The sequence below is a fragment of the Lissotriton vulgaris genome, chromosome 1_1 (assembly GCF_964263255.1).
Source record: "Lissotriton vulgaris chromosome 1_1, aLisVul1.2, whole genome shotgun sequence".
Taxonomy (NCBI): Eukaryota; Metazoa; Chordata; class Amphibia; order Caudata; family Salamandridae; genus Lissotriton; species Lissotriton vulgaris.
This window is the reverse complement of record NC_141685.1, coordinates 636,732,517-636,804,605: the sequence shown is the minus strand read 5'-3', so window position 1 is coordinate 636,804,605 and position 72,089 is coordinate 636,732,517.

The following is a 72,089-nucleotide window of genomic DNA, read 5'->3' as shown; positions in this document are numbered from 1 at the left end:
GGCAATATAAACGGAATGAAGGAATCTGCTAACACTAAAAACAATGATCTGAGAAGTATCGGACTTAATTATTCTATATGCCAGATTACATGACCTAATTCCCAAAATGTTACGCAAGGGTTTGATCCATTTTTTCCTGGCTTTGGAATATGCTTGACAGAAAAACAATATATGAACCTCATTCTCCTTGTAATTTCCTTCACACATTAAGCAATTCCCACTTGCTACATGAGTTTCATCTTTATTTTTCCTAGACCAGTATTCCTTTATATAATTGGTCATGAGGTTTCCATACCTAAACTTCATAAATAGGGTCTTTTCAAGGGGGGGGGGGGCTCAACTTCATCGAGGAAGACCTCAAAAACGGGTTCGTCCTTAAAAGATACAAAGTTATTCACACATCTGTTCCCATTGACTAATTGGTTGTTTATAAAAGACAAAAAGACATTTTTCACCATCGTTTTTGTGTTATGTGGTAGCCTTTCGGGGTGCTCCCATAACTGTGGGAGGCCTAAGATGGAAACCATGTTTTAATATGTTTGAGCCAGGGAATAGAATTCAGTGAGTCTAAGCCCATTTATTCTTTTAACCCTTTCCTATAATCATCCAATTCTTGTGTCAGCCACAATCTTACCCAGAACATTAAAGGCCTGAGAGTGGTATAATGATCTGTCCTCTTAAAGTTCAGATCCAATTGAAGAGGCACTAAAGGGGTGCTTGTAGGGACCCTTACAGTACTTCGCATAAATTTATTATCCATTGTGGAAAAGGTATACTTCGCCGATGGCCCCCAGATCTCAGCCCCATAAAGAGCTGCAGGTTGAACTTTGAATTCAAAAAGTTCCATAACAGGTGTCACTGCCTTACTTGTGCTTGTGTTAAGCTTACTGATTGGTGTGATGTTTTGGGCAAAAATCACCTTACTTTTCTGAATTCGGGGTTTCCAAGTAAATTTCGAGTCTATCTCAACCCCCAAATAAGAAAAGTGGTCCATTAATTCCAGATCCTGATCATCTAAAGTTAAGCACCCCTTATCCGGCCTACTTGGATTTAGGGCCATGCACTTTGTTTTATTTACATTAATTTCCAGCCCTTTCTTCTCGCAGTATTCACTGAAGGAGTTAAGTAGCGCCTTGAGACCTTTCTTGGTTTGCAAAATCAAGATGGTATCGTCCGCGAAAAGTAACGCAGGCGAGTCGGGGCGAATCATTCGTGCAGCCCTCTAGATGAGCAGGGATGTCATTCACAAAAAGTGAAAATAGGGTTGGAGCCAGGACGCATCCTTGGCGAACGCCACGCTCTATTGGTATATTTTGGGTCAGTTCACCATTAGGACCCCATCTCACTTTAGCAAAATTCCTGGCGTGCAGCTCAATTATTTGAGCCAGAAGGCATCCTGGCATCCCAGCCTCATCAAGGGACCTCCAAAGGAGATCCCGTGGCACTAAATCAAATGCCGCTCTCAAGTCTACGAAAGCGACATATAAATGCCCTTTCCTGATTAAAACGTATTTCTAGTAAAGGCAGCAAAACCTAAAAACCTGGTCGATGGAACTGACCTTACTCCTGAACCCAGCTTGCAATTTTGTAAGTACCCTTTTCTCCTCTAGCCAGTAATTTATACGGGCTAATATGTGCCTTGAATATAATTTCTGCAGGATGTCCATTAGGCTAATCGGTCTATAATTAGAGGGTTCAGACCGATTGCCCTTTTTAAAAATTAAAACAATCTCGGAACCCCGCCAGTAAGCATGGGCGAATTTTGCGAATCTCGCGTTCGCGAATTTTGCGGATTTGCGAACTCGCAATCCGCAAAATCCGCGAATTCCCGCGAATTTGCGGATTTTTTTTTTTGTTTGTGTTCGCGCGTGTTTCTGCCAGTTCGCGAGGGTTTTTACAATTTCGCAATTTGCGAACTTACCTGTCGGGTCGCAAGTTTTGCGAACTTGTTGTTTCTACGTGTCCAGCCTGTTTGGGACACTCTTCTTCATCACTGCCACTCTCTGTCACCACTGCCACTCTCTGACTACTCATGCCACCCTCTGGCCCACCCATGCCACCCTCTGTTTCATCACCACACCCTCTGGTTGTCCAGTGTACATTATTTTCGGCAAAGCAAAGCACACCTTCCCTGCCTCAAGTGACCTGAATTAATTTGGGGCTGATTAATGTGTCACAGAATATTTTTTTAGCTGGCACCTGCTTCCTTAGTGCTTCCTGATTAGTGATCTTTTGCACTTGCTAAGTGCTTTCATTGTTGCAAAATTAGTTACAACACCTGCCCTGCCCCAACTGACAATAATGAATTAGGGGCTGATTAATGGATTTTAACTTCCAGCCTGGCTCCTGCTTGTCTCCCTTAGCTGTAATTCAGGATCTTTGTGGCATATGTGTAACTATTCTGAGGTTCAGAGCAGGGTCACATAATAGTTGCAACTGGCAACTGAACTCTGGAGGGGCACCTCAGGAAGCACTACAGGAAATGGCTACTAATGATGAGCCTGAACTTTTGAACCTGGTAAGTAGTTTCAGTTTTGCTAAGATCATATTTCTGCAATTTAGCACTTACTCGCGGGGTGCGAAGTTGTACTGGCAAGCCGCGAACTCACGCGAACAGTGCGAGCAAGCCATAAAATCCGCTGCTTGCGGATTTGCGGATTTTGCGGGAGATTCGCGGATCTCGCGGATTGCGAATTTACCGAAAATCCGCAAAATCCGCGAGGGAAACGGATTTTCCGCCCATGCTTACCCGCCAGCTATCTGGGAAGTTACAATTACTAGATAAGACATTAAATAAGTAGTTTACATAGGGTGCCCAGACCTTTATGTCGTGTTTATACAAGTCCCCGGGTATTTTATCAAGACCCGGGGCTTTGCCATTTTTCAATGCACTAATTGCCATTTCTGTTTCATCAATAGAGAAGTCTAGGCACTCTATCTGGGGAGGGGCCCATGATGCTATCTTGCTACATTTATCTATACCACTATCAAATTTTTGATATAGAGTGGTGAAGTGATTCACCCATGTGGATTCATCGAGATATACATCTTTCACTGTTCTGCTTACATGGCTCCCGTTGGCAACTAACCTCCAAAACCCTACAGTGTCCTTAGCTTTGGCGGCAACCAACAATTCTGCCCAGCTTGCCTCCTCCCCTGTTTTAAAGTAAATATATATATATAAACTACTATGTTTGTGTGTTTATTGTTTATTATTTGTATAAAGTGTATTTGTTATATTTTATTAAAATGTATATTAAATGTATTTTGTTTTGTTAAAATTATATTTAATACTTTTTTATTTTGATTTCTTTATTGAGGTTTAAGCATGGGACACAATACTTAAAAGACAAACATTACCACTTAACAATGTCGACAATGCAGGTTCACCATTTATGCAGTATCAAAGTATCCTGAGCATTGTGTATGAATTGACCAAAGCTCCACTCACATGACCATCTTACGTTTTGCCTTCTAGACACAATTATGTTGCTTATGAGTCAAAGCCCATACCATGCGTGATCCCCGTCAACCATCCGGACGAGACTCCATATCTGCCTCAGTGGTGGCAACTTGCTACAGGAGGTCTGACTGGAGGGGAGACTATATGTCACGTGGGCGGGAGGAAGGCGGGAGGAGCTCGGCATAAGTGTACAATTGTCCTTGCCAATATGTAAGATCATTCAGCCAGTCTTTGAATTTGGGCGCTCTCCCTCTGCCCCATCTGCAGGCAACTTGTCTCTTAGCTAGCAAAAGTGCCAGGGAGATGTATCTCCGAAATGGAAGCAGTCAGTTCTTCGGTGTAGCCTAGGAGCGTGGCACAGGGGTCGTCGGGAATGTCCACCCCGTCATCTGATGAAGCGCAACCAACACCTCCAACCGATAGCGTCAGAAAGGAGGGCAATCCCAATCTAGGTGTCTGAAATCGGCTCACACATCGGTCACATCGGTCGGTGTCGCAGTGGCGAAGGCACATCAGGCACGTGGGGGTATAATTGAAAGTGTATGTATTTGTAGTGAATATTGTGCAGCCTGCTGTGGGCAAATGTTTTGCCTGTATGTTGGCAGCAGAAGGACCTCTGGTCATCAGTGAGGAGGGGCAGAGTTCGTCCTCCGAGCGGGACCTAGCCGAAGGAGGGTTGTGTGTGCAGTCTCTTTGGGTAGTGCGCTACAGCAGTGAAACAACATGTGTGGAGGTAGTTTTCTGCAGAAGGGTGTGTAGCGGAGTCATAGTGGGGGGCTCCTGTAGGAAGCACGGGGTGGTGTCAGAGGGCAAGTAGCCCACTTATTGATTGAAGTGTAGGGTCACGGCCTTCTTCAGGGTCAATAGTTCAGCTACCGCAATCAATAAGTGCAATCAATAAGTGCGCTACTTGCCCTCTGACTCCACATTTGTGGTTTGGGCGCACGTACCATATGGCTAATATGCCGGGACAGATGCAGTGAACTCTACAACAAACAACGGTTATCCTTTGAACATACTGAACAGCCAATCTACTGGTTCAGTATTATACCATTATTTCTCGCACATGTTTTTTCCTGATTTTATTTTCAAGTTCTTGCACTTATTGATTGCAGTAGCTGAACTATTGACCCTGAAGAAGGCCGCAACACTACTCTAGGTCTATTGGCTGAAACATGTTAGTCTAGTATTTACTCAGATGCTGTTAGACTTGGCATCTTTTGGCATGTTTCCCCTGACTTTTTGCTTTCTGACCTTCTGGTTTTGACTCTGTTTTTTCTGGTGTAATGATTCATTACACTTTCCTCACTGCTGTCCAGTGGTAAAGTGCAAGTGCTCCTGTATAAAATGTGTTATGGATTGGTATTTCCATGATTGGCATATTTGATTTATGTGTCAGTCCCGCCGTAAAGTGCAATGTGAGTGCCGGGGCCTATAAATCAAATGCTGTTGGAGGGCTGTAGCACTGGATTGTGCCACCAATGCAAACAGCCCATAAAGTGTAACTCTGGCTGCCATTGCGGAGCCTGGGAGCAGCCTGTGGCTGCCATGTCGACTTGGCAAGTGCAAACACTTGCAAGTCCCTAAACCATCCCTTTTCTACATGGTAGTTGCCCCCAAGGTAGGCCCAAGGTACCCCCATGGGCAGGGTGCATTGTATGTAAAAGGTAGGACATGCCTGTGTGGCATGTCATGATAGTGAATTACAAACTACTTCATTTTTCACTATTGCAAGGCTACCTGTTTTTCATAGGCCAGAATGGGCAGTTTGATCATTACATCCTATGATCCTAATTGACTCAGGGAACATGGGAGAAATTCGAGTTTAGTATACCTGAAAACATAATGATGAAATGCATATTTTAGTAAAGTTGGTTTTAACATTCTGCGTTTGGAAATACCACTTTTTGAAAGTAGGTATTTTCTGACCTAACCATCTAGCCTGCATCTGCTAGCTTGTGTATTAGCTGTCTGGTTTGTGAGTGAAAGGGGCTGGGGAAGACTCCCGAAGATCGGGTGAGTCAACCGGTCTGAATAGGCACATCTACACATAGATGGGTGGGAGGAGTAGCACCTGGGTCTGAATAGGGAGGGTCTCGCCTTCCACAATGCTGGCTCCACCTCTTGTGGTGCGTCTGAGGACCCTGGTCCACACTGACAAAGGAAGAAGGTGCACCCTGGCAGAATGCACCCAAAACTGGTTTGAACTAGGTCCAGGCCCCTCTGTCTTCAGAGGACAAAGGAATTGCTGGTATAAATATTGGGGCCCAGACTCCAAGACTTTAGATCTCGCTGGCACCAAGGAACCTACCAAGAAGAAGAGCTGGAAGAGCTGCCATTTCTAACAGATGCCTCTAATGACGGCACCTGCATTACCAGCTATTTACTGTTTTTATCCTGACAACGGATAGCTGAATAAAGTTGCAGCATAGCGAACCCCGTAGCCAGTTTTAACCTTCCACACTATAGCACTGCACCGTTGTTGAACACACCAGGCTCACGTAGTGTTTTAGTATACCCGCCCTTACCAAAAAAAAACACATCATTGAGCTCCTCCCTTGTAGTGAGGAGGTTGTAGCCCGCATGGAGACTAGGGGGCCCATTAGGATGGCGGGTGGATTACCCCCGCCAGGCTGGCGGTAGCCACCGCCGGCCTGGTGGGGGCGATCCACCAGCTGTCCTTGCTCTAAAGACCCCCGCCATATTAGTAAGGTGGGTCCGCCGCTTTTACGGACAAAGTATAATATGGTGGCGGTGTATATCAGACACCGCCAGCCATATTATGATGGGCAAATTTGAATGCCTCTCAGTGGCGGCAATGCCGCCACGGAAAGGCATGCGGAGCATCCCTGCGGGGGCCTGTTGCGGGCCCCCAGGGACTCCGGGGGTGGTGGTGCACATGGGGGGTACCTATGGTAACCCCCAGCAGTTCCATGCACAGCATGACAGGCACCATGCGGTGCCTGCCATGCTGTGCATGGAAGTGCACAGCATGCCTTCCTGCCATTGTGGTGAGCGGTGCTGAGTGCATCCCCTGCCACAATAGTAGGAATGCAGAATGCGCCCGCCACTGTGGCGGGCGCATCCTAATGCTGCCCACGAGACCCCTGCCCTCATTGCGGGCGGTCCCTGTCCACGATGGGATGGCAGGCAGACAAAGTCCGCCCATCATCCTAATGGACCCCTAGGTCTCTTACGTGGGGAGGCACCCTTATGATGAAGCATGACACCTATGGTGTGTGACTGGAACTGTCTTGAAAAGGGAAACCTCTCTTGTCTTCTTAGATGAGTACACCTAGGTGTTCGACTTCCTCTTTCTTCTGGACCCATGGCATTGTTTGTGATACGAGTTACTACAGGAGACCCCAGTGGGCAAGGTGGCAGCAGCAAAGATCACCAGGAGGCCAGGAGCGCTGTTCCAGGAGTCCGCAAAAGGAATCAGTGCAGGCCAGGTGACCGACTGAGGCTATGGAGAAATGAGCGTTGGACGGCTCTGGAGTGTGGTCTTCATGACAGGCAGACTCACTGGGCAAGTGGATGCAGGGTCCTACAGCTGCCAGTGCGGGCAGACCAGGCAGGGAAGGTGTGTGGTAGGGAGAGGCAAAGTCCTTCTGGAGTGCAGCAGGCTGGTGTGGGCCTTGCCAGTCCAGGACGGCCCTATCTGCCCTCGTAGTTACTTTTCATCGTGAGCAGCGCCGCAGCGGCTGATCTGTCCCGTGTCTGGACTCCGGACATGCAGCGACTCCCGTAGCGCTAGGCTATGACAGCAGCCATCATCCCTGGTTGTTCAACCCGGAGTTGGGTTAAGGTGGAGTGTGGTCTTCAGGCGCTCTCACCGGGTAATTCAGTGCAGGATCTCGTAGCCGCTGGAGGGGGCTTCACAGGATGGCAGGCGACGGGGAAAGGGGTGCCGCAGACTGGTGCCGCCCCCACCCGCCCCAGGCAGCCGTATCAAAGCGTCAGTTGGCAGTCCAGATACAAACTTCCCCCCCGGCTCAGCAAGCACGTGGGGTCACCAGCCACCACGAGTGGCAGTATAGAGGTAGGTCTATCGTGGGCAAAGACTCCGGTTGCGTAGCGATGATCTACGAGCTAGGCGGCGATGGCAGCCGCCGTCCTAGGTCAAACCGGCCAGAGTCTGCAGAGGCATTTTTTGAGGTCTGTGATTTAATTTCAGCAAATATCTCCACACAGGTGAATGGCATGTAGTTTCCGCTGCCCCAACAGTGATGTGGCTATCGATTAGGGACAGGTGATGGGGAGGATGTTGAGCGGATTGGGCCCCCAGCTGCAAGAGCCTCACGTATGGGTGGCCATCTTGCTTGGTGCCCTCTAGCGCCCTCCCCCAAAAAATTATATTTAATATTTAATATTTTTAATATATAATGTTTGATTACATATTTATATAAAAGTCGATATTTTATACATCTATATTTTATACATCAATAGTTTTAGTCAATATTTGTGTACTTACTTGTTTAATTATAGGAATTGATATTTTTGTTGTCTATATTTTTTACTCAATAGTTTTAACATCAATATTTTTTTACATCGATGTGTCAGTGAACCTTCTAATTTTTAAGTTTATAATCAGTATGCACATTTTGTTTAGATGAATGTAGAACCCCATCATTCAGGAACACTCCCCAATTTGTAAAAACAGATTCTCGCATCGGGATGCTAAAATTATCTTGCAGACCGATTGGTGTGTTCAGTGAATCCCATATTGGCTGATAAATACTATAAAATGGGTTAGCTGTCAGTCATCTAATGTCACTTCACAAACACATATGACTACTTCAGTTTAACTTTCTTTAAATATTTTGTGGTGGAGAATTTAAAGGAACAAATCCTCATCTAAAGTGTTTATAAAAGTGGCATGTAGGGGGGTGATTGTGCTATTCTCTCTCGTTCCACACTTAAAATTACCTGTACTTTGGCAACTTCAGCTCATCACAATGAAGCAGAATGCATTCATAAAAAAACATATATCCAGGACGAATTAGGTTTATTGTACCATAAATACAAAGTGGAAGATATACCGGCATTTCATAATGTTGTTCTACTTCTTTTTGTTAACCTTAGATTAATGGAAAAATTATTACTCAGAGTTACATGTGCCGTAGTTTGAGAGACAGGAGCTTACCTGAGGTTTTTGTGGGCTGAAGATGAAGGAGAGCACTTCATCTTTGCAGGCAACAAATTCAGAGACATAATGTTCAGCACCTTGCGCAACATTCATGTTGAATGTTCTGATGTAAGGTCTATGCACCTGGTTGGGAGGTCAGCAAGCCGTTTGTGGAGTAGAGTCAGAATTGCGTAGCTGGTGCTGGGTCGAACTTAAACTTACAGGTAAATACTATTAATTCCAGAAGGGGGATGCAAAGGACCCCTATAATTTGCCTGTCACAATGAAGGGATAAACCCGAAGGATGATTACAGAGGTTTCAAATCCAATATCCAAGAAATAGGATATTTTTCTTGTGATGTCTTTTCTGCTTTGAACCATGTATAAGAGAAGAGTGTTCTTGAATGCTTTTGATCCTTTATTTTCATTGTGATCCTGCCCCTTGATTTAAGTACTGCCCCTGATTTTTGCACCTTGTGTATTTGTCTGCTGTTGGATTCTTACTTTGTATTCTGCAAGCTCTGTCTACTCCCTGATGTCAGGATGAGTTTGGTGCTGAGTTAATGTCTTCCGTATTGATCTTTATCTTCAATCAATCTGGTAAAAGATTGACAAGAAGGATTTTTATCACTTTGTGTGATTTTCCTCCTCACTGTGCCCCTCTTAAGGAGACACCTTTCATATATATATAATCCTGTGCAAGGTGGCACTGTAACTACTAGAAGAGGTTGCTCTACATTTGTCAGATCCAGAAGAGTATTCTTCAGACCACCCAAGCTTCTATTCATTGACAGGTAGGAAAGTTCTAATTTGTATACCCAATGATCTAATATGTTCTACTGTATTGCAGAAAGAATGGTCCATGTTCAAGTTTTAGACCTCCAACTTCCAATTTGTCTTTATTAGTTTGATACACTAAAAACTTACTGAATTCATTGCTACCTAAAACACTTGTGGGATGGTCTTTTCTGGGTTAGAGGTACAGGTCAGCAGATCAATAGCAAACATGGTGTTTATTTGCATAGCACAGGCATCTAATTAGAGTTATTTGTGCATACTGTCTAATATTTTGAGTCAAAGAACCAATATAACAATCAAATGAGCAGGGGGGACAGGAGCATCCTTATTTTGCATATCTAGCAATTTTGGATACGGAAGTAAGATGTTTAATTAGAAACATGTTTGCATATGATGAGCTATATAAAGTATGCATTCCCTATGTTATTTTGTTTCTAACATCACACACCATTAGTGTATTTACTTGGGTCCTGTGAAGTTTTGGAATGAGAGTAATAGAGACCTGACACTGTGAGTCCAGGAGCACCACTTCCAAGAAAAAGTTCTTTAAAACTTTGGGCATTGTTTCTATAATTTAATCTACCAAATGCTCAATGAAGATCAAAAAAGGCTTCCCATTTTTCAAGTTTGTTATGTTTTCCTTAACCTCCTCTTCAGTGATAAAATATTATAACTGTTTGTGCTGTTCAGTGCATAGCTGAAGCAGATTTAGGCTACAAAGTACATCTGCTGCTTCTTTATCATCCAGTTGCAGATCTTCAACAAACTGGACATGACTTCCCAGGTCAACACAGTGGTGTCGGCCTACTGAAGGACTGCGTTTTTCTAAGACCCAGCGGTGCCAGGGGACAACACCTGAAACCTTCGTGGGTAACCTGTTCCGGCGTACAAATGACAGAGACACGGGACACTTCCTTCGGCGTCAAAGATTCGAGGTTTATTTACTGCAGGGAACACAGAAGTCACGTGAAGTACACAGCATGTAGGTTCGCGGGATCTGATTCGAATTGCTACTGTGGGTCGCTCCTTTTATACACATTTCTCTCATAGGTTAACATTGTACACAACGGTTTACAACTTGGTTCCCAACATTATCCCTGAGAGGGGTCGCTTAGATGTATTCAGGGTCCGGAACATAAGTACGGAAACATTTGGTGGTTCCCAACTGTAAAAACCCATCTTCACACCATTAGTACATTCCAATCAGCAGTAAACAGATCGAAGAAGGAACAAGGACAGGTGCAGAGGAAGACAGGACAGTGGGGAGATCGGAAAGGGTGTAAAAGGGGTGGTCTCGGGAAACACGAGCTACAGGCATCAAAGGGACGTGCCTAATGAGATGCACGGCTAAGACAATAGACCGGCATGGCACGATGAGCCTCGAGCGGGGCCATCTGCCTTACAGTATCATCCCCCTCATCATAAAGACACTTTCAAAGGAACATGTGTCTTCCGCAAGAGTCTTGGGTATCCCAGGGTCGCGAAGCGGACAGCGTCCGTTCACTGGCTACTTGAGGGCAAGAGACAAAATGGATGCCGTATCTAAGATGGAACCCATGGGCTCGGATGAAGAAACCCACGAAACAAACAAACGGTTTAGGTTAGCACAGCGAAACTGCGCACACCCACTGAACTCGTCATTTGAGGTTCATAGATACCAGACTCGACCATATTCGTACGAGTCAAAAACACCACTTACAATTGTCACGGAACCTCAGACGCTCCTTTTGCCCTCATGTAGGCAAGCACTAGTCAGAATCATATTCGATATTCATCAGACCGTCTAGATGTTGCTGCAACATAATTCTATCCAACTGAGCTGCTTTGGTAACAGGCGGCTGTCTTATACACGTCGTAGCACAGAGGCCACATAAGGCAGGACCACACTGCACACAAAGGCAACACGTGAACAGAAACGCTGCAACAACCCCGATGATCATCAGAATCTTCCAACCCCAAGTCGACATCAGGCCCCAAAACCAACCAAGTAGCGTCCAATCCCCTACGTCCACGTGTATGGACTCAGAGATCTTATGCAACTTTGAGATGGCTTGATAGACAGTCGGAGCGTTATCTGGAATGAAAATACAGCAGCTCGAATGGATCACCTTACATACTCCACCTCGATCTGCTAAAACAACGTCTAAAACCATACGGTTTTGTAACGTCATGAGCCTATCCGCCTGAAGTTCTGTGGTGATATTACCAAGGGCACTGGCAGTGATATTAGCTGTCGATTCCACCACTCGAGTCAATTGTCTCAGGTTCCTACTATTAACCATAGGTCCCCAAAACGGAAGGAAACCCTTGAAAAAGTCTCCTGCCTCTTGACCGGCAGTGTCCTCTTCGCTAATCACGCCTCTCACAACTCTAGTCTTGTGATAATCTGCATCAACAGTGAACGTCGGAGGCAACAGATTTGCAATATAACATGAGCCCACAAAGTCAGAGGGCAACCATGTATACGCACGATCATGGCAGACAAAGTATGTACCCTTGGCAGCCAGAAACACAGGGGAAGAAAGCATCGGCAGAATATAAGTCTCGGAGCAAGCACTCTCTCCAAGACGGGCTCTCGATCTTCGGCCACGACCCAGTAGACAGAAATTACCAAGGTGGGGTACGACCCATATCGGGGGCGAGCTTCTAAGCTGTTTTTCACCCGTGAGCGCACTATACTCAACCTTACTCAGGACCCTATAGGCTCGCACCTCCTCCTCTGGGATGAGCGACGGCTCATAGATATCCCTATCTAAATCATCTATCGCTATAGCCAAAGGCCTGTGGTACGAACCAGGACCAGAGTGGGAAGGATGTGGCTCTCGATTGGGGTAGGAATCTAGTGCACTTCGAAACATTGTTTGGAATGCTCGAGCTGAACCCTGGGAACTATAAGGAAGGACCAGATACGGAATACCCTTATCCGTGGTATGTGGCATTAACCCACACACCCAACAATTAGTAGTGTTAACCACTAACTGGTGCTGATGGAGGAGCTGGATAAAGGAATTATTTCTGAATTCTGCACGTCTAGCCTGTTCGTGTTCGGGTAAGATATGGAAGGAATGAGGGGATATGGTAGAGGTAGGTTTAGGAACAGAAGTAGGAGTAGGTATGGCAGAAGGTAGGAAGTACGGTATCATGTAATACACCCCACCCGCCAATAACAAGGAAACAATTAGAAACAGGAGGAACACCTGAAACATAAAGCATTTGGTACGGGTAATTCGTTGCAGTTTGAATCTTTGCGCCTGAGCTTTTTCCAAGTCCACAAGTTTTGAGAACGCCATCCCCTAAAACCGTCCGCAACATTTCTTGACGCACTTCGTTCTGTGTAGCAGTAGTCAATCCCTAGGAGTTCCTAGGAACCGACGGTCTTTGACCTAGTGTCAAGACCTACTAACCAGAAGGAAGTACACGCGCGGCCCTACGGTTCACCTGGATGTAAGGTATTTTATATACAAATATGTACAAAAGTCTCTCAGCTGTGGAAGCAAAAACACATATATGGAAAAAAACTCAATATTTACAAAAATCACAATGGTACGTGTGGTTAGACTGATCGTGGCAAAGGGGTAACGTAGATATCAAAAGGATAGAAACGACAATTTTATTAGTCTTTAGAATTGGATCGCAAAAAGTATTGTCTCTTTCCAGGACGTGTCTGTTCGTCAAACAAAGGATCCGATGAGGGGACAGAGTTCTGTCGATCAGTCGATTGTTCAAATCTTGAGTCGTGTGATGACAAATGTTCAACAATGTCTTTCTGCTGCACTGAGGATTCTCCAACAGACTGTGCGTCGCTAAAAGGTACAAAGGTCTGCAATCCTTCGGTTTCAGATGAAGCAATGCCCTTCCTCACCCACGAGTCTGCTGGTAAAGGTATAGGTACCTTTTTGGTGTGGGTGGCATGCACCCAGTTCTTGCGCCCTTCCAAGCGGACAGCAGTTCTCGTGGCAAGGAGGACCTGGAAAGGTCCAGTGAAACGGGGCTCCAGATTTCTCTTGCGAGCGAAGTTTCTCGTCACCACCCAGTCTCCGGGCTGGAGCTGGTGGCCTGGACCCTCCGTCTGCGTCGGCAATGCTTCATAAACCTGTTGATGAATTAACCTCAGTTTAGCAGTCAATCATGTAGATAATCAATCAACATTGGGTACTCAAGATTGGAAAACATACTTGGTCTAGGGACCCCCCAAACATTCGCAGGACGACCGAACACTATTTCATAGGGACTAAGCCCTAGTCGGGAGTGTACAGTCGCCCTTGTTGACAACAAAGCTAGAGGCAAAGCGTCAGGCCACGAAAGACCAGTCGTAGCCTGAATCTTCGCTAGTTTGAGTTTAAGGGTACCATTATACCCTTCAACCAAACCTGCTGACTGGGGATGATTGGCGCTATGGAACTTCTGAGTAATTCCAAGGCCCATACACACACTCTTCATTACACTCCCTACAAACTCACTTCCGTTATCTGACCATACGATTCGCGGCATTCCATACCGAGGAAAGTATTCCTTCAGTAGGATTTTCGCAGTGGACATAGCAGTGTTGTCTTTAAGAGGGTAGGCTTCAATCCATCGGGAGAATGCGCAAACCACAACTAAAACGTACTTCAGGTTATTGCATCGCTCCATATGGATGAAGTCTAGCTGGATCACTTCAAATGGACATGAAGGGGGTGCAAAATGACCAGCAGGTGTAGGGGTTCCCTTACCAGGATTGTACATCATACATATCATGCAATTCTTCACCAATCTTTCAGCACACTTCGTGATACCATCATTCTTCCACACAGGGGACAACAACTTACAAATACCTTTCGCACTAATATGTGCTAACCCATGTGCCATTGTCACAACAGCTAGCACATATGCGTCTGGCAACATCCACTTCTTGTGCTCTGACAAATCAATCCAACAACCATTCGCATCCAACTTTCCCGTGCTTTCTTTCCACTTCGCCTTTTCAGTCTCGGTGGCCTCATTCTGTATTGCTTTCACACTCTCGATGGTATCCTCACACATACTCGTTTCTGTAGGCCACCTAACCGAACTCGTCATATACATTCTAGTGCTAAGGTTCCGGGCAGTCTCCTTAGCAGTCTCATCCGCAAACGCATTACCACGACCAACGTCATCCGTCACCTTACGATGCGCACTACATTTAACAATCGCTACCTGCTTAGGCAATGTAAGTGCATCCAAAAGATCATTCACAAGCTGTCCATGCTGTATCTTAGTACCATGCGACGTCATAAAACCTCTCTCTCGCCACAATCGTCCAAAGCTATGCGCAACGCCAAAAGCGTATTGACTATCAGTAAACACATTCACCCGTTTCCCTTTCGACAACACACACGCTCTAGTCAAAGCTATCAGCTCCGCAGCCTGAGCAGAGTTCTGATTCAATCTCGCAGCTTCCACAACAGTATTCAAAGTTACCACAGCATACGCAGTCGTGACATCACCATTCGGCAATTTAAAACATGAACCATCCACATACAAATTTCCATCGGGATTATCCAAAGGAGTGTTTTTAAGGTCCACGCGACCTTTTGTTTCTTCCTCAGTCCACAAATAACAGTCATGAGCTGCTACTTCCTCTGACTCTGTACTAATTGGCAATAAAGTCTGTATGTGTCTGGTTAGAGATTCTACTGATCTGGCTGGTCTGATGGTTTAATGATGGGGTTCGATAGCGCGGGGACACACTGTTCAGTGTAACCAGGCGCTCAATAAATGGCTTTATTATTATTATTATTATAAAGTCGCCGGGTTTAGGACATTACAACGTTTTATCTGAATGTGACTTGCCAAGAGCGTCAACTCATACCCAGACAACCTTGCACTCGTCAAGTGCTGAGTTTTCGTACGATTTAAAAGAGTGTCAACTGCATGCGGAACCATCACCGTAAGCATATTATCCATGACCAATCCTGCTGATTGTCGGATGGACACCGCAGCTGCCGCTGTTGCTCTCAAACAACTCGGCAATGCTCTAGCTACCGGGTCCAAGGTCGAGGAAAAATATGCACATGGACGTTGCTTGCCACCAAAAGGTTGCGTCAAGACACTCAACGCACAACCTTCTCTCTTGTGCACGTATAACGTGAACGGCTTACTGTAGTCAGGGGTACCTAACACAGGAGCCGAACACAACGCGTCACGCAATTCAGAAAAACTTTTCTGACCGTCTTCCGTCCATGGTAAAGGAGTTGGAACGTCCTTACACGTAAGAGCCACCAATGGTTTCGCTAACAGTGAAAAATTCGGGATCCACTGTCTGCAGTATGACGTGATGCCCAAAAAGGCACGCACATCTCTCTGAGTTGTTGGCACAGTCATCCGGGCAATCGCAGCAATTCTCTCTGGGGTCAACCGTCTTCCCTCCTTTGACAATAAGTGACCTAGATAGGTTACTTCTTGACAACAATATTGAAGTTTAGAAGGAGACACCTTGTGATGTAAGTCACAGAGATGTTGCAACAACGATACCGTGGCAATTTTGCAAATGTCCTGAGTGTCTGCAGCGACCAATAAGTCGTCAACATATTGGATCAAGGCTGCACCAGCCGACAACACGAACGCATCTAGTTGACCCTTCAAGGCTTGACTGTATATCGATGGACTTTCACAGTAGCCCTGAGGAGCACGCTTAAACCGGAAGCTGCGTCCACCAAGAGAGAAACCGAAAAGGTCTCTGCTTTCTTCAGCAATCGGGATGCTGAAGAACGCATTCTTCAGATCAATCACTGAAAACCAAGATGCCGATGCTGGAATTAGAGTCAGTAGCGCTGTGATGTCAGGCACAACAGGGAACTGAGGAATCACAATTTTAATCACCTCCCGTAAATCAATAACAAAACGATAAACAGGTGGTTTCGAAGGATCAGTACGTTTCAGACTGGGCAGCACAGGACTGTTGCACACGTTTCCCCGAGTCTCCTCAATAACATCTTTCTCGATCAAATCATAGATGATCGCCAACAATGCTCGTTCACCATCAAGAGAGATACGATACTGGGGAATACGTGGCAACCGCACATTAGATTTCAAATGGACAACATAAGGGGAGATGTCGAGCAGGCCCACATCATTGGGACCTGTTGCCCACAAAGATGCAGGAAGAGAGTTCAATTCCGGTGGAAGCTTATCAAGAGACAAGTACATTGGAGAGATAACTCTCTCACCCAAAGTAAGCTTCACTCCCGCTGGAGAACAATACAAAGTCGCATATAAACGTTTTAGCAAATCCAGGCCCAAAAGATTTTCACCACACCCGGTGGTTAAAATCAACGGAGCTTCGAGCTCACGTGGCCCAATTGTAAGAGGCAAAGGGCGTGAAACTGGATTGCTAACAGGGGCGCCAGAGAATCCAACGGAAACATTTGTTAAGCCAGACAAAGGTGCGCCAGGGAGTTTCGAATGCATGATAGAACTTTTCGCTGCACCAGTGTCCAACAGAAAAGGCTCAACGACGCCCGAGGTGGCAACTGCGACGTAAGGCCCTCTCTGATCAACCGGAACTGATACCACTCCCTCTCCTTGTCCATGGCTGTCCTAGTAATTACCGTCGTCAGTTCCCTGATCGACGTAATATTCATCTACATTGTACTGAGCAGATCGCCCTTGCGACGATCCACGCTGATCAAAACAATTATTGGAGTCAGAAGTGTTAGTGGAACGATCGTTCTGAGCACCGCGACCCCTACCACGTGATGTCTGTTGAGAACCACCACGACCTCCTCTAGTCGAATTACCACTATTACGCTCATTAAGGACTGGACAATCAAATTTCAAATGACCCTCCTGTCTACAATAGGCACACTGATTGTACCCTAACGACGATCTTTGTGAGGAGGAATCATTTCGCGATTGTGACCTATTTGATTGAAACTGTGATCTATTACGTTGCTGCGAATCATTCTGATTCGAACGCGGAGGATACGCCTGTTGCAACAGCACTTTAGTTTTGAGTTCTTTCGTTTTCTTGTCAGCACGATCGTTCTCCTCTTTCTCTCTGTTCTCATAATATTGGGCCGTAGCCAATATTTGAGCAGAAGTGGAAACAGCCCACGCACTTTCAGAATTTTTTAATTTGTTGCTCAAATCAGGCAACAAATTGGAAACAAATTTGTCCACAAACAACCTCTGACCACCTTCGGTACCCATATCTTGACCACTGTGGTCGATGAAAGCCTCCTCGAATCTCGTGAAGAAATCCAAGACGCTCTCATCCTTCTTTTGCTTGCAGGCGGACAATTTGTCCCAATTTACCTTCATGGCTGGCATAAGCGTTTTCATTAGAGTAATGATTCTCTGAGGGAGATTAGCAATCAACTGTTCAGGTTTCGCACCACCAACTTGCAAACTATCAGCTGCTATAAGCGCAGCCCAATCGCCACCTAATTCGTTCGCATGATTTTCCTGACGAATCTTTGTCCATACCGGTTGCGGCACGACATTGCTAAACAGCATATCGATATCGGCAAGATTCATTATCGTAGCGTCTACGAGCTGCGATAATTCTTTATAATACCCTGCAGGATTTTTGCGAGGGTCAGGCAAAGATTGCTTTACCTGTAAAACTTCAGATCGTTTCCATGGAAGATGTATCCATACTCTCTGGAAATGTGGAAGGATCGGCGGAGCGTGATTAGCATCACCTGGCATCCACACTGGTGGAACTTCACGCATGGGAAACTGACCAGGCACATCTGACGGTCCCTCAATGTCTTCTACAAACAATGCTCGAGGCATCATAGTAGGACGAAGGGACAGTAATTGCTCGACTGCACATCGAACATTGGTGCCTATTATCATTCTGCTCGAAAACTGAAGCTGTAGATTAGTCAAGGCAGTCATTACATCATCGGGTGCATCAGCCGATATTAGGTCACGTAAAACCTTGCACATTTCTTCAAAAACATATCTTTGTGTCGGTATATTGAATTGCTCAAACGTTTTCAATACCGCACGTGGAGGATTCCTAGCGGGACATCTCATCCAACCCATAGCCCTATTACACAATGAGTCACGCACCCTACCATCAGGAAGCTGACTACGTCTTTGAGGACCGTCCGAACCAGCGGACTCAAGAATAGGACCAAGAGAATTGAAGAAGTTAGCAGCTACAGAAGGAGTACGACGTCGAACAGACGGGGACAAAGAATAGCCCAAAGGGGTAACAAGAGAAGTACCAGAAACAGAGGGAACGGCAGGAGAGACCAGAACAGTAGAGGCAGCGGGAGCAGGAGTATGAGGAAGTACAAGTGGAGGAGCAGTAGGGACAGAAACAGGCAGAGGAGCGGGAACAGCGGGAAGTGCAGGGACAGGAGCTGGTTGAGGAGCAGGTACAGGAGGAACCACAGGAACTGCGGTATCCTGTGCGTACGGAGGTGGTGACTTCATAAGGTAAGACATTAAGGGGTCCTCTGTACCATCCTCCTTTTTGTCCGTATCCGCCGGTAAAGCAGGATAGCACTTATCTACAGACATACGTTGCAATCTATCGAAAACTTCCTTTTCCTTTTCCTCCTTATCTCGCTGAAACTGCTCTGCTTTCTTTACAATGGTAGCAACTCCATCTCCCTGCCTACGTTTTAACAGTCTGATTTCTCTCTGTTTGGCTTCTTTACGCCACAACCGAAAAGCATCAAACATGGCCGGCCTTGATTTTTTCTTAAACAATTTAGTCTCGAGATTATCTAAGATCAGGGTCTCGAAACTACCATGAGGTGGCCAACTAAGGACACCATCTTTTTTGGTATAGCGGATCCAATATTCATTAAAAGGAATCGGACCTAGTCCGTGCTTGCTGTAGAGCTCATACGTTGGAGTTCCAACCGGAGGTATCGGACATGAATCCTCCAATCGGGAATCCGTACCACAACAACGAAAACAACTGAACAAAGTACTACGGCTAGGCATCTTGCACACTAGCTGAGTTTCACAAACTTCAAGGGTTACGGGATTTACCAAGTCCCAGCAATGAACAAAACCCTCGGTTTTTGGCGTCTGCAGGCGTCAAATATTACAACAAAGAACCAAGTACTAAGAACCACAAATGCAATGGAACCATGCAACAACTAAGCAACCACAACTAAGGACTCTGGGAGCGACCCACAAATACTTAACTCAAAGATCAATGGCGTCACCAGGAAGGCCCGTCAATCGTCTCGCTGTACCAAGGTCTATGCCAGGCGCCAAAACAGGTCTACAGTCAGGGCAGCAGTCCGTCGCAGCCGTCAGGAGGCGGGAATCTTCGCGGGAAAAGTCGTCGGGCCACTTATTTCGACAACAGGATCGATGAAGCGGGTGCACCTTCCCTCGGAGATTTCACACGAAGTTCCTCACGATCGTCGGGCTTGGACCGGTACCACTGATGCAGCCCCACGTGGGCGCCAACTGAAGGACTGGGTTTTTCTAAGACCCAGCGGTGCCAGGGGACAACACCTGGAACCTTCGTGGGTAACCTGTTCCGGCGTACAAATGACAGAGACACGGGACACTTCCTTCGGCGTCAAAGATTCGAGGTTTATTTACTGCAGGGAACACAGAAGTCACGTGAAGTACACAGCATGTAGGTTCGCGGGATCTGATTCGAATTGCTACTGTGGGTCGCTCCTTTTATACACATTTCTCTCATAGGTTAACATGGTACACAAAGGTTTACAACTTGGTTCCCAACATTGTCCCCGAGAGGGGTCGCTTTGATGTATTCAGGGTCCGGAACATAAGTACGGGAACATTTGGTGGTTCCCAACTGTAAAAACCCATCTTCACACCATTAGTACATTCCAATCAGCAGTAAACAGATCGAAGAAGGAACAAGGACAGGTGCAGAGGAAGACAGGACAGTGGGGAGATCGGAAAGGGTGTAAAAGGGGTGGTCTCGGGAAACACGAGCTACAGGCATCAAAAGGACGCGCCTAATGAGATGCACGGCTAAGACAATAGACCGGCACGGCAAGATGAGCCTCGAGCGGGGCCATCTGCCTTACAGTATCATCCCCCTCATCATAAAGACACTTTCAAAGGAACATGTGTCTTCCGCAAGAGTCTTGGGAATCCAGGGTCGCGAAGCGGACAGCGTCCGTTCGCTGGCTACTTGAGGGCAAGAGACAAAATGGATGCCGTATCTAAGATGGAACCCGTGGGCTCGGATGAAGAAACCCACAAAACAAACGAACGGTTTAGGTTAGCACAGCGAAACTGCGCACACCCACTGAACTCGTCATTTGCGGTTCATAGATACCAGACTCGACCATATTCGTACGAGTCAAAAACACCACTTACAATTGTCACGGAACCTCACTACTTCAACACACTAAGGATGCTGAAGAAAATCTTCAAGTGGCTACCAGTCATCACCAGGAAAACAATCACTAAAGCCCTCATCACCAGCGGACTAGATTATGGAAACACCTCGGCATAGATTTACAAAGTCCATGTGTTACCATTGCGTCATGCAAGGTGGTGCAAGGCAATGCAAGGGCTTTAGTGAGATTTACTAAGCTACACACAGCCATCTGCTTAGCTCTGCATGGCTAAGTTAATCTGAAGTAACACAAAGCAGGTCAAGTTGCTGCCTTTTATGTACTCTGGAAGGCATTACGTGGGTGGAGCATTAGTGTTCCCATGCATCCAACCATGATATTTGGCTTATTTCCAGATTTACTAGCGCTAGTAAACTTGAGAATACATCAAAATGCCTAGCCTTCCCTAGTGAGGTAAAATTAGGTGAAATATGTTAATTTCTCCTTGAATCCGAGTTTTGTTCTCTTTCTACAAGTGATGCATTCTTCAGCCAACATAGAAAGAGGAAAAAGTCTCAGAGGATTGCTTGTGTGCAGGAAGGTGTACCTTTCTGCACAAAATAATCCTGCCTGTAACACAGGCACCCTTGCACCATGGTGCAAGGATGTCCATGTTAGTGAAAGGCTGCACTCAGTGTGCAACTGTTGTGAGAGAGCAGGAATGCATCAAATCTTAGTGGATGTGGCTCATTCCTGCTTTTCGTTGTCATGCATTGCAGAGCATCAAGTTGTGTTGCTGCATTGCAGACTTGTTAGTACATCTGTCGCCATGTACCCAAGGACTTCCACCAGCTCAAAGAAATCTGCAGACCATCCAAAATTCAGTACCAGACTAGTCATGAAGCACTGAGCCCGCATCACATCACACCTTAGAGAACTAATTTTACACAGAACCACACATCTTTAAACTCCTCACCTACATCTGCAAAGCTCTTCATAACCATGACCCTGCCTACCTAAACAGCTGTACTTACTTACACCAACCTTCCCGACACCTCTGCTCTGTCGGTATCTCACTAGCACACACCCCACACATATACCAAGGAAAAGCAGGGAGCCTGCCCATTATGCCTTTAATGACCCCCACAGCACATCAGAGCCTCCTCCTCACGTCTTGATTTTTGTAACATGTTGAAAACCTGACTTTCGATTAAGCCCCGAGGGCTGGCTTCACACACCTCCTACAGAGTGCCTGGATACCCTCGCAGGTTATTAGCATGTTGCAAAAAACAGAGATGATATAACATAAAATAAAAGAAATATTGTTAAAACTGATAAGACTCACAGCTTCAGTCTGTTCACAGTTCTCAATTACTATATTGCTGACTGAAAGATAGCTGTTATATACTTTATTCCAGCACCCTCCTTGGTTTTCCATGTTAGTAGATAGCTACAGGTTTCGCAATACCTAAAATGATGTGGTCTACTCTACTCCCATTTCTTCCTGTTTATCTCATCAATCTAACCTGCAACTTAAATATAACTGCTGACTATCAATCCTTACAATCTCTAGGGCATAATGTTCTGAGCCTAACACCAGAATTGGCAATCTATGTTGCAGAGTAACGACTTTTCTGTTATACGTTCTCTGTCCTGAACATTTTGGAAGCTAATTTTGACTGCTGTGTAAATCTCCTATTGAAACGTTAAACGCCTTACACATTATGAGGAGAGCCTGGATTGTGAATACAAATCTTTTACCAGAACACAAACTCTGTTTACTAAGATGTCACTAAAAAATAATGATTGTTTGTGTGTATATATATATATATATATATATATATATATATATATATATATATATATATATATATATATATATATATAAATCCAAGCAAACAATCTCGAACCTCCAACCAGTGGCGAACAAAGACCAGCGAATCCCAAGGTAAGGCAAGATGTTTTATTGCACCAGTTTCAAAAAGCACGCAGCGGACTGACGCGTTTCAGGCAGATGCCCTTGATCACAGTGAAATGCAATATTGAAAGCCTTATTCTTATATGCTGTGGAATACACCATGTGATTAGTAGAAATAAACAACATACCATAAAGTGAATATAGTTCCACCAATGAACATTGAAAAGGTCACTTGTAATATGAATTTCCTCTATATCGATTCCACTTTGGTCTTTTTGTGCTAACATATTGCCGAATAAATTCATTAACAAATTGTATATCTCCATAAATGCAAAAACCAATATCAATTATTACAGGGCAGGTAAATACAGTACATTATATTCAAAGAACATTGTATAAAAGCAGCATAAATATATGTGCAAGATATCGCATTTTGTAAATAGTTACGCAAAGTGCAAAATAGAATGGCATGTGTTAAAAGTGTTATAAATACTTAAAAACCACATTGAATTATCAAAAATTTCTCTAAAAACCATTCTTTCCAAAGTTGGAATGTGCAAAATGTCGCAATGTAAACCAATCAATTAATACAATGTCTATTATTTGATCTAAGTACTGTCATAAAGAAATCCATCTGCATGATAATTATTAGGGACATCTGAAAATAGATGGCCGCCCCATAGTTTTGTTGGGCCCTCAAAAAAAGGGGGCCTAGGCTAAGAAGGATGAATCCATGAGATGGAACCGAAAATAGTATAGTGAAATCCCAACATAATTGGACCTAAAAAGGTGAGATGTGCCCATACAGCTGGATTTAATAAACCAGATCCGTATAACCCTGTGTGGTTAAAAGAGTACAGAGAAAAGGGGGTGATTTTCCAAGAATAAGAAAAATGTCATGGATCATATCAATTGGTATTGTTACATCATAGTACTTGATTGGGTACAGGAGGTTCTGAACCAAGGAATAATAATATTTTAATGTTTAACAAAAATAAACTAAGCTGAGCATCCCCTCATTCTTCATAGAGCCCTATAAAAAATGGTAAAGATCCTCTGTCGTGTTTAGTCCATTAGGGACCTTACTGTCTAGTTCCAATATCATTTTGGATTCAAGTTGATGGAGTTTTGTCCCTGTCTCCCCCTCTTCGAGGTTTGGGTACAGAGGTGAGTACAAAGTAGGTGAGACACTTGAGATTATTGTTGTGTGTACTTTTGAAGTGTCTCGCGACAGGGTAGGAACTGTCATTGTTGACAATTGCCCGAAGATGCTGCAATATTCTGGCGTGCACCTGTAGCCTGGTACTGCCAAAATATCTCAGGCCACAGGTGCACCCCAGAACATATACAGCATACTCCGTCTTACAGTTATAATTTTCCCTAATGGACAATGGAACGGCACTGAAAGGGGTGCTGTAGTGGGTTGTATTTATGCAAAAATTTGCATGCTCTGCAACTCGAACATTTATCAAACCCCGGCCGGGGTTTAAACAAAGATGTACTTTTGGCGAGTTCAGCAAAAGGGTTAGACACTAAAGTCCGCATAGAGGGACCTCTGCGGAATGTAATAATAGGTTTGCAGGGGAGTTGGGAAGACAGAACTCCGTCTGTCTTAAGAATAGGCCAACTCTTGGTCAGGATAGCCCTAATTTGTCTTTCCTGACAACTGAACGATGTAACAAATCTGATGTTGCAGTTAGCTGAATCAGTATTAGCATTTATCGTAGACGGTTTTGCCAAGAACAATGATTCTCTACTTTTTTGCTTTGTTTTATTAATTGCCATGTTGAGTATTTTGTCATTGTACCCTCTGGCCTTAAATCTAATCACTGCATCAGAGGTCCATTTTTCAAATTCCTCTTCGTTGTTACAGATTTGTTTCAGACAAAGTATTTCGCCATAGGGTATGTTATCTATGACGTGATGTGGGTGGGAACTACTCGCACCAAGCGTCGAGTTCCCGGCTGTGTCTTTTCTATGGAGGGTAGTAGACAATTTGTTGTTATTAGAGGATACCCTAACATCTAGAAAGTCTACATAGTCTTTGCTGATGTTAGATGTAATCTTTAAATTTATAGAACTGATGTTAAGGCCTGAGATGAAAGATCTAGCACTCTCCTCATCACCCTTCCAAATTAAAAACACATCGTCTATATAACGAACCCATAAAACTACATGTTCCAAGAATGTCTGAAAGTGCTCCCCCATGAGGACCCACCTCTCCCACCAGCCTACGTGCAAGCATGCGTAGCTGGGGGAAAAGCAGGCCCCCATGGCAACATCCCTCTTCTGTAGGTATACGTCTTTCCCGAAGACAAAATAATTGTGATGAAGACACCATGTTACGAATTCTAAAATCATTTCGTTGTGGTTATAACAGTGGAGAGGTCTTGTTCCCAAAAAATATTCTAGTGCTCTCAGACCTGCTTGATGTTCTATGCTCGTATATAGAGCTTCTATATCCAGAGTTATAAGTAGCAAATTCGTTGACCATGGAAAGTCTTTGATTTTATTCAAAAAATCCCCAGTGTCTTTAATGAAAGTGGGTAATTTTGTCACCAGTTCTTGTAGGAAATAGTCAATAAACTACGCCATATTTTCCGCCATGCTGCCAATTGCAGAAATTATCGGTCTTCCCGGAGTTGGTAATGTACCTTTGTGTATTTTTGGTATTAAGTAAAACCTGGGCATGATAGGTTGGTCAACATTTAGGAATTTAAATTCCTGCATCGATATCAGGCCTTCTCTTTTATACTCGTGGAACATTTTTTTCAGGGAATCTCTAGCATGTTCATATTGTTTAATGTTGGAGATTTGGTAACAAGTGATGTCTGATAACTGTCTATTGGCCTCAGCAATATACTGTGCTTGAGGCCAAATCACTATGTTTCCCCCTTTGTCAGAGCTGCACACAATGTTCTGATGGTCATTCTTGAGTTTTGAGATGAGGGCCCAGTATTGCTTTTCTTTATGTCTTTTTATTCTTTTCCAATGTTTGACTTGGTGATAAAGCTTATTTAAATCAGAAGTTATTACCTCATGAAAGGAATCGATGGAGTCATCAGGCATGATTGGCATGAAACAAGAAGTGGGTTTGAACGGGCTCATGCCTGCACCAGATTGTTCAATATCTGCACCCACGAGTTCCTGTTGTGTGGTCAGGTTGCAATCCATTTGGCTATTGTCATCACCCATTTGTTGCAAAGTAAGCAAGGCTCTTGCATCTCGGGCTTGAAGTGCATTTGTAAATGTTTCTGTAGTTGTTTCTATGTTGTTATTAAGACCATCTTTTACGTTGAAAAATTTGCGTAGCTTCAATTTACGTATGTATCTGAAAATGTCTATTCTGGTGGAAGCATAATTGAAGTCTGTCAAAGGACAATGCGATAATCCTAGGCTGAGTAGTTGTTTTTCTGCTTTATATATATATTTATATATTTATAATATTCATATATATATCACCACCTTCTTCTTCCAAGAAGAAATTAGCACGCACTCACAACATCCAATGTTACCAATTTTCTTTATTTGCAGTCGAGCTTCGGTTTCAGAAATTACCGACGCGTTTCGTTGGTGACAACTAACTTGGTCACGGTTGGTATGTGGATGTTACAAAGTAACCTATAAGCACTGTTTATTTCAGGCATGTGACTCATTACCTCATTATTACAAAATGATGCATGGCTTTATGGTCCTTGTAGGCATATACGGGTAACCAAGTGCAATATGTAGACAAAGGCACACACATTTTCTTATTTTTGTAACATGCTCACCCTTTTTCTCGCATGTCTTATTCATTTCCTGTTCCCTCTGATTTACATTAATAAAACCGGGGCTTCGTGTAGGATTTGTAGCAGTTCTCGTTTTGAGTTTTCCTTAACCTCATCTTTTAATAATGGGTCTGTCCGCATTTTAGTTTTAAATAAAAATAGTTCCAAGAATATTTAACATCATAAATTAGATAGTGATCAGATTATCCGGCATTTGTGCAGTTTGGCCCGGTTGCCTTGGTTATTTGTGTAATTTGGCTATACCTTCCTTTATTAATCGGAGCTCCGAAAATATTCATTTAATCAATTACAACAAACTCGATTTTCGTAATCTATAGTTTTTCCCTCTAGTGGGTAAGATTATCCGGTTTGATTGTTTAATAATTATATATGTGAACTGTACATGAGATTTGGGAATTCTACTAGTTTTTAAATAAATGTATTTCCCTCCTCTGAGGCCACAAGGTTTTAATATGTACTTTCTTTAACTCTGAGATTTGGTCCGTTGTTACAATAATGCCCTCTAGTGGGCACTTTTGATATTTAGACCAGGTTTCTGTGTTGGCTTTCGACGGAGATAGCATTCCTCATATTCATTGTTATCCAGACCTATTTCCAACAAGTAAAATCAAGGTCATTCTACGTACAGTTTACAACCTCATAAACTACTCATTATATCAATTTTCCTCTAAATGTACATATAGTTCTTCACTCTGGTTGAGTCCCCAGGGTGTGAAAGTCCTGAAATTACATATTTGGTGGGATTCTCTCCTCCATAAACTCTTCTCTCGATCACCACCTCTCACATGTGAAGTTGTCTCCAAAGCATAGAACCGTAGCAATTTCCAGTCCCCTTCATGGTTGCTCTCCATGTGTTTCCTAACAGCATTGCTGCGATCCTTGTTGACAGTGGCTCATACGTGCTCCAAGATCCTTTTTTTAAGTTCACATTTCGTGCTGCCGATGTATTTCAGGGAGCATGGATATTCGATGACATATACAACAAATTGAGTTTTACACATGATTAGTTCCTTTATCTTACCTACCTCGAGTGAAATCACACCCGACCACTGTGCACTGTTGCAAACCACTTGTTTGGTTTATTATTTTGTTTTAAGATTTTACCATTTGTATTTTCAATGATCAAATCAAATTAAACATATCTCCTACACTTCAATACTTTAACCAAAAACAGTCTCAATTGGTTAAACAATTGTACATCTGACAGCAAGGTTTATACAAATCAACAAGCATGTTACATCTTTCATAACATTTTACAAAATGATGCCCGATGCATTTCGAGCCCAATGTGGCTCTTCTTCCGGGGCCTGAAAGCTAAACAAAAGATAAAACATATACATGAAAAACAATCCGGCAAATGCGGGACCAGCACTTAGATATATACTGTAAGTATGAACTGAAAAACCTTCACCAATCACCCATGTGGTGTGTGCGAAACGCTTACCACGGAAGAAGAGACACATTGGGCTCGAATTGCATCGGGCATCATTTTGTAAAATGTTATGAAAGATGTAACATGCTTGTTGATTTGTATAAACCTTGCTGTCAGATGTACAATTGTTTAACCAATTGAGACTGTTTTTGGTTAAAGTATTGAAGTGTAAGAGATATGTTTAATTTGATTTGATCATTGAAAATACAAATGGTAAAATCTTAAAACAAAATAATAAACCAAACAAGTGGTTTGCAACAGTGCACAGTGGTCGGGTGTGATTTCACTCGAGGTAGGTAGGGTCAGTTTCGGCACGTGGGGACATACGTGCCACCACTGTAGCACGCATTGAGTATTTACAGCTAAGAGAGATTAAAAGAGGCAAAAAAGTATAAAAAAAAGGTGTGCTTCTCCTCCATACACATTTAGTTCCTTTATCTGCCACAATTTATTGTTTGGTTGCAATACTTCTGTTGTGTTTTTGGCAATTTGGCATACCTTGCATGAGTGGCATTTTAGGAATCCTTTGATTTTTACCCACTGGGTCCCTTTCTCCGTATCTTGATTTTGATGGTGACTATGTACCAGTTTATCCCTTAAGTTTTTTGCTCTGCGAAAGCTCACATTGGGATGATTTCCCATATTTTTTCCCAAAATTGGGTCCAGTTGTAGTAATTTCCAATTCTTCATGAGAACTTCCACGATTTGTTTTGATTCTCTCGTATAATCCAGGATTAATCTTACTGGATTCTCTGCTAAGGGATCCCATGGTTTTATCTGCTTTGATTTCAGTGTGTCTTCTCTTTTCCTTTCATTTGCTCTGTTCCAACCTTTTTTGATGATATCTTTTGATAGCCTCCATGGTTGAATCTTTGTGCCATCAGTCGACATCCAGCGGATAACCTATCCAGACTATGGACAAAAATTGTCTAGCATTCACAGACGATCAGATAGCCGAATTTTTAGCAGGACCTTCACTACTCTCTGATTCTCCTTTCTTAGGGAATACAACAGTTAGAGAGGAATGGGAAAAGCTTAGCAATCTTAAAAAGAAACAAGTTAGGATTGCCCTCCATGGGGCGTTACTGTCTGAATACTATTCATCAGGAGCCTCACCAGCAAGTCTCCTAGTGAGAATAGAACCTAGGTTTATTTTGGACGATAAATAGTTCAGGTTAGACTGGAGCTATATAGCCAACAAATGCACCAGGAATTGGCTAATCCTCATTATTAGCACAGCTCAATGATTGAGTGAGGAACTCTTGAAAGAAATTTTAGAACTGGAAGAAAGTATTAGTCGGGATAACACTCTCACTAACGCTAAAGAACATCTCTCCAAAATACAAGACGACCTGAACGAATACAAGAGTTACATGATCAACCAGAAAATTAAGGGACTCCAAAGAAATCTTCAAAGATACTCTCACAAATGGGAATTCCCCTATGTTAATGACACATACTATCAGTCAGGGCCAGAACAAGTTAATCAAAGTGGTAAATTTGTCAAACCATACCCTGTCTGAAAGTGAACTAAGAGTGCTTAACAAAGGTTTAGGCTTCGTCCCAACACCTACCCATGACTCTTTTAAATGTAGAGTAGAGTTTTTTTAAACGGTCTGAAAGATTAAACTCAAAAAAATTCTTTGCGAATCAACCACAGGAAGAACAAAGAGGGTTTAAGACTAACTTAAGAAAACTTCTACCTTTGTACCCCCGGGTGGGTCTTTGGGCCCTGAAATTGCGGTTTTTGAGTCTAGAGTTCTTCAAGACATAGAACTGCTAGAAACCAAACAAATGAGTACCAACCACAAGAACATGTCTAGATTGGATTGGGAAGCTGTGAAGAGTTTGCAGAACAACAGCGATCTGACCAAAAAAAGTGCAGATTAGGGGGGAGCGGTAGTTATAATTAACACATCTGATTATGAAACAGAGGTCTACCGCCTACTCGACGTCCGCGCAAATTACCAGCCATTAAACAAAAATCCTACCGCTGAATTACTTACCATCATAAAAAGAATTGTAGGAGAGGCTAAAGAAATTAATTGGATCTCGGTGAAAGAAGCAGAGTTTCTGGTGAAAACCAGCCCCAGAACGCCTGCATTCTACATCCTTCCAAAAACTCATAAGCCTGCCCGGCCCCCGCCGGGCAGGCCTATTGTGTCTGGGATACAGTCTGTCCTAGAACCATTATCGCAATTCGCGGATTACTTTCTACGCAAATCTGTTGTTACACTGCAATCTTTTTCAGGGACACCCTGGACATTTTAAATGTCATCAAGGATATGCCTTTTGATCTGCACAGAGAGATATTGGTAACAATAGACAGTGAGTCTTTGTATTCCTGCATCCCTCAGGATGCCACGGTTGTGGCAGCAGTGCGCGCCCTGAGGGCGCTGGAATGGTTCTATGATGCACCACAAACTTTTGTTTTACAGTGCATTGAGTTAGCCCTTACTAGAAACGTCTTCAATTACAAGGTTAAGATGTTCCTGCAGACTACAGGTATTTCAATTGGGGCTACTATGGCACCCAGTCTGGCCTGTATCTACGTGGGCCAGTTTGAGGAGCACTTCGTCTATCCTTACTCCAATCCCTTCAGAGACCATGTTCATCTCTGGAGGAGATATATAGATGACGTGCTCTGTGTCTGGGCTGGAGACGAAGCAAAACTCTTAGAATTTTTCAACTGGCTTAATGTACAAGACCAATGTCTGCGATTTACTTGGTCCTACGGTAGGGAATCGGCAGTGTATCTTGATTTGGACATTGCAGCCAAGGACGGTGGCCTTGTGACTAGTGTTCACCACAAACCCACCAACAGGAATTCTCTTTTGGCGTATGACTCATACCATCCGAGGGCCTTGAGAGACAACCTGCCGGTGGGGCAGTTTCTCAGACACAGTAGAAACTGTCCTACCACGGACATATACAGGCTCAGGCACAAGCCTTATGTGAGAAATTTGAAAAAAGGAATTACCCTGTTAAGATTATAAAACAAGCTAAGAAACGAGCACTGAATACACCAAGGAGTTCCCTTCTTGAGGTTAATCAAAAAGAAAAAAGTGATTGTCTGCCTGCGGTTATGACCTTTGATCCATTAGCCACGAAAATAAGGCAATCTAAATGCAAGCACTGGTCCTTATTGTCTAGCGGTGATTTCCAAATGCCACCGCCTAGGTTTGCTTTTAAGTGTTCAACCAACCTTAAGGATAAGCTAGTCCACACCAGGGCACACGTCACAAATGCGTCCAAAAAAAGCACAGTCCCTAACGGACATTTTCCCTGTGGTGGGTGTTCTGTCTTTCCATTAACATCTAAGACGACAGTGGTCACTTTGCAATCAGGTAGAGAACGGTTTTTAACCCAGTTCAGCAATTGCAACACCACTAATGTGGTATACAGGCTTGAGTGCGAATGTGGTTTACAGTACATTGGACTTACCACCAGAAAAATTAAAACGCGGATACAAGAACATCTCAGCACAATCAGGGGTGTGTTGGTGTGGCAGTGTTGAATTGGTTCAACACTGCCACACCAACAAACACTCTTTCAAGTGGGTAGTGCTAGAGAAAGTTACAGGCGACTCTGGAATGGTAGAGCGGCTGCTTACCACCAAGGAAGCCAGATGGATCTATCAAGAAAAAGGCAAAAGGATAGGTCTTAATGAACTTTTGGAATGGAACAAGGTGCATTGAGTGCCACCTATTCTCTTAATCTTCACATTGAGATATAGTCTCCCCCTGTTAACACAATTATAACAGCTCAGCACCCTCTGGTATTTTGTGTTATACATTGGATCTTTCCTCTCATCTTACTGGTCCGACAGACTTACTGGCATTATATTTGAGTGTATTAACAGAAATCCGTATGTACCATTAGATTTCTAAAAACATTTTTCTGTTAATAAAGTGGATTAAGTAACACCTCCTTTCTATTTCTTCATTACAAGAGGTACACATCTGCACTGTTTGCTTTTTATCGCTGTAATTGAATTAGAGACCCTCTTTTATTTTAGGACCTGTTGTCCTTTCTTTAATAGATTGAGTTTCGCATTACGCGGTTTCATTTCCATTGCCCAGTGATTGTTTATTGAAATGGATTTGTGATCCCTTATATGCGGTGTAATTGTGACCGCTTTGATGTCCGCTTTGTGCGCTGCAAAGCAATCTGTGAGCCTTTAGTCAGGACCCTGGTTCCTTCCGTTATCTTCCTTTCGCTGTGTGGGTTTTTACCCGTTCCATTATGGCGGACCCGTGCTCTCGCGATACCTCGCAAGTGTTTGTACAACGCCCAGGAACTACTTCTAGCCAGACGAGTTGGTTCCCGGCGTTCGCGTGTGCTGATTCAACGCTAGTTTCTTCTCTTTTACCGGTAAGATGCATATCGTTCGAGTCTCCGGGCCCCGTGAATTGCCAAATGGTTGGAATGGTGTGGCGAGGCTCTCAATTTATCAGTAATCCCGCACGACTTTGCAATGCGATATGCAAAATATTCCAAAACAATGGCCCCAAATGTTTTGTATCGCATTATGATACCACAATATACTAATTGTGGCCTAACAATACTAATTCTAAAGAGACCCTGTATTTTTTAGTACGTGGTTGTTTGAATCGTTCCAGGGGGAACATTTTTGAAAATGTTTTTGTGCATAATGGCTCAGTGGGACAGTCACCATAGTCGTGTTTTTATGATGCACCATATTGAAACGCCATCGAACAGAGTGTTTACGTCATAGGAAGCTCTGTGGTTGATTGCTGAACTGGGTTTTTACGTGACATCACCTACATCCTAATGGCCCCCTGTTTCCTCCAAACTTTGACAATGTCATTGTGGTAGAATATAGGGTGCAGTAAGGGCTCACAACATCTTAAGGTGTGCTACAACTAGAGATAGATAGAGATTAATACCACATATGCTCTATTTTTTATAGCAAAATTGTGGAAAGAAGAGTGACTCACACCTGAAGTCACCCTGAAACCTATTATGGTTTGGACCTCTTGACTGGTGTGAGCCAACGTGGTCAATTGAGGGTAAATAGCTGGATGTTGTGTGTGGTTTGGGACACCTCACATTTTTGAAGCCTCCTACCGTTTGGCTTCTATACATGAAAAGATGACAAACTACATGTGTGTGTTTTTATTTGTATTTCAGTTGTGAAGACAACGATTGTCCTCATGCAGTGGCTTAAAAATCTGTGATGCCCTGAAGAAATTGCCCGAAATGGAAGTGGCAATGAAACATGTCGGCAAGTGGAGTAAGGCTAGATAGGTATTAGCCATTCTCACTTTTTTAACAACCCACGACCAACACGAAAGTGACAGAATAAAGCTATGTTCTGTGTTGCTTGTGGTCTTTTACGTATTTGTCTTTTGACACGTTTTTGTGCTTGTTTGTTACTCCCACACACTGCATTCCTTCACAAACACTGTTTTGTTTGTTTTGGGGACACCATTCTTTCTTTTGAGCTTGATGGCGCCAATGATGAGATCAGGGCAATCCTGGTGAGTACCTGCCAGGGTCCCGTTGGTGGTTCGCCCGTGAGGCGCCATCTCGCTCACACACACTTTTTTCGACTTTTCTCCATTTACCTATTTAGGCACATAGGTGTGTGATATTTGTTGTCTCACAACTGGTTTATGTTTTTCAAGGGATTGGGCAGTTGTTTTTTAACTATGGCATAATTTGGGTGTACCTCCTACCTCAGCAATTAAAAGAGAGGAGTAGTGTGCAAAAAGGTTTGCATTTGATGGTACACCATTTATTGATTGAATGTTCTATGCCTGTTCGGTCTAGGTCTTGGTTTGTGAATATATATTTGAGTGAAGGGCGACCTATGACAGTTTTTTCCCTCTTAGCTCCTTGTTGTTAACAGCAATTGGACACAACCTGTCAAAAGACATTAAGCTGGAACAGGGGGTCCCACAGGGGTCCACCCTGAGTCCGACCCTATTTAATCTGTATGTCAAACCGGTGGCTGAGATCTCTGAAAAATTTGGGGTCAAAATCATGTCTTATGCTGATGATACGCAACTGGTGGTATCACTTACACTGCCAGATGAGAAGGCAGCCAACAATTTTAACTTATGTCACCAGGAATTGGCATCATGGGTGGCTAGCAATGATGAGAAGGCAGCCAGCAATTTTAACTTATGTCTCCAGGAATTGGCATCATGGATGGCTAGCGATTGCCTCAAGTTTAACAGAAACAAAACAGAGGTGTTGATCATAGAGGCAGAGCACCTTCAGTGTGGACATCGGCATGGTGGCCACCGCCACTGGGCCCTATACCAACGCCCAGCATACAGGTCAGGAATTTAGGGATGTGGCTCGACACCCAGCTCTTGTTTGAACATCACACAAGACGGGTAGCAGGCACCTGTTTTGGAGTCCTGCGAGGACTCAGGAAGACCTTGGACCTGCTTCCAACAACTTTTAGGAATACCATGGTCCATGGCTTGGTAACTTCAAGGCTGGACTATGGGAATGTCCTTTACCTGGGTGCGAATGCCAAATTAATCCAGAGGCTGCAACGCATCCAGAATGCGGCAGCATGCCTGGTTCTGATGCTACCCAAGAGAGCCCCTTCCAAGAAGGCTCTGGCCACCCCATTGGCTCCCAATGAAGGAACGAATCATGTTCAAAACGCTCTGCATGAGCCTTCGGATTCTACAGAAAAAGGGGCCGACCTACCTTCACAACCTTCTTACTCCTTAAGTTCCCACCCGTCAGTTGAGTTCTAGCGGGAAAGGGCGAGTCAGTATACCTATCATCAGGAGAGCAAGGATGGGAGGTCGCTCCTTCTGTTTTGTAGTAACATTATTGAAAATATTCCCCACTGAATGCATTGTTGATGTACTATGATGGCAATGTTTATTTTTCACTTCATTGCCGTAAACCATCCGTTTTCTAGCTCCGTAATATGAGGACCACAGTTAGTCTGCTCTTTATGTTTAGACCGTGGTGAATGTCATGTGACTTGTATTTAATTGTGCCACAACCATACACTCGCGCTCATGAGAAAGAAGGCTTGCCCTTGCCGGTTGGAGCGTTAATGAATCAACGCGCTTTATTGACATCAGTGGCCCGGACATTGTTTTATGCTCTGTGAAATGAGAAAACAAGTCGTTGGATTTGTCGGGATTCGCAACCCTGTCTGGGCCCGCCGCTGGTAGTGGCAGGGGTCTGATCCGACTCTTGGCGGTTTGGATGGATATATATATATGAAAGTTGGGGGGGATTTGTCAAGCGGGGGCCGAGAAAAAAGGGGGGTCCCAAAACGTGTTTTCCCCATGTTAATTTCCATAGGGCGGTCGACCTCACTTTTAGCCCGAACGGCTGAATGGATTTCCACGAAACTTGGCAAAATTGTAGGGACTGGTAGCCCGATGTGCCTTTGCTATGTCTCAAGATATGTGCTCCAGTGGATTTTGAGTAATTTAGGTTCAAAAAAATATATATCTATAAGCGGGCCCCGGTATGCGCACCGGGGCGCTAATCAGTGCCTTACGCGAGTTCGCGCGCTAAAAGCTGATTGGCTCTCGGGTGTCTGTAAACATTCCAAACAGTCCGGAGCGGCCACCATCTTGTGTCTCGGTAGGATCGAGACTCAAGAGGTGGCAAAAACAAAGGGGGAAATGACCATAAGGGGGCAGAGTAGACCCCCCCTGACCCCCTAGGTTTGATGTGGAGGCTATAAAAGGGCCCCGCGGGACAAAAACAATTTTTTTTTCAATTTGCGCGGGGGGAGCGCCCGGGACGCGCCCGGGAGCAGACCGGGGAGCGTACCATGGGGGAAAAAGAATGATAGAGTTTTCAAAAAATGTAGCCTTTTTTATAATTTGGAGGTAGTTCTAAAAAGAACTGTTTTTTTTCTTCTTTTTGTTGTTTTATATTTTTTTCATGTTTTTTTGAACATTTTGTACTTTTTTTGGCTTTTATGAACTATTTTATATTTTTTTTGTTATTTTTATGGGGAGAAACAAAAAACAGGTAATTGAAAACGGCTCAACTGGAGCAAAAAAAAATCAGGAAAAATTTATGGATTTTTGAGCCATTTTTGGTTGTCACCAGTACGGTTGATGAGCGTTATCCTTTGCTCACCATAGGTGATGGTCTTACCACAAATAATAAAAGTGATCTTGTATTGCCCAAACTTCTCCCTTGTCTCTTGTCCCAATGGAGTGGGTTGCTTTCGTTTGGAGGTGTTGGGTGAAGATTGGGGAGGGTTGCTGGCCAGTTCTCCCCCCTCTGCCGCAGCATAGTTGTTGGGATGCCTGCGCTGCATGTGCTGAATCATGGTATTATTGCCAAATGAGTATTTTTTATTAGGGTTACCCCTTGAAAGTTCCATCTTACATATTAGGCAAGTCACCTTTGGCGCATTCACTTTCTTTCTGCCCTCTGGGATGGAAAAAAAACTCCCATACAATGTGCTGCTTTGGCCTATATGGGGTATTGTCTTCTGGTAGGAATCTCCTACTCCCCTCCTCCTCCTCCTCTTCTTCATCTCCACCACTGTGATGTTGTGGTGGTTCTCTTGGTGGTGGTGGTGGTGGTGCAGATGCTCCAGCTGCTGCTGCTACTGTAGCCATTTTAAAGTACACAATATTATTCACAGATCTCCAAACAGGTCTTCCTCAGTCAAAGGACAAAGTCAGAATAAGGAAAAAAGGTGGGGTCTTTCATCATTTGGAAAAAAAAACTGTCCTGAACCAATGAAAAGTGTTATTTTCAGGTCACATTACCGGGGCTTTCATCATTTGGATACCAAAACTGTTCTGCACCAATATAAAGTGTTCTTTTCAGGTCACATGACCCGACGTGCTTACGCTATGCGCCCCCGGGCGCCTCGCGTAATTGCGTTGGATGCTTATGTTGCGCGATCGTATTCGAGTGCTTCCGGGTGTGCTTACGCTGTGCGTATCACGCGGACGCGGCTACGCAATACGTCACGATGATGTTTTCGTTTGCGACAATAGCGCTAACGGGACGCTCACCGGTGCACACCCCGGGGCGCGCCAGAAAACTGCGCTTACCGGTGCGCTCACCGGGGCGCGCACCAGGAGCGCTCCAGGGCAAGAAAAATTTAAAAAATAAAAAATAAAAAAAATATAGTATTATATAAATATACAATATAGGATTCATTATAAAAAATATTACATTTCATAGGTTTGAGGCCCTATATATAGTTAGGAATTAGCATTTAAAAAACCTATGAAAGTCACTAAAAAAAACATAGGTTTCACACCAGTTATAGTTAGGAATAAGTATTTAAAAAACCTATTAAATTCACTGAAAAAACCATAGGTTTCACACCAGTTATACTTAGCTGGAAATTTTACTGACATAAAACCATGGAAATTCCAATGTTATAGTTAGTTGGACTCACTATAACTTGCGCGCCTACAATGCACTGCTGATGACGTCACATATTACATCACTCATAACATGGTCAGTGACATCAGGTACCCTGAGGGCATCTTGGCCCCCAAGGTCCCGCTGGAGCCAAGGGGATTTTATCCCCTAACTAGTAGTGCGCTGGAAGGCACTTTTGAAGAGTGGTGGAGAAAGGGTGTGTTGCCTTTGACAACTTCTCAGAAATCCTGCTGTGTGGGACTTACTGGAGGTAACAGGAGGGGTAGTTGGCCCCCAAGGACGTCCTTTGGGGGCAACTATTCCTCCTATTACCTCTAGTAGGTCCCATATAGCAGGATGGCTGAGAGTTGATAGCAGGCCATGCCCCCTTCCTCCACCACTCTGCAAATGTACCTCCTTATGCACTACTAGTAGGGAGATGAAGTTCTCTTGGCTTTTGAGGGTACTGGGGGGGGCAACTACCCTCCTGTTACTTCCAGCAAGTATCACACTGTGGGTTTGATGAGAGGTTTTAGGTGGCCACACACCCTTTCTCCAACAATCTCCTAAAGCGTCTAATTGCACACTACTAGTAGGGGGATGAAGTCCCCTAGCCTCGTAAGGGTCCTTGGGGGCCAACTAGACCTTGTGTTACCACCAGTAAGACCCACACACTTTAGTTCTGGGGCCCTCATCCCCCTACCAGCCGTGCAATGAGAAGCACATTTGCAGAGTGTTGGAGAAAGGGGACTTGGCCTCCAACCACCTCTCAGCAATCCCACTGTGTGGGGCTTATTGGATGCAACAAGTTGCCTTGTTGGCTCTTAAGGCCCCTCAGCAGCCAAGGAGACTTCATCTACCAACCAGGAATGGGCCAGGAGGTGCGTTTTCAGAGTAGTGGAAAAAGAGGTTGGGGCCTTGGCGATTTGCTGGCTTTTTTCATTATTCCTATTTTTTAGGAAGGGGGGCTGTGTGGCCCCCCTTCGCAGAACCATTTTGTACCCAGGGGACCCATCCTCCGTGGTATAACTTTTTGGGGGGTAAAAGTGGGGTAGGGTCACGCCCCCCGTGGGGGCACCTTCCCCCGTCCTTTTATTTTATTGTTATTAATGTAAGGAAGGGGGTCCGTGTGGCCCCCTTCCCTGGGCAACTTTCGGTTCTGGGGACACCATCCCCGGGGCATAGCCATGTGGCCTGCAGGAGGCAGCAATGATTTTCATAACCAGGAGCTGATAACATGCAGCACCCTGAGTGTAAAAAGAAAAGTGTGCTCTGCTTTGCAAAAGCAAGAGCAAAATGCTCTTGCTGGTTCAAAGCCGAGCACACTTGTTTACTATTGGATGGCAGGAGCAGTGCTCCCATATCAAACTGCAAAGTCACAGAGTTGGACACCCGGGGACATTGCTCGAGTCGGCCCTGTGGAGTAACGGTCCCCAGGGCCATGCAGGGCTCCGGTAGGGAGGCGCACAGCACCTCTCCCATCTTCTGCAGAGCCCGGGAAGGTGGTGGTCCCCAGGGCTGCGTGAGGAGGCTGTCCTGGGGAGGTGGTCCCTGGGGCTAAGTGGGGGGAGTGTGCTGGGTGACTCTCTTCTCCAAGCCTATTATTGACATAGGAAACCCAACCCCAGAGCCATATATATTTTTATTGTTAAAGACAAGGGGGATAGCATGGCCCCCTCCCTGAGTATTATTAAGCCAGGGGATCCTACCCCTTAGGGCCACTACATGAAATAGAGGGGAGGAGGGCACATGGCCACGTCCCCGAGCTGTTATTGGCCCTAGGAACCAGCGTTACTTGAAGATGGGCACCCTGATGCCCATACAGGGTGCCCAACATATACACGCTGGAGGCCACAAGGTGAGCCCAAAGGTCCCAGTCTGCTCCTCGCATGCTGCAGTAGCCAACCTTTCTCCTGCTCAGCGGGAGCTGCTAATTATGCTGCTCCCTCTGGCAGGAGCAATATTTTGATCTGTTTTCCTACACACATCAGTGCACTTCGTGAAATAAATAATTATTTTTACCATGATTTCTCAGCAACTACTGAATGAATTTACACCAAAATACAAACACTCTTTCTGAACCAAGGTGTAGCTTTCTGTTAATCCATTCAGCAGTTTGGGCAGTAGTGTTTTCTAAACTTCCTATGGAAAAAATATTTAGCGAAAATGCTTTTTAGAAACCTGTCTTTTTCGCAGTCCCTGCTTGATGGATCACTCTAAAACTCCCCACTATACAGGAAAAAAGCGCTGAATGAAATTGCATTAATTGTGCTAGTAAAATTGTACTTAATCCAGAAAGCATGCTTTTTGTTATTTGAGGTAAATCCACATCTCTTGTTTGAGAAATTCACATTTAAAGAGCCAACAGGGCTAAAAAAGAGACATTTGGGCTCTTGGTGTCCAGATATTCCCCGATTGGTCACATTACAGGGAACTAACGAGTCCTGATTGGCCGACCACAACATTGTCAGTTGCTCTACTGAAGCCTTCTACAGTGGTCTAATGAACAAATATGGTGTAACATTCTATATTTATGATAGAAGTGTGGCACGCTCAAAGCCACCTGTCACAACAGTGGTGCGTAATTTTACCAAACCCACTTGTAAACGGCCATATGGGTCTCATGTGCAGAAAGTTTCTTCCTGAATGAACCATAAATTGACATCAAAAGTGAGAGCTAAGAGAAATAGGTTGAAGGTTCCCAAAACAAAGGTCTGCATGATGCTACTAGAGAGTTGGCCATTAGAAGAGAATTTAAAGTAAGTAATCTAAAGCCAACAATATCCCTCCAGTCTAGTAAATATTCCAGCGTGTAATTTACAAAAACACTCTGACTGCAAGTCACAAGCCTTGTGAATGCGGAAGTTTCTAGAAATGGTTGTGCAAGGTTTCGAAAATTTAATTTTCATCTTTGATTACTGGCCTATAAATATCGTGCCTTGACCACCACACCTCCTTTAGGCAATGGTACAACCATCAAGGAAAGATTTAGTGTGGAATTGCACACTTACCTGTAACCGACATTTGAATCTGACTACCGAAGACTTCATCCAAGCTAATCCATTATGAGAAATGTTGAGTGCTTCCTGCTATACAGATCTTGAAGGAGAAAGAGGGCCAAACTTCAGCATTTAGAAGGTCTGCTGATTGTGTCTAGAAAGAGGCACTCAGCCAGTGTGAAGAAATACCTTGAGCAAGTTTTGTTCTTCTTGTCTCTCTTCCCAGCTTTCCCCTTCCCTTGAGCATTCCAGTTCAGCGAGTAGTTACATTCATTCTCTCAGTGAAACGCAGGGGAGCATAAGAGATCAATTAATTCATCAGGGGTTTGTAGAGCGCTCTACTCACCTGTGAAGGTCTCATGGCGCTGGGGGGGAGCAGCTCTGGATGTGTCAAAGAGGTCCTTCCTTAAAGTGTGCAGGGTCGGGGAGTGTCCTATGCTCACAGGGAGCTCATTGCAGGTCTTGGCTGCAATGTAGAAGAAGGCTTTCCTGCCTGCTCAGTTTCTGTGGATGCGGGGGACCTCTGCCAGGGCAAGGTCGGCTGAGCGGAGGATACTCTTGGGTGCATGGAAGGATAATCTTCCGTTGAGGTATTTGGTTCCGGAGTTGTTGAGAGATTTGTAGGCATGGGTGAGGAGTTTGAAGGTGATCCTCTTCTCGACGGAGAGCCAGTGGAGGTCTCATTGGTGTTGGGTCATGTGTTCATGGCGTGGTATCCCGAGGATGAGTCTGGCTGCGGAATTCTGGTTATGAGTGCGTCGGTAACGGCCTTTCTGCAGTCGAAAGGGAACCATTTGGAGGTCTTACGGAGGATGCACAGGCAGTTGAAACTGGTGGAGACAACGGCGTTGATCTGGCGGTTCATGGAAAGGGAGGAGTCGAGGATGATACAGAGGTTTCGTGTGTGGTCTGTAGGTGTGGGTGGATTTCCGAGGGCGGTGGGCCACCAGGTGCTGTCCCAGGCAGAGGTGCAGGGTCCAAGGATGAGGACCTCAGTCTTCTCTGAGTTGAGTTTCAAGCAGCTGTCTTTCATCCAGGCTGCCACGTTCTTCATTCCTTCCTGGAAGCTGAGTTTGGTGTCTTCTGGATTTTTCGTGAGTGAGAGGATGAGCTGGGTGTTGTTGGCGTGGGATACGATGCTGAGCCCATGGTGTCTGTATCGATGGTGGCGAGGGGGGCCATGTAGATGTTGAAGAGCGTGGGGCTGAGCGATGATCCTTGGGGTACTCCGCAGTTGATATTGGTGGGTTCGGAGAGGAAGGGAGGAAGCCTGAACCTCTGGGCTCGGAGGGAGAGAAAGGATTGGATCCAATCAAGGGCAGCTCCTTGTATTCCTGCGTTGTGGAGTCTGGCTGAGAGCGTGCAATGTGAAACGGTGTAGAAGACTGCGGAGAGGTCAAGAAGGATGTGGGACGAGGTGTGTCCCAGGTTGAGTAGCATGTGGATGTCATCAGTGGCGGCAAGGAGGGAGGTCTCTGTGGTGTGGTTACTGCAGAATCCAGACTGGGAGGCGTCCATGATGGAGTTCTCTTCTAAGAAAGCGGTCAGTTGGGCGTTAGTGTGTCTCTCAGTGACTTTGGCTGCAAAGGGGAGGAGAGAGATGGGCCAGTTGTTTTAAAGTTGTTTTAAAGTCTGTTGGGTCGGCCGTGGGGTACTTGAGGATGGGTTTAACCTCTGCCCGCTTCCAGACGTCTGGGAAGATGCCGGGAAGATGCCGGACCTGAAGGAGGTGTTGATGGTTCCTTGTAGTTTGGGTGCGATGGCAGCGGCTGCTCTTTGGAATATGTGCGGTGGAGAGGGTTCCGTTGGGGATCCTGAGTGGGTTTTCTTCAAGGTAGCGGAGATGTGTACTTGCGTGGTGGGATTCCAGGTCATGATGGTAGGTTTATCGGTGGCGTGGGGAGGTGGTGTACGGAGTCTGTTCGCTGAAGTTGTCGTGGAGGCCTTGATCTTCAGATGGAAGTAGAAGCTGAGCTTGTGATGAGGCAAAGTGTATCACTTCAGCTGGGTCAGACTAAGGTTAGTCAATAATTCAATGCTGTAAGTTTAATCTGCAAATGCATTGCCATGACACTATTTTGATGGATTCAGTACTGTAAAACTTAAAGCATTTTCTTTAGTATATAAATACATTCGAGGGGTTCATATTGTTATACAGTCAGTGTTTGACAAAAGGGAAATCCCCGGTCCTAACATGTATCATGGCACTCTGGCTGTATGTGAATCCCCAGGCTCACCAGCAGCCGCTATAAATGCTGGGCCACCTGAGTCTTGCATAACCTTGGTACTCCTCAATTCTGATTATGGGTTTAGGAAAAAATGTTAGATTGAGCCTGCCTGTCTACAGCGAAAAGACTAAGAAGGAAAGAGGAAGGAGATTCAGTTAAGTGCAACAGGGTATCCCCACAATTGTGAAGGTACCCATCAGTTTTCGATCGGTTCTGCCCTTTTCATCATTTGGGACTCCTCACACCGAGGAGAGTGGACTTACAACCACCTGTTCTCACGGTTAACAGCCTTACACCAAATAACACATTAGGACAACCACTATTCTTGACATCAGGTGGTTGTAAGTCTACTCTCCTCGGTGTGAGGAGTCCCAAATGATGAACAGGGTGGAGCCGATCGAAAACTGATGGGTACCTTCACAACTGTGAGAACTGAATAAAAGCAGTACATGAAAATAATAATTATAATGGTGTGATAAAGGTGAAGGAATATAAAATTGGAGAGCAGGGAGAGAAAAGGCTTTATCCTCCCATGTTTCCAACCTTTGAAAATTGTGCTCAGATATAGTAGGAAAACAAATATTCACTATTCTTAACATCAGGTGGTTGTAAGTCCACTCTCCTTGGTGTTAGGAGTCCCAAATGATGAACAGGGTGGAACCGATCGAAAACTGATGGGTACCTTCACAATTGTGGGGATACCCTGTGGCACTTAACTGAATCTCCTTCTTCTTTCCTTCTTAGTCTTTTCGCTGTTGACAGGCAGGCTCAATCTAACATTTTTTCCTAGACCCATAATCACCTTTCTTGTGATATAACTGTATGATTGGGGTATGTGATTGTATGTGGTCTCTATACCTACCCTTGGACCCCCTTTCTAAAATGGTTGTGTTATTATAAACTCCTCAATTCTGCTCATATGCATGATAATGGCTTACAATGGCATGTGGATTCACCGCAGGCCTTCAGCGGTTACTAATCTATGGAATGTGATCGTTAGTTCACCATTAATCAATATTATTAATCAGATTAGCAGAGAGAACTCAGAGCTGTACTAAAATATGATCATCTTGGCTTGACATCAAGCTCCTTCCCCAACACAAAGTAACTGATTTACTATGGCAATTTAGCTTTATAATGGAAATTTTCTACCAAAGTGTACAGCTAAAACATCGCTCTAGAGGCTTTGGGTAATAATTGTGGGCCAGATGTACAAAAATTAGCAATTGTGATTCACAAATGGCAATTCTTACTGAATCTCAATGCGGAAATCTCAATTCAGAATGTAGGAAAACTTGCAACTTCTAATTAGCGATTCCTAGTGGATAACAATTCGACCTACTTCATGTATATTAGTAAGGTAGGCCATGATTTATGACCCATTAGGAATTGCAGCCATTACATGTATTGTGGCCTGCTGAGGTTAGCAGACCACCATATCTGTGATTGCTTTTACATAAAGCAATCTTTCTTTCTTTCTTTTTTTTCTTTAATTCAGTCTATTTTCCTTAAAGGAAAATGCGATGCGTTTAAAAGGATAAAACTTAAAAGTTTAATTTTTTAAGAGTACGCAGTGGTACGTTGATTTACTGCCTGATTTAAAAATATATTTTTTCAATATTCTCAAAGGGAAGGGTATCCCCACATTTATGAATGTATTGAGTCTGAACATCCTGTGATTCTGGGCAAATTACATAATCTCCCTGTGCCTAAAAAAATTAATGTGTCCTCATGTAACACAACTGGTGCTATGTAAAGCGCTCTGATACCCGATACGGGTCAAGTTCGCGCTATATAAAAGTCTGTAAAAAAAAAAAATTACCACCACTTTTAAAATGGTGGTAAAGTATTACTGATTTTGAGGTCGGAATTCGGTCTCAAAAACACTAATACATACCATACTGATTCGGTTTTATGGAAGGGACGCCAAGAGCACACCTCTTCCAAATACTGAATTGCAAATGCAAATTGCGATTCAAAAAAAAGTTACTGAATCGCATTTTACATTTTGTAAATTAGAAAAAGCATTCTGCCGACAACAAGGAATTTGCTTTGTACATCTGTCCCTGGAGAATGTCTAGCACTAAAACCATAAGAATATTTTTCTGACATCGAGGGAGTTTTTGCAGAGCATTCCAACAGCGAGCTGTTTTTCTCATACTTACATTCAAACTTCGTGTGTCAGGGGCGTGAAATAGGTTTTGCTGTGGGTCGTTCCAATGCAACACCCATATCCACTAATGCATTTCCAGATTTACGAGGAATCATAATTCTGTAAATGCGTCTGAATGCTACGCCACTGGCGTAGCGAGGTGCAACAAGGAGAAATGTTTTCATTTCTCCTCCTGTTTTTCCTCTTTCAGTGCATGCTGCATTCTACAGCACCCATTGGAAGAGGGAAATCACCTCAATGTATTGTTTTTGTGCAGGAAGGTGCTCCTTCCTCCACAAAAAAACATCTCCCCGCAACGCAGGTTGCACCAGGGTGCAAGGGTGCCTGCCCCGGTGCCTGGCAGTAGTTTGTGCGCCAGACAGATGAAAGCACAGAGCTGCGACATATTGTTGTAAATATGTTGAAACTCTTTGCCTCGCAACTAAAGCAGCACTGCGCAGCAAAAATACTTGCGGCACTGCACTGCGTTAGTTTGTTGTAAATTTGCCCGTGGACGTTAAGTTGTTTGTAGACTCATCACATTTCAATAGAACCCTTTTGAAAAGAACTTCTGATCACGCTTTGGTTTTAACAAATCTCTAACAATGTACAACACATATAATTCAAGAATAGTCTCTCTTCAGTTGAGCAAGTGTACAGCTGCACTTTTGATGATTAACTAACAACACCTCAAGTAAATATAAATTGCTGCAATTTTGCCTCTTCAATTAATAGTAAAAAATAAGGGTGCTCTTCTTCTATTTAGAAATTATCTTGGGATATAAAGTTACACGGACAGGTATTTTTAGGTTTAGCTGGATGTATTCTGTATCAAAAAAGAATCGAAAGACCTCTGTTATTTGTACATGTGCCTCAGTATCCCACAATGGGTTCTGAAGGTCTAAAAAAATGCAGCTTGAATGTTTTATCCAACACAGTAAATAACACGTAACTGTTCTTTATATTTATACCGATGTATTTCAGAAAAAGGTATGCTCTTGATGCTGTTCTCTGCTGTTGCAGGAACCCTTTTCCCAGTCAGTTCACATTCTATTTTAAGTTTGAAAGAGTGCACACACTTGAGGTTTGAATTGCAACATCTGGAGTATTCACCAGTCTCAGACTGGGGTGCCTGCCAGTAGCAAAGCTGGGAATCAGAGTTTGGAATGAACTCCTAGTTAGATTTATTCGTCATCAACTGTACTACACTCTTGGGAAACGTATGTGTCTACATCTGCAACACACTATATTTTTCAGTTGCTGCGCCTTTCACTTTTGGCATTCCCATTTCGGCAAGTTTCTGCATCCAGAATATGCAAGAACATGTCTATGTGTTTGTATTTCATAGTCCGCTTATGCATTACAATACCTCATTTTCTTTGTTTTTTTGAGCATCTCTTTAAATCCTGACATTGGCAAGTACTTGCAGTTTTGTTAGTGTTACCTAATGACCTTGAATTTATTCAAATGCTGCTCGCTTGAAAGAACATGTTCTCCAGTCCGAAGTTCAGACTGCTTGTTTGCAATTTTTTTCTCTTCATCTTGCTAGCCAGCGCCCCCTCAGAAGCTTTGATTGGTGACCCACACAATTTAATTTAAACTGATAATCATAAGGATATTCAAAAACCTTGACAACAGCAGGGAACGCCTCTTGCCTGGGATTACAACCACACTTGACAGCTGGGACGCCATAAGAACATGGTTACTATTAAAAGCAAATGATTCATTGTGTGCCTTCCATTTTATAGTCCAGTATCTGCATATTGTTTGACTTCCAAAAACGTTTGACAGAATATGATAGTTAAAAAGTAGAGCTTCCATTAAGTCTTACATAACATCACAGGTATTTACCTTATGTGCATATAGCATGTTCAGAGAGGTTAGAAGATGACTCAGTGCTTTAATTCTGGACATTGCCTTAACAACCATAGGCATTCTGGTTGGTGTAGTCTTGTCTTCGATCAAAGCAACCAATTACACTGAACTACTAAACTCAACTATATTACAAAAAGTAAAGCTCTGGACAGGAGTACTGCATACTTGGACTAGAAAAAACTAAGTTATCATATCCAAATGTGCCCCTCCGTGTTAATATGCAAGACACAGAACGTTTTTGATAACATGCTATCAGTACTCCTACATCAGTAGTACAGTATATGATCTGATTAAATATGCAAAGTAAAACTAATCAAAAATATAAAACCAAGTTGAGGATAATCAACTACGTTTAGATGTTGGTATGACTCCTTTTTTTTCTCAACTGTAAAATACACCATGCCTCTAAAGATTTTAAAGATGATCTTCAAAACTGAATACAAAAAAATAATATAATCAGTAAAGAAGTCACAATTGCAGACTGTAGGCTTAGGGGGCCTATTTATGAAGAAGTTGTGCTGTGAATCACCTTGCTATGCTGCACGTCACCTTGCCAGGCTGCACTGCATGATAGGGAACGGGCAGGCATGTGCCGTATTTAAGACAATACAGCATACTCCTGCTTTTTCCTCTGTGCTGGCGCCAATACACCCTTGTACTACAGTGCAAGGGTGCCTACATTGAATGCAGTATGGTTTTTGTGCAGGAAGGTACACCATACTGCAGAAAAAACAATTCTGAGAGGCATAATGTTAATATTGAAAAATACGATGTTGGTGTTCGCCATGATATATATAAATATACACATATATATACAAACTTGCATCAATGTTGTTCAATTCACCCAATTTGAGCTCCCCATCAACCCTGAGCAAGAAATATGTGGTCAGGCTGGCCCTGCAACTTGATTGACAGTACACAGGTGGAGTAACATGTAACCTTTAGGCAAACGCGCTTACAGAAAAACCCAGCTCGATGCCACAGATAGGCAGTGACACCACAATGGTCTTAGAAGATTGGCCCAAATAAAACACATTCGGCTAGAGGGGCACAAGTTTCCAAAGGACCATAAAGTCAGATTGCACCCTAAGTTAGGAATACTCAGCCAATCAGAGAACAGCATGGACACCACACGCAGTGCTCATGCCCTCCCGATGCTGGACATCTGGATACGTACCCACGGGCCCTACATTGTGTCCATCGAAGGTCGAGACCCTCCTGCCCTTCTTACCAAATGTCCAGAATTATGTCCCCATGACTAGGACCCGATTTCTGTCTACAAAGGAATGTACAAATTAATGTATAACACTTCATGTAATGTATGAAATGACAGCAGAAGCCAATGTGCTTTGGGACAGTCTTCAGAACTCGAATTTGTTGCCTACTCTCCCGGCCGCTGCGTTAAATTAAACCAACAGTTCATGTTTTGCCAAACACCTTTTATTTTTTCAAGGTAAATTAACATTCGAGCAACATCTTGGCATGCCAGCCTGGAGAGATTCGTTCTTCGAGCCCGACTGCAGCCAAAGGAACAAAACCCCACCTTTCCAGAATCACATATGTGCAACGAGAACGGTAGGCAGATGGAAGTTCTGCTGAATCTGCAGGTTCGAGGTCCATCCAGAAGCCACCGTCAGTGGGTAAGAGACTACATTTCATCCTTAGTCCCAGCATTTGGCATTCAGCAATCTAGGTAGAAGTGCAAAAACCTAACCTCAGCGCCCTGCCACTAACAGAAATCTGACATATTGCCTATTTGACATTTCCAAGCTGAGGATTTGCAGAGCGGCCCTGGAGGCGATCCCACGAGGGTGACCTTTTTTCGATAGTCAGCACGCTAGGAAAGGTGATTGTTGTTTAGTCGCTTAGACCTCTGGGCACAACACAAATGGTGCACTTGTCTCTGGGTGTGATAGAGACCACTTGGTCTGCTGGGCATAAAACCGATGGTGCGCTTTTGTCTGATTGTGATACTGGGACCACTTGGACCACTGGGCATGAAACAGATGGTACGCTTGATTCCTGTGTGTGATACAGAGATAGGACCTCACCGCTTGGAAAGCTGGGCATGACACAGATGACACGAATACGCTGTGGGTGTGATATAGAACCAAGATCTCAATCTTAATTTTTTTTGTCTAAAGGAGGTTCTTTTTAGTGCCATTGGTTTCTTAACACTGGTAGTATCTGAAAGAAGTGAGAGGTATTATTCGCTTGGACCCCTGGTGTGACACAGCTGGTATGCATGACCCCTGGGTGTGACATAGGATGCAATTCAGATGGTATGGGAAACATTTGCACATTGGAGAGTAAGGTGCAGCTTGTGCTTGGCCAAGGAGGACCTGTAGTTTTTGAGTCGCTCCTTCTTCTTCAAGTTAATTGCTGCTATTGATGTCCCACAGCCAATATTGAGAGACTATTGGGCTCCCTTAGTCCTGTGTACCGTGCATAGTCTCCCCTCGTCATTAGGCACCTTGCGCTATGAGCAGGCTAAGATTTCTTTGACAAAGTCATCATTTTTCTTCTCTGTCGTTTTTTCGCTTTTACTTCAATTGTGATTTTTAATTGATGCCTTTTTTCTTGATGTTGTGGTGCTGATAATTTATTGCTGTGTTTTATGTTAAAGGTTATGTCCAGTTAACAATTCTATGTGCGTATCTCTGCACCAAGTCTTTCCCCACAAACAGAGTAGGATTTAAGTTGATTAAAACAAATTCTGAGAAGTCTAAAAGTACACTAAAACCCTTTAAATTCCAACCCACCATGGAGTCGCTGTTAAATCAAATGCAAACCATGTTCCCCACGCAGGCTGACAATCTAGATAATTGTTGCCCTGAATGGCACGCACACACGAAGATACAGAGGCCGGAAGGGGAACATTCAACACCAGCATAATAGAACACATTCGGACACACATTCAAACCAAGTATGTAGGGCAGAAGAAGGCTAGAAGATAGGCACTGTTAGAACTTTGGGCCTTCTTTGAAGTGGCTGTGAACTACAATCCCGTTCCAGAACCCGCAAGCACGGCGTCCTCACCTCCCTCACCATACACAGGCACAGAGAAGCTCTCTCTAATGCCTGCCAATCCTGCTGCTGCTGCACTGGGTTACACCAGTAACTAATTTCTGTGGCCAGAACCATCTGTCTAAGGCACCTCCATTTGCCCATACTATTTTGTTTTTCCCAAACCTAGATTCACTTGGTGCCGCTGCACAATCACACCTCCTACACCGATGACGCCTGGCCATGCCGATGCCCTCTTTTTAACTTGGGCTTGAAAGCAGGAAAGACCCCAAAGACTATGGGGGTCATTAGGATGGCGGGCGGACTTTGCCCGCCCGCCATCCTCGTGGTAATCGGGACCGCCCGGCATAAGGGCGGGGGTCCCGTGGGGAGTATTAGGATGTGCCCGCCACAGTGGTGGGCACATCCTGTATTTTTAGCATTGTGACGGGCGGTGCTCTCTGCACTGCCTGCCACAATGCTAAAAAAGCATTTCAGCATTTGCATAATCAAAGCAGTAGGCACCGCGCGGTGCCTGCCGCTTTGATTATGCAAATACAGGGGGCCGTATGAACCCCCGTACTCTCCTTCGCTCTGGGTGCCCACAGGGGGCCCTCAGAGTGAAGACCGCATGCCTTTCCGTGGCAGCAGGCATCTACCAAAGCCCATTGTAATATGGCTGGTGGTGTCTAATAGACACCGTCACCATATTAAACATTTCCCACCGCGGCCGCAAGGTGACCGGGGCAGAAAAGGGGCGGGCTGTGCTTTTCTCCTCTGCGGTCCCCCCGCCATTGTAATATGGCGGGGGGAATTCAGGGAAGGATGTCGGGCGGATTGCCCCCGCCAGGCTGGCGGTGGCTACCGCCAGCCTGGCGGAGGCAATCTGCCCGACATCCTAATGGGCCCCTATGTGTCTCAATCCCCCCTGGATGGTACCAGATCTTTGTCGTAAATTGACAGCAATGGGTTAGCATTTAGCTGAAGCCATCCTGTATTTAAAAGCTATCTTACCTGCTTTGTGAAAGCCATTTTGTATTTCTGTCAGTCATTTTGTTTGCAATGTGCTCGCCATGTGCTCTGTCCTCCCTCAGTGTTAACTGCTCTTGAAATCTGCCTAGACACAAACGATATTCAGCATCTTCCACTTCGTACATACCCAGAAGGGCCTAGCTAGTAGCATGCACCTGCTTCTCTAGTATTACTGTCAGGCTATTTTTGTTGCTGTATGGAGAAGTAACTCTCCTCCCACTTTTTTGAGCAAGTAGATCTTGTATGCCCATCTTAGTCATTTTGCATGCTTACATGAGACAGGACTGCCCTTGCATTTATGCTTTCTTAGTAACCCTAAGCATATATAAAGCCCCAGCTTTCTGTACTCCTTAGACTTCCTCATTCAGGGGTGTATGTATCAAGATATCGTTTTGCGATTTCTAAATAGCGATTTTTTGTGCATCGCTATTTAGAAATCGCAAAACGGTATGTATGTACAAAATCGCTATTTTTTAGCGATTCCTTATCATTCTTTATTTGCGAATACGCAATTTGCAAAATCGCAAATAAATAATGATTTCCAACGCATTCCTATGGGCCAGGAGGCCCATAGGAATGATGATGCAATAATTCTCAAATTGCGAATTCGCAATTTGCTAATTGCAATTTGAGAATTATTACAAGGGGGCAGGGGTGTCTCAAAGACACCCTGCTGCACCCCTCCCTCAAATCTACATGTGTGTGCATGTGGCACACATATATGCCCTATGGGCATGTATGTATGTCACATACCACCCTCACGAATGCCACATTGGCCATTATTATGAGAAATCGCAAATTACCACCAACTACAAGTTGGTGGTAAATTGCGATTCCTTAACACAAATTCGCACTTCAAAAATGTATCATACATATCATTTAAGGAATCGCAAAATTTGCGATTCCTTAAATGCCATGGCAAAATAAGGATTTGCAAATTATTGCGATTCCTTAAATTGCGATTGTATGATACATTGGAAATAATGCAAACAGGCCGTTTGCGAATCGCAAAGGCCGAAATTCTGCGAATTTCGGCCTTTGCAATTCAAAAACGGCTTCATACATATGGCCCTCAGTTGCTAAGGCTTCTGTGTGACGTAGTCTCACCTCATTTGAGGTTAATAAATATGATATTTTATATTTCAGCTTCTGTGCTAATTTCTTCTTTGTTGGTTTAAAAGGACTAAGTATCAGTGAGACCCCTGAGAAGGATTTTTGAATACTTCACATTGACTCAGAAGTTTTGGCTTTTTACTCGGTTCTTTGCCCTGCTCCGCTCCCTGACTATGTGGCTCCCTCTGAGTTCTCTTTGAACTTGTAAATGACTGCAGGAGAGTCGACGCCCCAGAGGCTCTCTGTCTCAGTCCCTTCTTGATGTTACCTGACCTGGACTATTTGTTATTATTCTGGTGCTTTGACATGACCCTAAATGATGAATATAGAATTAGGGGTAAAAGATAGAACCAATGAACCCTGGTAAAAAACGCGATGAAAACGTAAATGTGAGCATTAAATGACCAGGACCGCGAAATTACATAGGCGAATGCAAAATGATAAGAACAGCGAAAACCGAGTGCAAAGAGACTATACGAAATTCGTGCTACTGAGTGTACCATCTGTGCGAAAATGTGTAAAACACCAGACAGAGTTGTCCAAGTAACACCACGAAATGTGCGCGTGGATAGCAGTGTGAAATACGGTCAAAAGTCAAGGCTCGAGTTGAAAATAAAAGCTCAAGTTGAGAATGAAGGTGAAAATTCTCACCGAAGTGATGCAATTGCCGCGTTCGGTAGCGGATGTCAGCAGGAATCGTGGCGTGGAGGAAGGAAAGTTTATTTGGGAAACGTGCCGTGTAAACATAGAAAGAGGATCGAGGAGTATATATTGCATAGCGCGTGTGAATGTTGAAAACTGTAAAATACCCTGAGAATATCGGGGGAAGGGATCCAGAGGAAATAGTCAAATATTAGTCCACAAAACGAATTAAATTAAACAAATTAAGCAATTAGAGAAATATATTGACATTAGTTCGGTGGGACACAGAAAGTGTCGGCCATTTTGGGTAGGGAATACATAGGGTCGGGGAGATAATAAGGAACGTAAATAAAAACGGGAATTAAGAGAAAGTTACATATATCCATAGCGTACGTCATCATTATATATGATATCAAAAATAAGAAAATTGTATTTAACATTGGAAAAAAAGTTCAGGCAGGCGAATATACATGAAGTAAAAGAAAGAATTTGGGAGAAGTCAAGAGGAATGGAGTAAAAGGAGTAACTAGAGAAAAGATAAGATAAAGTGAAAAGTAGTAAGATAAAGTGAAAAGTAGTAAAAGATAAAATCAAGTGAAAAGTAGTAACTGAAGAAAGGGTGAACATAGAAAAACAATCAGAAACCTCAAGAGACAATTAGGAGTATAAAAGGCAAAGTGTTATAAGCTTGTATTAAAGGAAGCAACTATATTCCATCTGTTCATTAAGTCCTTTTGGTTGGCACGAGTCCAACAATTTTAGCCAGAAGAGTTCACGTTGCAGTAATTTTTTGCGATTATCCACACCCGGTCTCATTGGAACAACCTCCAGTACAAGGAACCTAACTGGCTAATGTTGTGTTGAGATGAGGTGAAGTGAGCAGCTAGGGGAGATTTCAAGGTCTTGTTTCTTATTGTACTTTTGTGCTCAGTAAGGCGAATTTTGATTTTTCTTTCAGTTTTTCCAACATAGTGTAAGCCACAAGGGCACTTTAGTAGGTAGACCAAGTTCAAGGAATCACATGTGGCGTTGGTTTTTAGTTTGATCTGTTTACCGGACAGTGGATGGTTGGTAGAATTCCCTCTGATGATATTGTTGCAGTGACTGCAATTGTCGCATGGTTTAGTGCCAGAGAACACAGTGCCAGATGGTTTCGATTTACATTCCAACAAATTTTTTAAGTTGTTCGCTCTTTGGTATGCGAACAGTGGAGTGCAATCAAATATACCACGAAAATCTGGTTCAAAATGAATCATCTGCCAATTGTTTAAGATAATACTCTTTATTGCCGGACTTCTAGAAGAGTCTGGACACAAATACTGGTCTTTCATTTTTTGTGAGGTTGGTGCGGGGGGGTTAAAAGATCATTTCTGTTCTTGAGCGAGATGCGATCTCGAGCAGCTTGTAAGGTGAATTCACGGTATTTCCTCTCCCTGTATTTTTGCAAAATGTTCAGGGAGACAGCCATGGTGGTGGGTGCTTCCTGCTGTGTGGTCTGTGCAGGGGGTGGATTCTCATGGATGCAGCTGGGCTGCCCTGCTCCTGGGGTTGGGGGGCTCCTGGAGTTGGGCAGTTCGAGTGCGTCAGTTTAGATGTTGGGGAGGTCCTCTTCACCATTCAACTGTGTTGTTGGGTCTGCTCTGCAGGAGGTGTTGATTCTCCCTCTGCAATGTGAAGGGGAATTGCAGATAGGCATTGTGTTCACATGTATGTTCACGCATTGTACAAGTTTACTGTCAGACTGCATGGCAATGTACATTGTGACTGTTTATGAGGAGATGCCTATTTGAAACGGGACACTTGGCATTTCTACACCATCAGGGGTGTGAGGTTGTACTTGTACATTGTCGTCTCATAGTTTCCTGCTATGCCAAATATAAATGGCCATTTTCTACACACAAGCGGCAGCAGTTGTGACCTCTGTTCTGTTGTGAAATTGTTGCAGTTTGTAGCACATTTTTGTCAATGTTGGGGTGCTCTGCATCTTTTATGTGTGTGCTGCATTGTGTGTGAGTTTCCCCTTTGGCTCAGATTTGGCTGGCCCTTATCCCTTTCAGGCGGTGTGCCTTTCACTTATGTGCTTATACAGTGCTGAGATGTTGAAGACTTGCGTAAATTTGGCTCTTGGTCGGAATTGTGACTCATGAGCATGGTTTGTCCGCAGATGTGCTATACTTACTTGTGCATGTGTGCCCCCTGTCCCTGGTCGTTACTCACCCTGTTGCTGTTGACTCAGGTCATGTTGTGCAGCGTCCGGTCCCCCAACTCCTGCCACTGTCTCCCCAGTGATGGTCCCAGGCTGGTCCTCCGTATGGAAAGGGGCGACCGAATCGGTCCCCCCGAACTTATGGCCGAGTGCCTCGATCCCCCCGGGAAGCCATTTTGGGCGGGAGGCGCGTCTCAGCTGGTATGCCCGAAGCGGCGTAGCTGGGGCGCGCTCGTTCCCGCCCTAGAGTGGGCTGGCCTAGACACCGACGCAGCCAGCCACGCCCTCAGGGGCAGGCGGGGGCGGGTATACGCCCGCCCTGAAGACGGATAAAAAGGGACGCAAGACCAGAAGACATCCTCTTGTTCTTGTGCTCTGAAGCTGCACCTCCTCGCTGCACGTGAGCTCGGGACAGAACGAAGAGCCAATTTTGAGCGTTTTAATCTCTCTCTTTGTCTTTTAGATACTTCGTCGAAAGGATGCCCAAGAAAGGAGCAAAGAGAATGTCGACTGACCAGTTGGTTCGGGCACTCATGAAGGACATGTCCGAAATTAAGAAGCGGTTGGCGGATCGAGACGGCGAGGAGGGATCGGGGCGTCCACCGGCCGGAGGGAAGCCAAAGAGGCCGAGAAGGGGGCCGGTCGGGGGAGACGTCCCGGTTCCCTGTTCTCCGCTCGAGGCGCCAGCCCCGGTACCGGCCCCGGTACCGGATGAGGGGAATCCGATTCCCGTGATAGTTACCCCGACGTCTGCCGGAGATATGCCTCCCGAGTTGGCGGCACAGTTAGCAGCATGGTTGGGGGACAGTAATGGGGGCGCCATGGCTACCGAAGCGCAAGCTCTCATAAAGCAGTTGCGCGAGAAACGTGATACAGCCAAGGTGCCCGCGCCGGATGCGGCGATAGACAAGCCACGAGGGACGGAAGCAGCGTCCGGTGCAGGTAAGCGGCCATTGCCGATTGCAAGGGATGAGTCAACACCCTCTCGTAGAGAAAGATTGGGGCAACATGTTCCTTTGCCAATAAAGGAAAAGATTTGGGCGGGGGAATACGTTAACATTTTCTCCCTGCTCGTTGATCACTATGAGGTCGAAACTGTTAAGGGTCAAAAGGATCTGATGCATCCGAGTGTTTGGCGCGCAAAAATGGCCGCCTTTAAAGTGAATGAAAATATTGGTAACTGGGGTAATGCTTGGGGAATTTTCACGGCAATTTTGGGGGAACGTAGGACTGATTTGCTCCCTGAATTTCCAGTATATCAGTCACGAATTATGGGGTACTCGACATCACACCAAGGTAACCAATGGTTCTGTTATGACAACCTTTTCAGGAAAGCGATGGAGCATAACAAAAGTTTAACCTGGGACTGTTACGATTCTTTAACATGGAATAAGATGAAAGAGTCGGGAATGTTGAAAGTGCCATTGGTGGGGAGTGCTGTTAGTGAGTCCTCCCGCCAAAATGGGGGGACGCCCTTTCGGTCAGGTACGGGTACAGACGATTACCCGAGACCCGCCGGCAATACAGGGAAGAGGGGGTTCTGTTTCAATTTCAACAGAAGCAAATGTACTAGGCCCCCGGGGTCTTGTAAGTTCAAACACGAATGTAGTGGTTGTGGGGCACCCCATCCTGAGTCCTCGTGCAGAGCCAAATCGGGTGAAAATGGGGGTAGAGGAGGCGCTAAACAGGTCTAATATAGTCCGAGGGGCGCCTTTACCAACCCCGATTGATACCCTGGCGATGATTCCCTGGCTCAGCGAATACCCAGATCGTACTTCTGCTGGGGTGCTACGAAACGGTTTTTCATATGGTTTCCGCATCCCGGTGGGTAGCTTTCAGGGTGTCGGGTCGTGCAAAAATCAACTTTCCGTCTTGCAGCATACTACTGTAGTACAGGATAAGATCCGGAAAGAGGTTACCCGAGGTCGGGTTGCCGGCCCGTTTCCTGTCCCCCCGGTACCGAACTTTGTTTGTTCTCCTTTAGGGGTGGTCCCCAAGAAGGACCCGGGTGAGTTTCGATTGATTCACAATTTATCAGCTCCTCATGGCCTTTCTGTAAACAATGCAATTAATCCAGAAATGTGTTCGGTGCGGTACGCATCATTCGATGAGGCCGTAGCCATTTTGAATCGCCTGGGGCCCGGGACGCTGATGGCGAAATCAGATATCGAGTCAGCGTTCCGTTTGCTCCCGGTATACCCGGATGATCAACGTTTGTTGGGATTCATGTTTCAAGGTTTGTATTACATGGACAGGTGTATGCCAATGGGGTGCTCGATATCTTGTGCTTATTTCGAGAAATTCAGTAGTTTTCTGCAATGGGTTTACACGAAGAAAACAGGTTTTCGGGATGTGATGCATTACCTCGATGATTTTCTGTTCCTTGGGGCCGCTGGGGATGATGAATGTGCCCGGGCCTTGACTGAATTTTGTGTTTTAATGAATCGATTTGGCGTGCCGTTGGCACCAGGTAAAACTGTGGGTCCCACGACTTGCCTCGAGTTCCTCGGGATCGAGTTGGACTCTAGTGAGGGTTGTTTTCGTTTACCAGCTTCCAAAGTATCGAAATTCAAGACAGCCCTGCAAATGTGTATCACTGCATCTAAAGTTACGCTGCATCAATTGCAGCAATTGGTGGGGAAGTTGAATTTTGCCTTAAGGGTGATCCCGATGGCCCGCCCCTTCTCCCGTTCGATTGCACAGGCGATGGTCGGCCTAAAAGAGGGTCACCATCGCACGAGGTTATCGGCCGAGGTCCGCCAAGACATGCGTATTTGGTTAGCATTCTTGGCGGATTTCAATGGTCGAGTCGTCTGGAACAAACCGGCCTTGTCCTCTGAAGAGCTGGGTCTATGGACGGATTCAGCGGGAAGCATGGGTTTCGGCGCCATCTTCGGCACAAAATGGTCGGCACAAAAGTGGCCAACATGGTGGCACGATGAGGGGCTGACGAGTAATATTGCTTTCCTTGAGCTGTTTCCTATTTTGGTGGCCCTCAGATCCTGGCCCGATGGTTTCAAAAATCATTCTGTCATATTTTGGTCTGACAATATGACCGTTGTAGAATGCATTAATAGTCAGGCAGCACGTTGTAAAATGATTTTGAGGCTGCTTAAAGAAATTGTCTTACTGTGTATGCAACTGAACGTGGTATTCAGAGCAAAACATGTCCCGGGGGTGATGAATCAGGCTGCTGATGCACTGTCTCGTTTTCAAATGCAGGCTTTCTCGGGTTTCCTTCCCTCAGCGGACCCCGAGCCAGCACCCTTTCCCGAAGCTCTCTGGTCTCTCGGTGCCCCGAACTTCGTTACCTCGTGGGAGAGAGTCTAGCACCAAGGACGAGGAAGGCATACGAAGGGGCGTTTCGGGCTTATTTGGCCTTTTTGGGGACTGAGAGAGGGGGACTTTGGGGGCATGAGGATTGGGTAGTACATTTTCTGATGTCCTTGCGTAAGGCTGGGAAGTCGGTGGCTACAGCCCAGAGGCATCGTGCTGCCATCTCCTTTGTTGCCAGGGCTCATAATATCCAGGACCCGACAGCGTCTTTTGCTGTACAGAAAGCGCTGCGTGGGTGGCAACGCCTTGAGGGTCGCAGAGTAGATGAGAGGCGCCCGATAGGTCTGGATAGGTTGTCCCAGTTGCTGGCCACACTCCCCGACATATGCTCGTCTCAGTTCGAGGCCTGTTTGTTCCGAGCCGCTTTTACGCTTGCATTTCACGGGGCTATGAGGATAAGTGAGCTGGTGGCAAGGAGCAAGCGGGATGTGGCGGGGGGTTTGTGCCGGGAACACGTTCAGATCAGGGGTGAGACTATGACGGTATCCTTTGTCAAGTCGAAAACCGATCAAAATGGGGTGGGAGACTGCATAGTCATTCGCAGGATTCCAGGGTCCTCCATGTGTCCGGTGAGGTGTTTAGAGGATTACCTAGCACAAAGGGTGGCATCATGGGGGGGGACAATGTTGAGACACGCGGACGCCACCCCACTGACAAAGTTTCAGTTTCAGCGGGTGCTCGCGATGTCAATTGCCGCAGCAGGCTTGGACCCGGGTGAGTTTGGGACCCACTCCTTTCGGATAGGGGCTGCCACCGAAGCTGCAGCCAGGGGTCTTAATGTGGAACAAGTAAAACGAGTGGGGCGTTGGTCCTCCAATTGTTATAAGAGGTATGTGCGGTTGCACATGTTGTGAAGCTGTAACAATGTACTCACGCTTCTTGTCTTTTGTTTGGTTTTCAGTTACGCAAGCCTTCGAGGCGGGGCGGACTATGCAGTCGACCCAACACCGGGCCAGCGGTCAGACATCACCGGCTGTGAGAAAGGAGGTGTGGGTCGTGGGCCACTCATACGTGAGGCGTGCCGCAGACGTATTCAAAGCAGGTGACATGATTCACGTAGCTGGGGAATACGGGTACAGGATGTCCTTCTACGGAAGGGGCGGTCTCTGTATTGACCAGTTTCAAGCTTACTTTGAGGGTTTGTTAGGGCGGACGAGGTCACCGCCGTCAATAGTCATAGTACATTTAGGGGGCAATGATTTGGTCACCACCGGTAGACGACTTCTCCTGGAGGCAATGCTTTCCACCGTAAGTTGGTTGGCGAGGAGAGTTCCGGGGTGCATAATTGCGTGGTCTCATATGATCCCACGAAAAGTGTGGCGGGGGGCTATTTCGATCCCTGCTTTGAACCATTCTGTTAGGAAACTTAATAACAAAATGAGTAGGTTGTTCCGTTCCAGGACATTGCATTCTATCTCGCACGGTTGTATTAATGATGACAGTATGTATATGGGGGATGGTGTGCATTTGTCTCGGGTGGGAAATGAGTTACTCATAGGAGACTTCTTAGCATGGTTAAAAACGTTGGAACATGACCTTTAGCTAGGAGTTTTGGTGGGGGGCCCGGATAGCCGGTCAACTATCCGGGCCTGTGGCGGTAAGGTCATGATCGGTGAGCACTAATTAGTAGATCCCTATGAGTGGGCGTCACCCAACACGGATGGGAGCGCTCGGGAGAGGTGGCCATTGGCCCCTCAATGGGGAGGCGGTCCCTTCTAAGGATGGGTCGCCGGAAGTAAAGGAAAGGCGGTCAAGGCCCCTTCCTTTGTAGGAGGGGTTACAGCCCCCTCCTGGGGAATTTCCCGGGGCCAGTGACATCTGCGACGGCAGATGCGGTAAGTTGTGTGGGGTTGGGATAAGGGCCACGATACCTTCTAGATACCTCACACGAGTATTCGAACGACCTTTAACTGGCGTCGAGTTTTAGGTGCCCCCGTCAAGTCAAGGGAAATTGGTAGTAGTTGCACTTGAGGTACGCCTCCGTGCTGTCGCCCATCCCAAGTGGGAGGGGTAAGTCCGGTTAGGGATCTTGACACCGGTTATGACCTTGCTGTTGGCCCTTAAACGTTAGGTTGTACAATTTCAATATGCAAGAAATGTTTTGTAGGTTGCTAGTTCGGCTAGGAGAACCTCTGTATTAGAGAATCTGTTAAGGTTAGCCAAACATCGCAATATGGTAATGAAATTGTACATAACATGAAACGTTTAATGTTTTAATTTTGTTTTAATAAATACGGCCGGGATGGTCACTCCATCCCACTTCCAAAAACTTCAAGAACTGTTTCCGGTTTCACTCCTTTTGGGGATTGTGTTGAGAGGGGGTGGCGGGTATCTCGGCTATATGGCTTGTGGGGTTCTGGTTGTCCTCTGTACTTGCTCCGGCTACCTCCATGGTGCTTCGCAGTGGTTTTGGTCTTGTTTGTGTTTTTATTTGCCAATTTTAAAGTGATTTTGGCCACCTGACGTGAGACTTGGAGGCTGGATTTTTATTGCAGTTGTGCCCATTGCAGGTTTTTTCATGTTGGGGTTTAGATTTTTATCGCCGTCCAGGGAGTTTTATCGCAGACATTTGACGCGCTGTCAGAATACTATTGCATGTTACCGCTGTGTTGAGAATATAACATTGACATGGAGTTATTTTCATGCATAAAAAGTGATATGAAAGAGTGCGTTAACCAATTTTAGCAATGATTATCGCACGTTCTTTAGATTATTCCCGCTATTTTTAAACAGTATTTTCAAACCATGTCACGGCAAAGTGCACAACTAGCTAGGAAGCAAGAGGGCGCTAAAAAAAGAAAAAAAAAGAGGGGCTGGTTTCCAAGGTCAACATGAAAGAACAAACTAAAGGTGATACAGGATGGGGCAGAAGAGGGAAGTAGGGTGAAGAGAAAGGGTGGACAGTTTGCTGATGGCTTTGGGAGCGAAGCACAAGAGTGAATTCTGCCGGTGGGGCTAAAACAATGCTGAGAAGCCTGAGGGCACTGAGGATTTGTTTCAGAAAATGCGTAACTAGTAGGCAGAGCGATTTGACTAATGAAGTGATGTTCCTTGCACTTAATTATTAAATGTAGGTCTGGAAAAGGAATCTAGTGAGAAAAAAAAGCCCGAATTGTTGGCGACATTCCGCCGCGGTCTTTCACTAACGTGTCACTGACAGCAATGTTTAATACTTCGTATTTTTACACAAATACCGAGCATTCCGCGGGGTGTGAATGATGGACCTGATTATGCCTGCGCGTGGTACTCTGCAACCCTAAAATGTTCTTCACAACAAAGGCGGCGGTTCCAGAGAGGCGCTCTCATTTACAACTAAATAGAGTCACGCAAAGTGAGAATACAAAGAGCACATGACGTGCCTGACAGGACGTTAAATACACTGCAGGCGCGCGGACAGCCGAGGAGGACAGGCGCAGTACAGTTATCTTAGCAGGCTTTCACCTCTGCACCTTTCAGACAAGGCAGGAGCCGGGGATCCGAGAAATGTGCTGACATAACACGCAGATAATGAAGGAGAAAACGTGTTGTACACACAGAGAGCGTGACCCGCGTTTAACTGAATGTACTTTGTAATTTCAGTTTTACCTCAGTGTAAAAGGCAAGTGTAAATTTCTCCTTGCAAAAAATACTTTTAGAATTTATTTACATTGAATAATGAACATAGAAGCCAATGCGATTGAATGAAAGCACAATTGAGCACATTTACAAATAAAGCAGTGACGAAATATAATATATAGCGGGCCCTGGTGCAAGGAAGATTTTCTTTAAAAGGGTGGATGTCGGAATGATGAACTTCGACCTAGAATGAGCACTGAGCAGTAAGAAAAGCCAAAACGTTTCCGTGTTTCGCAACACTTTTAAAAAATTGGTCTCTTCATCAGGGCTAAACTCTTTCCAATCTGAAAAGCCCCAAAATACAATCGATTGGTATTGCCAGTGAGTTTAAATGTATCGAGAAGTAACTCGTTCTTGGAGTTCAAATGAGTGTCACGATTTAAATACTGTTAGGGCTGGACATTTGTAAATCAGTAATGACGCTCGATGGCTTTTCTTTGTGCTCCTACTAGTACATAGTCCATTATTTTAATGAATTTCAGAAATAAAGAATTGGAAATGTACTAATAACTGCTGATGAAATAGAGTATTGTAGAAAATAATTTCAGACAGGATTACAATTCAGGCCTCCACCCTGTATTCCAAGTTAATGCAGACATTCTTAAGGGCTTTGGGCCATACTTTCACCATTTGTTCTCTTTCAGAGATTATTTGGTTCACTTCCTCACCATTGGTTGGATAATAAAGCACAACCATAAGTCGGGCACAGTTCGCTCATGAACCCTCTTGGGCACGGATGCCACTGCACTCGCTGCACTTTTGATAGCAGTGCCCCTGAAATGATGTTTTATTTGCTTAGCAATGGTGGATGTATCTTTGCCTTTCTTTAAACATCGTCAAAAGCGTTCATATTTCCCAATATCTACGTGTAAAAGAACGAGCATGCCTCTCTCCAACGTTTCTCCTCACTTGGTAATGCATTGTTTTGTTTTAAAATAAACTTTACATGTACCTGTCTGCACTAGGGACATTCCCTTTGCGTTTGGTCATTTCCTGAACATTTTCCCAGGCACAGAACTGAGAGCCCTTGTTTAAGGGTTGGCAGGGTCTAAAGCCCCAGTTTATATGTTACACTTTCTCTGGGTTACTGGGTACATTTTAAACAGTCGGAAACATAGACAAGAACTGCTGTTTACAACTGTGCTGCATGTAATTCATGTATTCATTTGGTGTTTTGAGTTATTTGTATTTGCTTTCGGCAGAGCACATGCATAGAACAGGGACTCGAATCTGCGTGGACCCAGCACAGCCCTTCATGATATGGCCTAGGATAGCCTCTGGGTGTGACCTTTCTTCCAGTTTAATCCAATATTTTAGAGGAAACGTATGCTGGCATTCTTTCATTTCTGTTGTCCCACAGAATTCATTTTTATTCAATTAGTAATATATGTGCAGCCGCAGCTGACCTGTGTTTCGCTCCAGCAATTCGACTAATGAGCTTTCACAAGTGAAATATTGTCATTTTGTCACAGTTAAAGGGGCATATGGGCCGTAGACTCGGGCCGTCCTTTAGCATGGGCGAGCTGGGCCCAGACCCAGGGCGCCAATTTTCTAAGGGGCTCATGGAACTGTGTGCATTAAGGTTATGCCAACAACAGCACCCTTCTCTTCTTGCTGCAGCCTTGTACTTGTCTGCCCGTTCGTTCCTGTCTGATTTGCCAGTTTAAAGCGGTTTTAGTCTGTCATTATCATATGACAGGTCATATTTTTAATACCCCTTTAGCGGTGGTGGTGGTCCGGTAATGTTTGTGTTCAGGGACCAGTCCCTCCTCATCCAGGTACTGAGCAGTGACCACAAAAGTGCTGCCTCATTTCATTCACTACCATCAGCAAGGGTGCCACATTACTCTCCATCCACACCCAGGGTACTATCTTAGCAAAGGCTGGCTCAGGTTGCAGTAGTTAAACACTGTCTTGTTGATTGCGAGGCCACGTCAGGGGTACACGTTTGCAGACTGTGTCCACCCACTATTTACACAGGGTGGTCGCTGTCCACCCAGCCAAGAAGTTGAGCCCCACTAAAGTATGCTGAATTAATATGGTGCAGTTATCAGACGCTGGGGCACATTGATTCGTGCTTGCAGGTTGTCTGTTTTAGTTCCCAGCTGCAATGTGCAGGTGGGGAGGGAGCTTTCTAATTTTAAATTCCCGCTGGCCCAAAACAAAGGCGGAAGTTAATAGTCCTTCACGCCTCCTTTTGTTCTACAATCCTGACTGGGAGCTATCTTGAGCCTCATACCAAATGCCCTGGAGGGGAAACAGAGGCACGCATTTTATCACTTCACAGGTTTTTGAAAGAGTGGCATGCTGTTGACTGTTTTTAGTCCCTATGCATGCACTGTAAGATTTTCAAATGTGTTGGTCCGTCCCAATATTTACACAAATAACAATTTAAATACCACTATTTTGTTTTATTTCTTTTATAGTGCTACTCAGCCTAGTGCAGGGTGTCAGAGTGCTTTGCATCACACTTAAACATTATACGTGACAATAAATCATTTGTGTGCAAATCAATGTATAGGATTTGTTACATAAAACAGTGAGGGTAACGAAGTGTAGGAGTCACACCTCATTCATATCTCACTATGCTATATTAGAAGGATTACAATTTATGAATTGCAAGTAACACAAGTATCTTTGTGTTAAAAGTAGTAACACACTGTAATGTCCAGCACCTTCCCTGAGTATCTATTAACTGGAGTGGGAATAGTAAATTGTATATATTTACTGTCCAGCACCTACCCTGACTTAATATTAACCAGACTGGTAATACTAAATGATATAGGTGAAGGGACAGATTTATGTTAACTGGCGCATCCCCACGGATGCGCAGTTAACGTGCGCCACAGTGCGCCACAGCTCCGCCACCCATGGTGCGCCGCATTTATAATGCGGGGCACCATGGTGCAAAAACGGCACAGATGCGTGACGCATCTGTGCCGGAAATGTGGCGCATTGCTGGAGTTGCTCCAGCAAGGCTCGGGGGTGCCCCATCTACACAATGCTGCGTCAAGACCTACGCCTGCTTCAAGCAGGAGCAGGGTTTTGACGCAGCATTGTCCTGAAAGTGACAGCAAGGCTCAGGGGTGCCCCATCTATACAATGCTGCGTCAAGACCTACGCCTGCTTCAAGCAGGCGCAGGGTTTTGACGCAGCATTGCCCTGAAAGTGACAGCAAGGCTCAGGGGTGCCCCATCTACACAATACTGCGTCAAGACCTACGCCTGCTTCAAGCAGGAGCAGGGTTTTGATGCAGCATTGCCCTGAAAGTGACAGCAAGGCTCAGGGGTGCCCCATCTACACAACGCTGCATCAAGACCTACGCCTGATTCAAGCAGGCGCAGGGTTTTGACGCAGCATTGCCCTGAAAGTGACTGAGTGAAATCTCATAGATTTCACTCAGCCACTTTCAGGAGGCGTTCCTGCGCAGGAACGCACCCCCCCCTGTGCAGGAACGCCTCCTTTTGGCGCAGTGCTTTACAACGTGACGCATCTCCTAGATGCGTCACATTGTAAATAGGGCGCATTGTTTGCGCCGCAGTTGCGTCAAATAAAGTGATGCAATTGCGGCGCAAAGAGGCGCAACAGCCTCATAAATCTGCCCCTTAGTGTCCAGCACCTTCCCTGACGTTATACCAACTGGAGTGGGAATAATAAATTATATAACTTTAATGTCCAGCACCTTCCCTGGCTTAACACTAACGGGAGTGGGAATAGTAATTTAGATATCTTTAATGTCCAGCACCTTCCCTGACTTAATACTATCTGGAGTAGGAATAGTAATTTATATATCTTTAATGTCCAGCACCTTCCCTGAGTATGTGTTCACTGGAGTGGGATTAGTAAATTATATAGGTTTAGTGTTCAGCACCTTCCCTGACTTAATACTAACCAGAGTGGGAATAGTAAATTATATATTTAATATCCAGCACCTTCAGTGCCTTAATATTAACCAGAGTGGGAATAGTACATTTTGTATGTTTAATGTCCAGCACCTTCCCTGACTTAACACTAACGGGAGTTGGAATAGTCATTTATATATCTTTAATGTCCAGCACCTTCCCTGACTTAATACTAACTGGAGTGGGATTATTAATTTATATATCTTTAATGTCCAGCATCTTCCCTGAGTATGTGTTCACTGGAGTGAGATTAGTAAATTATATAGGTTTAGAGTCCAGCACCTTCCCTGACCTAATACTAACTGGAGTGGAAATAGTAAATTATATATATTCAATGTACAGCACCTTCCCTGGCTTAATACTAACTAGAGTGGGAATAGTAATTTATATATCTTTCATTTCCAGCGTCTTCTATGAGTATGTATGAACTGGAGTGGGAATACTAAATTGCATAGGTTTAGTGCCCAGCACCTTCCCTGACTTAATATTAACCAGAGTGGGAATAGTAAATGATATAGGTTTAGTCTCCAGCACCTTCCCTAATTTAATACTAACTTGAGTGGGAATAGTAAAATATAACTCTTTAATGCACTTCACCTTCCCTGACTTAATACTACATGGAGTGTGAATAGTAATTTATATATCTTTAATATCCAGCACCTTCCCTGAGTATCTATTAACTGGAGTGGGAATAGTAAATTGTATATGTTTAGTGTCCAGCACCTTCCCTGACATTAACCAGAGTGGGAATAGTAAATGATATAGGTTTAAGTCTCCAGCACCTTCCTTGACTTAATATTAACTGGAGGGGAAATAGTAAATTATATAGGTTTAGTGTCCAGCACCTTCCATGACTAAATACTAACTGAAGTGGGAATGGTAAATTATTTATATTTAAAGTCCAGCACCTTCCCTGAGTATATATTAAGTTGAGTGGGAATAGTATATTATATATATTTAGTGTCCAGCACCTTCCCTGACTTAATACTAACTGGAGTGGGAATAGTAAATTATGTAGGTTTAGTTTCCAGCACCTTCCCTGACTTAATACTAACTGGAATTGAAATAGTAAATTATATATCTTTTATGTCCAGAACCTTCCCATAGAATATATTAAGTGGAGTGGGAATAGTAAATGCTATATGTTTAGTCTCGAGCACCTTCCCTGACTTAATACTAACTGGAATGGGAATAGTAAAGTATATTTCTTTAGTGTCCAGCACCTTCCCTGGCTTAGTACTAACTGGAGTTGGAATAGTAAATTATATGGGTTCAGTGTCTAGCACCTTCCCTGACTTTATACTAACTGGAGTGGAAATAGTAAGTTATATATGTTTAATGTCCAGCAACTTCCATGAGTATATATTAAGTGGAGTGGGAATAGTAAATTATAAATGTGAAGTGTAGAGCACTTTACTTTAGTTTATACTAATTGATGTAGAAATAGTATATTACATATGTTTCCAGGTGTGTGACTTTAAAATACCAATATATTTTGATAATACATATTAGTTAAAAAAATACATGTTTTAAAATATAAATTTTAGGAAAATATTTAAGAACAATAAATTAATAGAAAAATAATCAGACTTATTAATTTTTAAATGATCTTTATTTTCTAAGAAAAAAATGCTTAGAGTAAAAAAGCGGTACAAAACGGGATGGTGATGGATGGAGCATCTGAACCAATCAAACACTCACACCCAGTCAACAGATCTGGGTTTAATCCATCACTGTTGTTTAGCCCACTCTGCCACCCCAGTTCAGACATGCCATATGCAAATCAGTCTGACCCTGTGCCTCATGGGAACAGTCCAGCCCGAACTGCCAAGCCATGTCTTCCCTGGACCGGAAACAAGATTCCGAGGACCGGTTTCTGGCATTCCAGCCGTCTTCAGCCCGGCTTGCTTGAATCCAGTGGCATAGTGAGCAAGGGACTCACGTCTGAGCATACCCTGCCATACTTATGGCGGCCAAAAGCGGTACAAAAGGGGGTGGTAATGGACGGAGCATCTGAACCAATCAAACACTCACACCCACTCAAAAGATCTGGGTTTGATCCATCACCATTCTTTAGCCCACTCTGCCACCCCAGTTCAGACATGGCTATATGCAAATCAGTCTGACCCTGTGCCTCATGGGAACAGTCCAGCCCGAACTGCCAAGCCATGCCTTCCCTGAACCGGAAACAAGCTTCCGAGGACCGGTTTCTGGCATTCCAGCCATCTTCAGCCCAGCTTGCTTGAATCCAGTGGCAAAGTGAGAAAGGGACTCACGCCTGAGCATACCCTGCCACACTTATGGCGGCCAAAAGCGGTACAAAAGGGGGTGGTGATGGACGGAGCATCTGAACCAATCAAACACTCACACCCAGTCAAAAGATCTGGGTTTGATCCATCACGGTTCTTTAGCCCACTCTGCCACCCCAGTTCAGACATGGCTATATGAAAATCAGTCTGACCCTGTGCCTCATGGTAACAGTCCAGCCCGAACTGCCAAGCCATGCCTTCCCTGGACTGGAAACAAGCTTCCGAGGACCGGTTTCTGGCATTCCAGCCGTCTTCAGCCTGACTTGCTTGAATCTAGTGGCAAAGTGAGCAAGGGACTCACGTCTAAGCATACCCTGCCACACTTATGGCGGCCAAAAACGGTACAAAAGGGGGTGGTGATGGACGGAGCATCTGAACCAATCAAACACTCACACCCAGTCAAAGGATCTGGGTTTGATTCATCACGGTTCTTTAGCCCACTCTGCCACCCCAGTTCAGACATGGCTATATGCAAATCAGTCTGACCCTGTGCCTCATGGGAACAGTCCAGCCCGAACTGCCAAGCCATGCCTTCCCTGGACCAGAATCAAGCATCCTAGGACCGGTTTCTGGCATTCCAGCCCTCTTCAGCCCGGCTTGCTTGAATCCAGTGGCAAAGTGAGCAAGGGACTCACGTCTGAGCATACCCTGCCACACTTATTGCGGCCAAAAGCGGTACAAAAGGGGGTGGTGATGGACGGAGCATCTGAACCAATCAAACACTCACACCCAGTCAAAAGATCTGGGTTTGATCCATCACCGTTCTTTAGCCCACTCTGCCACCCCAGTTCAGACATGGCTATATGCAAATCAGTCTGACCCTGTGCCTCATGGGAACAGTCCAGCCCGACCTACCAAGCCATGCCTTCCCTGGACCGGAAACAAGCTTCTGAGGACCGGTTTCTGGCATTCCAGCCGTCTTCAGCCTGGCTTGCTTGAATCCAGTGGCAAAGTGAGCAAGGGACTCACGTCGGAGCATACCCTGCCACACTTATGGCGGCCAAAAAGCGGTTTGATGCCCTGAGCAAACTAAATTCCTTACTATTTCAGAAAGATATGACCTTAACATCAGTCAGGGAGTTGTTTGATCTTCTGGTTGCAAGGTCCTCTTCAGAGATACGTTCATTACTCCACACTAACTTCCCACAAAATATTGGAGAGATGCTGCATCATATTTTTAATATGTCTAGTACGCATGACGTGCGCAGCTCCCTGGTACAAACTGGAGTTATCTGGTGGGCTAGTTGGCCCCCAGGGACCCTCAAGATTGAAGAGGAATTAATTTCTCAACTTAAAACGCACCACAGGACGCGTTTGCACAATGGTGAACTAAGAGGGCGGTGCCTGAGGTGATATGTCTGCAAACACCCTCTGTGGTGCATTTTAAGTTGGGGAATTAATTCCTCTTCAATCCTGAGGGTGCCTGGGGGAAAACTAGCCCTTCAGGTAACTCCAGTAAGCGCCACGGAGCTGCGTTGCAGAGTGTTGTAAAAAGTGGCGTGGCCTCTGAACACCTCTATGCAACGCAGCTCACTGGCACATATTGGAGGTACCTAGTGGGCTAGTTTGCCCCCAGGGACCCTCAAGATTGAGGAGGAATTAATTCCTCAACTTAATATGCACCACAGGGCACGTTTGCACAATGGTGAAGGAAGGGGGCGGGCCTGAGGTGACATGCCTGCAAACACGCCCTGTGGTGCATTTTAAGTTGGGGGCAGTCACCGGGCTGGGGGGCCTCAGAGACCCCCGCCTAATTTCAATTAGCCCTGGGTGGTGGCGGTCCCCGGGGCTAGGAGGCCTGAGAGCCCCCACCTAATTTCAAGAAGCCCCAGGGGTGGTGGTCCATGGAGTTGGGGGGGCCTGAGAGCCCCCCAGACAATTTCAAGAAGCCCCGGGGGGGTGGCGGTCCCTGGGGTTGGGTGAGGCCTGAGAGCCCCCCACCCTTAATTAAAAAAGGCCCTGAGGGTGGCGGTCCCCGGGGCTGGGGGGCCCATATGGCCCCCCTTTACATAAATATTGCCCCTGGGATTTGCCCCCCAGCAGCCAATTACCAAGGAAGATCGGGAGCCCGCGCTTTTATTTTTTTATCGGCAGGATTTTGCCGATTTAAAAAAATAATATTATTTTTTGGGGCCTTGGGGGTCCTTGTGGGACCCCCTGAACAGGCCTAGGGGGTCAGGTGTTTCTACCCTGCCCCCTTTTCGCGTTTTGCGTGTTTTTTATTTAGGTTTCTTGTGCCTCAGTTCTACCCAGGCCCAAGATGGATGCCAACACTTCCTGATTTGGAGTGTTGACAGCCAATTAGAATACAGCTCGTGCACAGCAGGGTCAACTTACGGTGCTCAGATCCTGTGCGGCCATGGATATATATGTTCACCATTTAAGCAAAAGGCACGAGTCTGAACTAAGGACTACCTCAAATTTGGTGTAATTCCGTTCAGCAGTTCGGGCTGTAGACGCGATGAAAGGTTCCTATGGAAAATTGCACGGGGAAAACATGTTTTGGGACCCCCTTTTTTCTCGGCCCCACTTGACGAATCATCCCGAGTAGGTAGTTATAGTTAGGACCTAGTTTCCATATTAAATCTACAAAATTCTATTTGGAATAACTTTGGCGCCAGTGGACGAATCTTCGCAAATTTCTCCAAGAAAATGGCCTGCTGGGTTCCGCTCCTTCCCTAAAGGTTTGGGGGTGATAAGTCAAGTGGGGCCCGAGAAAAAAGGTGGTCCCAAAATGTGCTTTCCCTTTGCAATTTTTCATAGGGACCTTTAGCCAGGGCTACAGCCCGAAAGGCTGAACGGAATTACACCAAATTTGTCAGAGAGGTAGAGTTCGGTTCACAGATTGTGCTTTTTATTAAATGGTGTAAATCCGTTCAGTAGTTTCTGAGAAAATTCAAAGAAAAATCATAGTGATATCTAGAGATGAAGTACAGCATTCGTACGGAAATCCGTTCAATTACGAGCATGAGCTGCATGCTGATTGGCTGTTAACTGTCTGTCAACACTCCAAACCAGGAAGTGTTGGCAGCCATCTTGTTCGTCGCTAGAACCGAGTCACAAGAAAACAGTAAAACAAAGTTGAGAAATAAGGAAAGGGGGCAGGGTAGAAACATCCTGACCCTCTAGGCTTGCTCAGGGGGTCTTACATGGATCTTTAGGCCCAACATTTTTTTTTTAAATAAATAAATCGCCGGGTACGCGTATCGTACTCGTACGCAGTGGAAAAGGGGAAAAAAAACTACAAGTCAGTTTTATTCATTAGGTCCTGGGGGGGGTGGCAAATTCCGGGGGCAATTTTTTTCCATAATGGATCGAGGGGGCAATGGGGCTAAAAAAAAAAAGAGTTATTTTTGAGAACTAACTTTACTGGTCAAAAAAAGAGCTACATTTCTATGATAGTATGTAAAACTTTCCGTTTATTTTTCTGCACCAGTTGTATGCGCATCCTCGTTTCCAAGCTCACGTTTTTTTCTTCTTCTTCAAGTTCGGCAAGCAAACCTCTCCTCATTTCAGATATTAAATTTGCAGCTTTCTTTTCCTGGGCCGTGTGTGTCATCCGCTGCTATACTTTTGTAATATACTAATAAACATATTGTATCTACATGTATTTGAAATGTAGTGAGGAGGCGCCAAACATTGATTACATACTGCGTCCACCACCATTTTAGTAGTTTTCCTTTGATATTTGTATTATATCTGTTACTTTCATTTTACCCTCCGCTTATCTTCTCTGTGATCAATGAGATTTCCTGCCACAGACACCATGGTGTTTGTCCTTGGCCTCTGATATTATCAGACTTGTCCAAACGTATACCTAAATACTAATTTGAAGCACCTAAGCCACAGCCATTACAACGCGTGTTCGTCAATACAAAGACATTATTATGATTATGCGTTTATCATGCGTGGTAAATGTTTACTAGTTGTAAAGGCATGCTTGGTAAAGGCATGCGTGGTAAAACCATATGCGTTCAAATGGCTTTGTGGTGACGTTCACGTTTGGTTATGACCGCGTTGTAATGGCTTTTTCCCCCAGGACACTGCAGCAACCGGGTCTGGGTGTGGCGGACTCCAGGGCACCAGGCGGTGGGAACGCAGCCCCTCTCATACAGTATAGAAATCTTTGTGGGGTGATTCTTTCCGTGGTTTGCGGGGCGTCATTGAGGCCCACACACTTAATTTTGTAGTGGGGTAGATATGCATGGGAAAATGTTACAAGAGGTTTGTAAATGTTGTACACTTTGTTTCGCATTACTTTGATTTCTTTACCATGTTGTAGTCTATCCAGAGAAAACAGAACTCCGTATTTTTCAATTCTACTCTTGAACATCTTATTATAGTACTTCAACATTATAAATATTATTTTTATTGTGGACCGTCAACCCCCCCACAAACAAAAAGAAGTATGTAGTATTTTTTAATAATTTTTATAAAAAATAACTGTAAACGAAACTTAATGATAAGTACATTATAAACAACTAGAAAAATAACTTTAAAAAAACAATATTATAAACAAATTGTGGACTCCA